General features: G+C 63.5%; 2 protein-coding genes and 1 long non-coding RNA gene across 3 annotated transcripts in view; 1 reads left to right on the plus strand and 2 right to left on the minus strand.

Annotated features, from left to right (window-relative positions):
• The window catches only part of LOC133627212 (UPF0598 protein C8orf82 homolog), a 16,592-nt gene extending 10,548 nt beyond the window's left edge, over window positions 1–6,044 (minus strand). Inside the window, exon 1 of the mRNA XM_062011161.1 lies at window positions 6,029–6,044. Within this exon, the coding sequence (XP_061867145.1) occupies window positions 6,029–6,044 (16 nt within the window). The remainder of the gene's footprint in view (window positions 1–6,028) is intronic.
• Window positions 6,045–25,281: 19,237 nt separating this feature from the next.
• On the plus strand, window positions 25,282–28,103 carry LOC133627163 (uncharacterized). The gene is made up of 2 exons (XR_009819982.1): window positions 25,282–25,322; window positions 27,452–28,103. It is a non-coding gene; the product is annotated as an uncharacterized LOC133627163 (long non-coding RNA).
• Window positions 28,104–29,154: 1,051 nt separating this feature from the next.
• LOC133627213 (UPF0598 protein C8orf82 homolog) lies at window positions 29,155–41,876 on the minus strand. The gene is made up of 3 exons (XM_062011162.1): window positions 41,849–41,876; window positions 29,407–29,843; window positions 29,155–29,169 (listed from the first exon to the last, which is right to left on the minus strand). Exons 1-3 carry the CDS (start codon window positions 41,874–41,876, stop codon window positions 29,155–29,157), a joined length of 480 nt encoding a protein of 159 aa, XP_061867146.1.
• Between the last annotated feature and the right edge of the window lie 24,819 nt (window positions 41,877–66,695).

A 66,695-nucleotide genomic window follows, 5' to 3' on the forward strand; every position in this document is an offset into this window, starting at 1 on the left:
CCCCTCAGAAACCCCGTCTCCCCTAACCACCCCCTTCTCCCCTCACCACCCCCGTGTCCCCTCACGACCCTCGTGTCACCTCACCCGCCCCGTGTCCTCTCACCACCCCCGTGTCCCCTCACCCCCCCGTGTCCTCTCAGCAACCCCTTCTCCCCTCACCAACCCCGTGTCCCCTCACCCCCCCGTGTCCTCTCAGCAACCCCTTCTCCCATCACCACCCCCTTCTCCCCCCACCACCCCCACTCTCCTCACCACCCCCGTGTCCCCTTTCCGTCCCCTTCTCCCCTCACCATCGCCGTGTCCTCTCGCCGTTGCCATGTCCTCTCACCGTCACCGTGCCCCCTCACCGTCCCCGTGTCCCCTCACCTCCCCCATGTCCCCTCACCGTCCCCGTGTCCCCTGACCCCCCCATGTATCCCCTCAGAAACCCCTTCTCCCATCACCACCCCCTTCTCCCCTCACCCTCCCCGTGTCCCCTCACCTTCCCCTTCTCCCCTCAACATCCGCTTCTCCCCTCACCACCCCCGTATCCCATCACCCTCCCCGTGTCCCCTCAGCCCCCCCGTGTCCCCTCACCAGCCCCGTGTCCCCTCACCAGCCCCTCAGAAAGCCTTTCTCCCCTCACCACCCCCGTCTCCCCTCACCACCCCCGTGTCCCCTCTCACCCCTCCCGTGTCCCCTCACCACGCCCGTGTCCCCTCACCACCCCCTTCTCCCCTCACCACCCCCTTCTCCCCCCACCACTCCCTTCTCCCCCCACCACCCCCTTCTCCCCTCACCATCCCCTTCTTCCCTCACCAGCCCCGTGTCCCCTCACCACCCCTTTCTCCCCTCACCATCCCCGTGTCCCCTCACCGCCCCCTTCTCCCCTCACCATCCCAATGTCACCTCACCCCCCCCCGTGTCCCCTCATCATCCCCATGTCCCCACACCGTCCCTTTCTCCCCTCACCGTCACCGTGCCCCCTCTCTGTCCCCTTGTACCCTCACCGTCCCCGTGTCCCCTCACCAGACCCATGTCCCATCACCAGCGCCGTGTCCCCTCACCCCCCCGTGTCCCCTCAGCAACCCCTTCTCCCATCACCATCCCCTTCTCCCCTCACCACCCCCTTCTCCCCCCACCACCCCCGTGTCCCCTCACACCCCCGTGTCCCCTCACCCCCCCCGTGTCCCCACTACCCCCTTCTCCCCTCACCATCCCAATGTCACCTCACCCAACCCGTGTCCCCTCATCATCCCCATGTCCCCTCACCGTCCCTTTCTCCCCTCACTGTCCCCGTGTCCTTTCACCGTCACCGTGCCCCCTCTCTGTCCCCTTGTACCCTCACCAGCCCCGTGTCCCCTCACCAGCCCCATGTCCCCTCACCACCCCCGTGTCCCCTCACCACCCCCTTGTCCCCTCAGCAACCCCTTCTCCCATCACCACCCCCTTCTCCCCCCACCACCACCACTCTCCTCACCACCCCCTTCTCCCCTCACCACACCCGGGTCCCATAACCCCCCCGTGTCCCCTCACCACCCCCGTGTCCCCTTTCCGTCCCCTTCTCCCCTCACCATAGCCGTGTCCTCTCACCATCGCCGTGTCGTCTCACCGTTGCCATGTCCTCTCACCGTCGCCGTGCCCCCTCACCGTCCCCGTGTCCCCTCACCCTCCCCGTGTCCCCTCACCACCCCCCATGTCCCCTCACCCCCCCCGTGTCCCCTCCCCAGTCCCATGTCCCCTCAGAAACCCTTTCTCCCCTCACCACCCCCGTGTCCCCTCACCACCCCCTTCTCTCCTCACCACCCCCGTGTCCCCTTTCCGTCCCCTTTTCCCCTCACAATCTCCATGTCCTCTCACGGTCGTCGTGTCCTCTCACCGTCGCCGTGCCCCCTCACCGTCCCCGTGTACCATCACCACCCCCCATGTCCCCTCACCCCCCCCGTGTCCCCTGACCAGTCCCATATCCCCTCAGAAACCCTTTCTCCCCTCACCACCCCCGTGTCCCCTCACCACCCCCGTGTCCCCTCACCATCCCCATCTCCCCTCACCATCCCAATGTCACCTCACCCCCCCCGTGTCCCCTAACCACCCCCGTGTCCCCTTTCCGTCCCCTTCTCCCCTCACCATCGCCGTGTCCTCTCACCGTCGCCGTGTCCTCTCACCGTCACCGTGCCCCCTCACCGTCCCCGTGTCCCCTCACCTCCCCCATGTCCCCTCACCGTCCCCGTGTCCCCTGACCCCCCCATGTATCCCCTCAGAAACCCCTTCTCCCATCACCACCCCCTTCTCCCCTCACCATCCCCGTGTCCCCTTTCCGTCCCCTTCTCCCCTCACCATCGCCGTGTCCTCTCACTGTCGCCATGTCCTCTCACCGTCACCGTGCCCCCTCACCGTCCCCGTGTCCCCTCACCTCCCCCATGTCCCCTCACCGTCCCTGTGTCCCCTGACCCCCCCATGTATCCCCTCAGAAACCCCTTCTCCCATCACCACCCCCTTCTCCCCTCACCCTCCCCGTGTCCCCTCACCTTCCCCTTCTCCCCTCAACATCCGCTTCTCCCCTCACCACCCCCGTATCCAATCACCCTCCCCGTGTCCCCTCACCAGCCCCATGTCCCCTCACCAGCCCCATCTCCCCTCAGAAAGCCTTTCTCCCCTCACCACCCCCGTCTCCCCTCACCACCCCCGTGTCCCCTCTCACCCCTCCCGTGTCCCCTCACCACGCCCGTGTCCCCTCACCACGCCCGTGTCCCCTCTCACCCCTCCCGTGTCCCCTCACCACGCCCGTGTCCCCTCACCACCCCCGTGTCCCCTCTCACCCCTCCCGTGTCCCCTCACCACGCCCGTGTCCCCTCACCACCCGCTTCTCCCCCCACCACCCCCTTCTCCCATCACCACCCCCTTCTCCCCCCACCACCCCCTTCTCCCCCCACCACCCCCTTCTCCCCTCACCACCCCCACTCTCCTCACCACCCCCTTCTCCCCTCACCACACCCGGGTCCCCTAACCCCCCTGTGCCCCCTCACCACCCCCGTGTCCCCTCATCATCCCCGTGTCCCCTTTCCGTCCCCTTCTCCCCTCACCATCGCCATGTCCTCTCACCGTCGCCATGTCCTCTCACCGTCGCCGTGCCCATTCACCTCCCCCATGTCCCCTCACCGCCCCCGTGTCCCCTGACCCCCCCATGTATCCCCTCAGAAACCCCTTCTCCCATCACCACCCCCTTCTCCCCTCACCATCCCCTTTCCTCGTCACCACCCCCGTGTCCCGTCAACACACCTGTGTCCCCTCACCACCCCCGTGTCCCCTCACCATCCCCTTCTCCCCTCACAACCCCAGTGCCCCCTCACAAGCCCCATGTCCCCTCACCCCCCCCGTGTCCCCTCAGAAACCCCGTCTCCCCTAACCACCCCCTTCTCCCCTCACCACCCCCGTGTCTCCTCACGACCCTCGTGTCCCCTCACCCGCCCCGTGTCCCCTCACCCCCCCGTGTCCCCTCACCAACCCCTTGTCGCCTCACCTTCCCCTTCTCCCCTCACCATCCCATTCTCTCCTCACCACCCTCGTCTCCCCTCAGAACCCCCGTGTCACCTAACAACCCCCGTGTCCCCTCACACGCCCCGTATCCCCACACCCGCCCCGTGTCCCCTCACCAGCCCAATGTCCCCTCAGCAACTCCTTCTCCCCTCACCACCCCCTTCTCCCCTCACGACCCCCGTGTCCCCTCATGACCCCCGGGTTGCCTCACCATCCCCTTCTCCCCTCACCACCCCCGTCTCCCCTCACAACCCCCGTCTCCCCTCACAACCCCCGTGTCCCCTCACCCCCCCCCGTGTCCCCTCACGCGCCTCGTGTCCCCTCACCACCCCTTTCTCCCCTCACAACCCCCGTGTCCCCTCACCACCCTTGTCTCCCCTCACCATCCCAATTTCCCCTCACCCCCCCCGTGTCCCCTCACCAGCCCCGTTTCCCCTCACCACCCCCATGTCCCCTCACCATCCCCTTCTCCCCTCACCATCCCCTTCTTCCCTCACCAGCCCCGTGTCCCCTCACCCCCCCCGTGTCCCCTCACCCCCCCCGTGTCCCCACTACCCCCTTCTCCCCTCACCATCCCAATGTCACCTCACCCAACCCGTGTCCCCTCATCATCCCCATGTCCCCTCACCGTCCCTTTCTCCCCTCACCGTCTCCGTGTCCTTTCACCGTCACCGTGCCCCCTCTCTGTCCCCTTGTACCCTCACCAGCCCCGTGTCCCCTCACCAGCCCCATGTCCCCTCACCACCCCCGTGTCCCCTCACCAGCCCCGTGTCCCCTCACCAGCCCCGTGTCCCCTCACCACCCCCTTGTCCCCTCAGCAACCCCTTCTCCCATCACCACCCCCTTCTCCCCCCACCACCACCACTCTCCTCACCACCCCCTTCTCCCCTCACCACACCCGGGTCCCATAACCCCCCCGTGTCCCCTCACCACCCCCGTGTCCCCTTTCCGTCCCCTTCTCCCCTCACCATCGCCGTGTCCTCTCACCGTCCCCGTGTCCCCTCACCGTCCCCGTGTCCCCTCACCACCCCCCATGTCCCCTCATCCCCCCCGTGTCCCCTCACCAGTCCCATGTCCCCTCAGAAACCCTTTCTCCCCTCACCACCCCCGTGTCCCCTCACCACCCCCGTGTCCCCTCACCACCCCCTTGTCCCCTTTCCCCCTCACCATCTCCATGTCCTCTCACCGTCGTCGTGTCCTCTCACCGTCGCCGTGTCCCCTTACCGTCCCCGTGTACCATCACCACCCCCCATGTCCCCTCACCCCCCCCGTGTCCCCTCACCAGTCCCATGTCCCCTCAGAAACCCTTTCTCCCCTCACTGTCCCCGTGTCCCCTCACCATCCCCATCTCCCCTCACCGTCCCCGTGTCCCCTCACCACCCCCTTCTCCCCTCACCATCCCAATGTCACCTCACCCCCCCCGTGTCCCCTCACCAGCCCCGTTTCCCCTCACCACCCCCATGTCCCCTCACCATCCCCTTCTCCCCTCACCATCCCCTTCTCCCCTCACCAACCCCGTGTCCCCTCACCACCCCCTTCTCCCATCACCACCCCCTTCTCCCCCCACCACCCCCTTCTCCCCCTACCACCCCCTTCTCTCCTCACCACCCCCGTGTCCCCTCACCATCCCCATGTCCCCTCACCATCCCCTTCTCCCTTCACCAGCCCCGTGTCCCCTCACCAGCCCCGTTTCCCCTCACCGCCCCCTTCTCCCCTCACCATACCAATGTCACCTCACCCCCCCCGTGTCCCCTCATCATGCCCGTGTCCCCTCACCGTCCCTTTCTCCCTTCACCGTCCCTGTGTCCTCTCACCGTCACCGTGCCCCCTCTCTGTTTCCTTGTACCCTCACCATCCCCATGTCCCCTCACCAGACCCATGTCCCATCACCAGCCCCATGTCCCCTCACCATCCCCGTGTCCCCTCATCAGCCCCGTGTCCCCTCACCACCCCCCATGTCCCCTCACCACCCCCGTGTCCCCTCATCACCCCCTTCTCCCATCACCACCCCCTTCTCCCCCCACCACCCCCACTCTCCTCACCACCCCCTTCTCCCCTCACCCCCCCTGTGTCCCCACTACCCCCTTCTCCCCCCACCACCTCCACTCTCTTCACCCCCCACGTGTCCCCTCACCCCCCCCGTGTCCCCACTACCCCCTTCTCCCCTCACCATCCCAGTGTCACCTCACCCAACCCGTGTCCCCTTATCATCCCCGTGTCCCCTCACTGTCCCTTTCCCCCCTCACCGTCCCCGTGTCCTCTCATCGTCACCGTGCCCCCTCTCTGTCCCCTTGTACCCTCACCGTCCCCGTGTCCTCTTACCAGACCCATGTCCCATCACCAGCCCCTTCTCCCCTCACCACCCCCGTATCCCCTCACCAGCCCCGTGTCCCCTCACCACCCCCGTATCCCCTCACCAGCCCCGTGTCCCCTCACCACCCCCGTGTCCCCTCACCACCCCCTTCTACCTCACCCCCCCCCGTGTCCCCTCAGCATCCCCTTCTCCCCTCACCATCCGCTTCCGCCATCACCACCCCCTTCTCCCCTCACCACCCCCGTCTCCCCTCACCACCCCCGTGTCCCCTCACCATCCCCTTCTCCCCTCACCATCCCCGTGTCCCCTCAACACACCCTTCTCCCCCCACCACCCCCTTCTCCCCCCACCACACCCACTCTCCTCACCACCCCCTTCTCCCCTCACCCCCCCGTGTCCCCTCACCACCCCCGTTTCCCCTCACCGCCCCCTTCTCCCCTCACCATCCCAATGTCACCTCACCCAACCCGTGTCCCCTCATCATCCCCATGTTCCCTCACCGTCCCCGTGTCCTTTCACCGTCACCGTGCCCCCTCTCTGTCCCCTTGTACCCTCACCGTCCCCGTGTCCCCTCACCAGCCCCATGTCCCATCACCAGCCCATTCTCTCCTCACCACCCCCGTGTTCCCTCACCAGCCCCGTGTCCCCTCACCACCCCCGTGTCCCCTCAGCAACCCCTTCTCCCATCACCACCCCCACTCTCCTCACCACCCCCTTCTCCCCTCACCACACCCGGGTCCCCTAACCCCCCCGTGTCCCCTCACCACCCCCTTTTCCCCTCACCATCTCCATGTCCTCTCACTGTCGTCGTGTCCTCTCACCGTCCCCGTGTCCCATCACCACCCCCCATGTCCCCTCAGAAACCCTTTCTCCCCTCACCATCCCCGTGTCCCCTCACCACCCCCGTGTCCCCTCACCACCCCCTTCTACCTCACCCCCCCTGTGTCCCCTCAGCATCCCCTTCTCCCCTCACCATCCCCTTCTTCCCTCACCACCCCCGTGTCCCCTCACTAGCCCCATGTCCCCTCAGAAACCCCTTCTCCCCTCACCACCCCCTTCTCCCCCAACCACCTCCTTCTCTCCTCAGCCCCCCCAACCCTAACCCTCACCCCCCCGTGTCCCCTCACCCCCCCCCATGTCCCCTCATCATCCCCTTCTCCCCTCACCGTCGCCGTGTCCTCTCACCGTTGCCGTGCCCCCTCACCATCCCCATGTCCCCTCACCCCCCCCCGTATCCCTTCACCATCCCCTTCTCCCCTCACCACCCCCGTGTCCCCTCACCATCACCTTCTCCCCTCACCATCCCCGTGTCCCCTCACCAGCCCCTTCTCCCCTCACCAGCTCTGTGTCCCCTCACCATCCTCTTCTCCCCTCACCACACCTGTTTCCCCTCAACAGCCCGGTGCCCACACCATGCCCCACACCATCCCTATGCCCACACTGTGCCCCACACCATCCCTGTGCCCACACCGTGTCCCCTCACCATCCCTGTGCCCTCACCATTGTGTGCCCTCACCATCCCCTTCTCCCCTCACCATCCCCGTGTCCCCTCACCATCCCCTTCTCCCCTCACCATCCCCTTCTCCCGTCACCATCCCCTTCTCCCCTCACCATCCCCATGTCCCCCCCCATCGTGTCCCTATCCCCCCGTCGCCCCCCATCATGCCATGCCTGTGCCCTCAGACCATCCTGAAGCTGCTGGTGATGGGCTCGGCACCCTCTCGCACGCGGGTGCTGATCCCCATCCCGCAGTACCCGCTGTACTCGGCCACCATCGCCGAGCTGGGGGCCGTGCAGGTCGGCTACTACCTGGAGGAGGAACGGTGCTGCGCAGTGGCGCTCAGCGAGCTGCGGCGGGCACTGGCCGAGGTCCGCCGGCACTGCTGCCCACGGGTGCTGTGCATCATCAACTCCGGCAGCCCCACCGGTACCCGGCCACACCACGGGCTGAGACGGGACCCCAGGAGTGGGATGGATCCCCAGGGGTGGGATGGGATGGGACTCCAGGGGGGGGGTGGGACCCCAGGGGTGGGATGGGATGGGACCCCAGGGGTGGGATGGGACTGGATGGGACCCCAGGGGTGGGATGGGATGGCACGGGACCCCAGGGGTGGGATGGGATGGCACGGGACCCCAGTGGTGGGATGAGTCCCCAGAGGTGGGATGGGATGGGACTCCAGGGGTGGGATGGGACCCCAGGGGTGGGATGGGACTGGATCGGATCCCAGGGTTGGGATGGGATGGGACCCCAGGGGTGGGATGGGATGGCATGGGACCCCAGTGGTGGGATGAGTCCCCAGAGGTGGGATGGGATGGGACCCCAGGGGTGGGATGGGATGGGACAGGATGGGATGGGAACCCAGGGGTGGGATGAGTCCCCAGGGGTGGGATGGGATGGGACCCCAGGGCTGGGATGGGACCCCAGGGATGGGATGGGATTGAATGGGATGGGATGGGACTGGATGGGACCCCAGGGCTGGGATGGGACCCCAGGGGTGGGACCTCAGGGGTTGGATGGGATAGGACTGGGATGGGACTCCAGTGGTGGGATGACACTGGGATGGGACCCCAGGGGTGGGATGGGACCCTGAGGTTGGGATGGGACCCCAGGGATGGGACGCCAGGGGTGGGATGGAATGGAATGGGATGGGACCCCAGGGGTGGGATCGAATGGGATTGGATGGTACTGGATGGGACCCCAGGGTTCGGATGTAATGGGACCCCAGGAGTGGAACCTCAGATGTGGGATGGGATAGGACTGGGATGGGACTCCAGGGGTGGGATGAGACTGGGATGGGACCCCAGGGGTGGGATGCGACCCCAGGGGTGGGAACCAGGGGTGGGATGGGACCCTGAGGTTCGGATGGGACCCCAGGGATGGGAATTCAGGGGTGGGATGGGACCCCAGGGTTGGGATGGGATGGGACCCCAGGGGTGGGATGAGTCCCCAGGGGTGGGATGGGACCCCAGGGGTGGGATGGGACTGGATGGGACCCCAGGGGTGGGATGGGACCCCAGGGGTGGGATGGGATGGGATGGAACTGGATGGGACCACAGGGTTGGGACTGGATGGGACCCCAGGGGTGGAACTGAATGGGACCGCAGGGGTGGGATGGGATGGGACCCCAGGGGTGAGATGGGATGGGACCCCAGGGGTGGGATGAGTCCCCAGGGGTGAGGTGGGATGGGACCCCAGGGGTGGGATGGGACCCAAGGGGTGGGATGGGATGGGACCCAAGGGGTGGGATGGGATGGGATGGGATGGAATGGGACCCCAGGGGTGGGATGAGTCCCCAGGGGTGGGATGGGACCCAAGAGGTGGGACGGGATGGGACCCCAGGTGTGGGATGGGATGGGCTGGGATGGGATGGGATGGGATGGGACCCCAGGGGTGGGCTGAGTCCCCAGGGGTGGGATGGGATGGGATGGGACCCCAGGGGTGGGATGGGATGTGACCCCAGGGGTGGGATGGGATGGAATGGCATGGATTGGGACTGGATGAGACCCCAGGGCTGGGATGGGATGGAACCCCAGGGGTGGCATGGGATAGGACTGGGATGGGACTCCAAGGGTGCGATGACACTGGGATGGGACCCCAGGGGTGGGATGCGACTGCAGGGGTGGGACCCCAGGGGTGGGATGGGACCCTGAGGTTGGGATGGGACCCCAGGGCTGGGACTTGAGGGGTGGGATGGGACTCCAGGGTTGGGATGGGACTGGATGGGATCCCAGGGGTGGGATGGGATGGGACCCCAGGGATGGGGTGGGATGGGACCCCAGGGATGGGGTGGGATGGGACCCCAGGGATGGGGTGGGATGGGACTGGATAGGACCCCAGGGGTGGGATGGGATGGGACCCAAGGGGTGGGACAAGTCCTCAGTGGTGTAATAGGATGGGACCCCAGGGGTGGGATGGGACCTCAGGGGTGGGGTGGGATGGAATGGGATGGGACCCAAGGGGTGGGATGGGACCCCAGGGGTGGGATGGGATGGGGCCCCAGGGGTGGGATGGGACCCCAGGGTTGGGATAGGACCCCAGGATTGGAATGTGATGGGATGGGACTGGATTGGACCCCAGGGTTGGGATGGGATGGGAACCCAGGCGTGGGATGGGATGGGATGGGATGGAATGGGATGGGATGGGATGGGATGGGATGGAATGGGATGGGATGGAATGGGATGGGATGGGATGGGATGGGATGGGATGGGATGGGATGGGATGGGACCCCAGGGGTGGGGTGAGTCCCCAGGGGTGGGATGGGACCCAAGGGGTGGGATGGGATGGGATCCCAGGGGTGGGATGGGACTGGATGGGACCCCAGGGCTGGGATGGGATGGGACCCCAGAGAATGGGACCCCAGGGGTGGGATGGGATAGGACTGGGATGGGACTCCAGGGGTGGGATGACACTGGGATGGGACCCCAGGGGTGGGACTTCAGGGGTGGGATGGGACCCCAGGGGTGGGATGGGACTGGATGGGACCCCAGGAGTGGGATGGGACCCCAGGGGTGGGATGGGACGCGATGGTACCCCAGGAGTGGGATGGGACCCCAGGGGTGGGATGGGATGGGATTGGATGGGACCCCAGGGTTGGGACGGGATGAGACGCCAAGGGTGGGACCTCAGGACTGGGATGGGTCCCATCGAGTCCCATCCCACCCCTGGGGTCCCATCCCACCCCTGGGGTCGCATCCCATCCCACCCCTGGGGACTCACCCCACCCCTGGGGTCCCATCCCACCCCTGGGGTCCCATCCCACCCCTGGACACTCATCCCACCCCTGGGGTCCCATCCAGTCCCATCCCACCCCTGGGGTCCCATCCAGTCCCATCCCATCCCAAACCTGGGGTCCCATGCCACCCCTGGGGTCCCATCCAGTGCCATCCCACCCCTGGGGTCCCATCCCACCCCTAGGGTCCCATCCAGGGATGGGATGCGACCCCAGGGGTGGGACCCCAGGGGTGGGATGGGACCCTGAGGTTTGGATGGGACCCCAAGGATGGGAGTTCAGGGGTGGCATGGGACCCCAGGGGTGGGATGGCACTGGATGGGACCCCAGGGGTGGGATGGGATGGAACCCCAGGGGTGGGATGGGACCCCAGGGATGGGGTGGGATGGGACCCCACATTTGGGATGGGATGGGACTGGTTAGGACCCAAGGGGTGGGATGGGATGGGACCCAAGGGATGGGATGAGTCTCAAGGGGTGGGATGGGACCCCAGGGGTGGGATGGGTCCCCAGGGGTGGAATGGGATGCGACCCCAGGGATGGGATGGGACTCGATGGGACCCCAGGGTTAGGATGGGATAGGACCCCAGGGGTGGGATCTCAGGGGTGGGATGGGATAGGACTGGGATGGGACCCCAGGGATGGGACCCCAGGGATGGGACCCCAGGGGTGGGATGGGATGGGACCCCAGGGGTGGCGATGGGACCCCAGGGGTGGGATGGGACCCCAGGGGTGGGATGGGACCCCAGGGGTGGGACGGGATGGGACCCCAGGGGTGGGATGGGACTGGATGGGACCCCAGGGGTTAGGTGGAATGGGACTGGATGGGACCCCAGGGGTAGGGTGGGATGGGACCCCAGGGGTGGGACGGGATAGGAGTGGGATGGGACTCCAGGGTTGGGATGAGACTGGGATGGGACCCCAGGGGTGGGATGGGACCCTGAGGTTTGGATGGGACACTGAGGTTTGGATGGGACCCCAGGGATGGAACTTCAGGGGTGGGATGGGATGGGACCCCAGGGGTGGGATGGGACCCAAGGGGTGGGATGGGATGGGACTGGATGGGACCCCAGGGGTGGGATGCGACACCAGGGGTGGGAACCAGGGGTTGGATGGGACATTGAGGTTGGGATGGGACCCCAGGGATGGGAATTCAGGGGTGGGATGGGACCCAAGGGATGGGATGGGATGGGACCCCAGGGGTGGGATGGCATGGTTCCCCAGGGGTGGGATGGGATGGGACTGGATGGGACCCCAGGGTTGGGATGGGGCCCCAGGGGTGGGATGGGATGGGACCCCAGGGGTGGGATGGGACCCCAGGGGTGGGACCTCAGGAGTGGGATGGGATAGGACTGGGATGGGAATCCAGGGGTGGGATGAGACTGGGATGGGACCCCAGGGGTGGGATGGGACCCCAGGGGTGGGATGGGATGGGACTGGATGGGACCCCAGGGTTGGGATGGGGCCCCAGGGGTGGGATGGGATGGGACCCCAGGGGTGGGATGGGACCCCAGGGGTGGGACCTCAGGAGTGGGATGGGATAGGACTGGGATGGGAATCCAGGGGTGGGATGAGACTGGGATGGGACCCCAGGGGTGGGATGGGACCCCAGGGGTGGGATGGGATGGGATGGGATGGGACCCCAGGGGTGGGATGGCATGGGACTGGATGGGACCCCAGGGTTGGGATGTGATGGGACCCCAGGGGTGGGATGAGTCCCCAGGGGTGGGATGGGACCCCAGGGCTGGGATGGGACCCCAGGGCTGGGATGGGATGGGACACCACGGGTGGGATGGGATGGGATTGGATGGGACTGGATGGGACCCCAGGGTTGGGATGGGACCCCAGAGGTGGGATGAGTCCCCAGGGGTGGGATGGGACCCCAGGGGTGGGATGGGCCTGGAAGGGACCCCAGGGTTGGGATGGGACCACAGGGGAGGGATGGGATGGGATGGGATGGGATGGGATGGGATGGGATGGGATGGGACCCCAGGGGTGGGATGAGTCCCTAGGGGTGGGATGCGAGGGGATGGGATGGGACCCCAGGGGTGGGATGGGACTGGATGAAACCCCAGGGTTGGGATGGGACCCCATGGGTGGGATGAGATGGGATGTGATGATACCTCAGGGGTGGGACTGGATGGGACCCCAGGGGTGTGATGGGACTGGATGGGACTCCAGGGGTGGGATGGGATGGAATGGGATGGGACCGCAGGGGTGGGATGAGTCCCCAGGGGTGGGATGGGACGTCAGGGGTGGGATGGGACCCCAGGGGTGGGATGGAATGGGATTGGATGGGATTGGATGGGACCCCATGGTTGGGATGGGACCCCAGGGGTGGAACCCCAGAGGTGGGATGGGACCCTGAGGTTGGGATGGGACCCCAGAGATGGGACTCCAGTGTTGGGATGGGATGGGACCCCAGGGTTGGGATGGGACCCCAGGGGTAGGATGGGACCCCAGGGGTGGGATGGGATGGGACCCCAGAGTTGGAATGGGATGGGACCCCAGAGTTGGAATGGGATGGGACCCCAGGGGTGGGATGGGATGGGACTGGCTGGGACCCAAGGGTTGGGATGGGATGGGACCCCAGGGGTGGGATGGGATGGGACCCTAGGGGTGGGATGGGATGGGACCCCAGTGTTGGGATGGGATGGGACCCCAGGGGTGGGATGAGTCCCCAGGGGTGGGATGGGATGGGACCCCAGGGGTGGGATGGGATGGGACCCCAGGGGTGGGACGGGATGGGACCCCAGCGGTGGGATGGGAGGGGATGGAATGGGACCCCAGGGGTGGGATGGGAGGGGACCCAAGGGGTGGGATGGGATGGATGGGATGGGATGCCACGGGTGGGATGGGACCTGAGGGATGGGATGGGATGGGACCCCAGGGTTGGGATGGGACCTCAGGGGTGGAACTTCAGGGGTGGGATGGGACTCCAGGGTTGGGATGGGACCTCAGGGGTGGAACTTCAGGGGTGGGATGGGACCCTGAGGTTGGGATGGGACCCCAGGGGTGGGATGGGACCCCAGGGCTGGAATGGGATGGGAACCCAGCGGTGGGATGGGAGGGGATGGAATGGGACCCCAGGGGTGGGATGGGATGGGACCCCAGGGGTGGGATGGGATGGGACTGGCTGGGACCCCAGGGGTGGGATGGGATGGGACCCTAGGGGTGGGATGGGATGGGACCCCAGGGTTGGGATGGGACCTCAGGGGTGGGATGGGATGGGACCCCAGCGGTGGGATGGGACCCCAGGGTTGGGATGGGACCCCAGGGGTGGAACCCCAGAGGTGGGATGGGACCCTGAGGTTGGGATGGGACCCCAGAGATGGGACTCCAGTGTTGGGATGGGATGGGACCCCAGGGTTGGGATGGGACCCCAGGGGTGGGATGGGACCCCAGGGGTGGGATGGGATGGGACCCCAGGGGTGGGATGGGATGGGACTGGCTGGGACCCAAGGGTTGGGATGGGATGGGACCCCAGGGGTGGGATGGGATGGGACCCTAGGGGTGGGATGGGATGGGACCCCAGTGTTGGGATGGGATGGGACCCCAGGGGTGGGATGAGTCCCCAGGGGTGGGATGAGTCCCCAGGGGTGGGATGGGATGGGACCCCAGGGGTGGGATGGAATGGGACCCCAGGGGTGGGATGGGAGGGGACCCAAGGGGTGGGATGGGATGGATGGGATGGGATGCCACGGGTGGGATGGGACCTGAGGGATGGGATGGGACCCCAGGGTTGGGATGGGACCTCAGGGGTGGAACTTCAGGGGTGGGATGGGACTCCAGGGTTGGGATGGGACCTCAGGGGTGGAACTTCAGGGGTGGGATGGGACCCTGAGGTTGGGATGGGACCCCAGGGGTGGGATGGGACCCCAGGGCTGGGATGGGACCCCAGGGCTGGGATGGGAGGGGATGGAATGGGACCCCAGGGCTGGGGTGGGACCCCAGGGCTGGGATGGGATGGGACACCACGGGTGGGATGGGATGGGATTGGATGGGACTGGATGGGACCCCAGGGTTGGGATGGGACCCCAGAGGTGGGATGAGTCCCCAGGGGTGGGATGGGACCCCAGGGGTGGGATGGGACCTCAGGGGTGGGATGGGACCTCAGGAGTGGGATGGGATGGGACCCCAGGGGTGGGATGGGACCCCAGGGGTGGGATTGGATGGTAGTGGATGGGACCCAGGGTTGGAATGGGATGGGACCCCAGGGGTGGGATGGGTCCCTAGGGGTGGGATGGGATGGGACCCCAGGGGTGGGATGGGACTCCAGGGGTGAGATGGGATGGGACCCAGGGGTGGGATGGGACCCCAGGGGTGGGATGAGTCTTCAGGGATGGGATGGGATGGGACCCCAGGGGTGGGATGGGACCCCATGGGTGGGACCTCAGGAGTGGGATGGGATAGGACTGGGATGGGAATCCAGGGGTGGGATGAGACTGGGATGGGACCCCAGGGGTGGGATGCGACCCTGAGGTTGGGATGGGACCCCAGGGATAGGACTTCAGGGGTGGGATGGGTCTCCAGGGTTGGGATGGGATGGCACCCCAGGGGTGGGATGGGATGGCACCCCAGGGGTGGGATGGGTCTCCAGGGTTGGGATGGGACCCCAGGGGTGGGATGAGTCCACAGGGATGGGATGGGATGGGATTGGATGGGACTGGATGGGACCCCAGGGGTGGGATGGGACCCCAGGGGTGGGATGGGATGGGTGGGATGGGATCCCAGGGATGGGATGGGACCCCAGGGGTGGGATGGCATGGGACTGGATGGGACCCCAGGGTTGGGATGTGATGGGACCCCAGGGGTGGGATGAGTCCCCAGGGGTGGGATGGGACCCCAGGGCTGGGATGGGACCCCAGGGCTGGGATGGGATGGGACACCACGGGTGGGATGGGATGGGATTGGATGGGACTGGATGGGACCCCAGGGTTGGGATGGGACCCCAGAGGTGGGATGAGTCCCCAGGGGTGGGATGGGACCCCAGGGGTGGGATGGGACTGGAAGGGACCCCAGGGTTGGGATGGGACCACAGGGGAGGGATGGGATGGGATGGGATGGGATGGGACCCCAGGGGTGGGATGAGTCCCTAGGGGTGGGATGCGAGGGGATGGGATGGGACCCCAGGGGTGGGATGGGACTGGATGAAACCCCAGGGTTGGGATGGGACCCCATGGGTGGGATGAGATGGGATGTGATGATACCTCAGGGGTGGGACTGGATGGGACCCCAGGGGTGTGATGGGACTGGATGGGACTCCAGGGGTGGGATGGGATGGAATGGGATGGGACCGCAGGGGTGGGATGAGTCCCCAGGGGTGGGATGGGACGTCAGGGGTGGGATGGGACCCCAGGGGTGGGATGGAATGGGATTGGATGGGATTGGATGGGACCCCATGGTTGGGATGGGACCCCAGGGGTGGAACCCCAGAGGTGGGATGGGACCCTGAGGTTGGGATGGGACCCCAGAGATGGGACTCCAGTGTTGGGATGGGATGGGACCCCAGGGTTGGGATGGGACCCCAGGGGTAGGATGGGACCCCAGGGGTGGGATGGGATGGGACCCCAGAGTTGGAATGGGATGGGACCCCAGAGTTGGAATGGGATGGGACCCCAGGGGTGGAATGGGATGGGACCCCAGGGGTGGGATGGGATGGGACTGGCTGGGACCCAAGGGTTGGGATGGGATGGGACCCCAGGGGTGGGATGGGATGGGACCCTAGGGGTGGGATGGGATGGGACCCCAGTGTTGGGATGGGATGGGACCCCAGGGGTGGGATGAGTCCCCAGGGGTGGGATGGGATGGGACCCCAGGGGTGGGATGGGATGGGACCCCAGGGGTGGGACGGGATGGGACCCCAGCGGTGGGATGGGAGGGGATGGAATGGGACCCCAGGGGTGGGATGGGAGGGGACCCAAGGGGTGGGATGGGATGGATGGGATGGGATGCCACGGGTGGGATGGGACCTGAGGGATGGGATGGGATGGGACCCCAGGGTTGGGATGGGACCTCAGGGGTGGAACTTCAGGGGTGGGATGGGACTCCAGGGTTGGGATGGGACCTCAGGGGTGGAACTTCAGGGGTGGGATGGGACCCTGAGGTTGGGATGGGACCCCAGGGGTGGGATGGGACCCCAGGGCTGGAATGGGATGGGACCCCAGCGGTGGGATGGGAGGGGATGGAATGGGACCCCAGGGGTGGGATGGGATGGGACCCCAGGGGTGGGATGGGATGGGACTGGCTGGGACCCCAGGGGTGGGATGGGATGGGACCCTAGGGGTGGGATGGGATGGGACCCCAGGGTTGGGATGGGACCTCAGGGGTGGGATGGGATGGGACCCCAGCGGTGGGATGGGACCCCAGGGTTGGGATGGGACCCCAGGGGTGGAACCCCAGAGGTGGGATGGGACCCTGAGGTTGGGATGGGACCCCAGAGATGGGACTCCAGTGTTGGGATGGGATGGGACCCCAGGGGTGGGATGGGACCCCAGGGGTGGGATGGGACCCCAGGGGTGGGATGGGATGGGACCCCAGGGGTGGGATGGGATGGGACTGGCTGGGACCCAAGGGTTGGGATGGGATGGGACCCCAGGGGTGGGATGGGATGGGACCCCAGTGTTGGGATGGGATGGGACCCCAGGGGTGGGATGAGTCCCCAGGGGTGGGATGAGTCCCCAGGGGTGGGATGGGATGGGACCCCAGTGTTGGGATGGGATGGGACCCCAGGGGTGGGATGAGTCCCCAGGGGTGGGATGGGATGAGTCCCCAGGGGTGGGATGGGATGGGACCCCAGGGGTGGGACGGGATGGGACCCCAGCGGTGGGATGGGAGGGGATGGAATGGGACCCCAGGGGTGGGATGGGAGGGGACCCCAGGGGTGGGATGGGATGGATGGGATGGGATGCCACGGGTGGGATGGGACCTGAGGGATGGGATGGGATGGGACCCCAGGGTTGGGATGGGACCTCAGGGGTGGAACTTCAGGGGTGGGATGGGACTCCAGGGTTGGGATGGGACCTCAGGGGTGGAACTTCAGGGGTGGGATGGGACCCTGAGGTTGGGATGGGACCCCAGGGGTGGGATGGGACCCCAGGGCTGGAATGGGATGGGACCCCAGCGGTGGGATGGGAGGGGATGGAATGGGACCCCAGGGGTGGGATGGGATGGGACCCCAGGGGTGGGATGGGATGGGACTGGCTGGGACCCCAGGGGTGGGATGGGATGGGACCCTAGGGGTGGGATGGGATGGGACCCCAGGGTTGGGATGGGACCTCAGGGGTGGGATGGGATGGGACCCCAGCGGTGGGATGGGACCCCAGGGTTGGGATGGGACCCCAGGGGTGGAACCCCAGAGGTGGGATGGGACCCTGAGGTTGGGATGGGACCCCAGAGATGGGACTCCAGTGTTGGGATGGGATGGGACCCCAGGGTTGGGATGGGACCCCAGGGGTGGGATGGGACCCCAGGGGTGGGATGGGACCCCAGGGGTGGGATGGGATGGGACTGGCTGGGACCCAAGGGTTGGGATGGGATGGGACCCCAGGGGTGGGATGGGATGGGACCCCAGGGGTGGGATGGGATGGGACCCTAGGGGTGGGATGGGATGGGACCCCAGTGTTGGGATGGGATGGGACCCCAGGGGTGGGATGAGTCCCCAGGGGTGGGATGAGTCCCCAGGGGTGGGATGGGATGGGACCCCAGGGGTGGGATGGAATGGGACCCCAGGGGTGGGATGGGAGGGGACCCAAGGGGTGGGATGGGATGGATGGGATGGGATGCCACGGGTGGGATGGGACCTGAGGGATGGGATGGGACCCCAGGGTTGGGATGGGACCTCAGGGGTGGAACTTCAGGGGTGGGATGGGACTCCAGGGTTGGGATGGGACCTCAGGGGTGGAACTTCAGGGGTGGGATGGGACCCTGAGGTTGGGATGGGACCCCAGGGGTGGGATGGGACCCCAGGGCTGGGATGGGATGGGACCCCAGGGCTGGGATGGGAGGGGATGGAATGGGACCCCAGGGCTGGGGTGGGACCCCAGGGCTGGGATGGGATGGGACACCACGGGTGGGATGGGATGGGATTGGATGGGACTGGATGGGACCCCAGGGTTGGGATGGGACCCCAGAGGTGGGATGAGTCCCCAGGGGTGGGATGGGACCTCAGGGGTGGGATGGGACCTCAGGAGTGGGATGGGATGGGACCCCAGGGGTGGGATGGGACCCCAGGGGTGGGATTGGATGGTAGTGGATGGGACCCAGGGTTGGAATGGGATGGGACCCCAGGGGTGGGATGGGTCCCTAGGGGTGGGATGGGATGGGACCCCAGGGGTGGGATGGGACTCCAGGGGTGAGATGGGATGGGACCCAGGGGTGGGATGGGACCCCAGGGGTGGGATGAGTCTTCAGGGATGGGATGGGATGGGACCCCAGGGGTGGGATGGGACCCCATGGGTGGGACCTCAGGAGTGGGATGGGATAGGACTGGGATGGGAATCCAGGGGTGGGATGAGACTGGGATGGGACCCCAGGGGTGGGATGCGACCCTGAGGTTGGGATGGGACCCCAGGGATAGGACTTCAGGGGTGGGATGGGTCTCCAGGGTTGGGATGGGATGGCACCCCAGGGGTGGGATGGGATGGCACCCCAGGGGTGGGATGGGTCTCCAGGGTTGGGATGGGACCCCAGGGGTGGGATGAGTCCACAGGGATGGGATGGGATGGGATTGGATGGGACTGGATGGGACCCCAGGGGTGGGATGGGACCCCAGGGGTGGGATGGGACCCCAGGGGTGGGATGGGATGGGTGGGATGGGATCCCAGGGATGGGATGGGACCCCAGGGGTGGGATTTGACCCCAGGGGTGGGATGGGATGGGACTGGCTGGGACCCCAGGGTTGGGATGGGATGGGACCCCAGGGGTGGAATGGAATGGGATTGGATGGGACTGGATGGGACCCCAGGGTTGGGATGGGATGGGTCCCCAGGGGTGGGACCTCAGGGGTGGGATGGGATAGGACTGGGATGGGACTCCAGGGGTGGGATAAGACTGGGATGGGACCCCAGGGGTGGATGCGACCCCAGGGGTGGGACCACAGGGGTGGGATGGGACCCTCAGTATGGGATGGGACCCCAGGGGTGGGATGGGACCCCAGGGGTGGGATCGGATGGGACTGGGATGGGACCTCAGGGATGGGATGGGACTCCAGGGGTGGGATCTCAGGGATGGGATGGTATCCTGGGACTGGGATGGGACCCTGGGGATGGGATGGGACTGGGAAGGGATCAGACTCCAGGGATAGGACCCTGGGAATAAGATGGGACTCTGAAATTGGGATGGGACTCTGGGGTGGGATGGGACTGGGAAAGGACTGGACTCCAGGGATAGGACCCTGGGAGAGTGATGGGACATCAGGGTTGGTCTGGGACCCCAGGGCTGATCTGGAGACCCCTGATCTGAGCCCCCAAATTTGGAGCTGAGACCTTGAGTTTGAAGCTGGGATCCCTGGGCTGAGACTCCTCCTGAACCAGGACCCCAAAACTGTTTTTGTGGCACCATCACTGCTCTGGGACCTCAGGGCTGGGACCCCTGGACTGGGACCTTAAGTTTGAAGTTTGAGACCCCACGACTGGGACATAGGGCTGGACTGGGAGCCCCCAATACCCTTCTGGTACCAGGGCTGTGAGCTCCCAATGCCCTCCCAGTCCCATTCTGAGACCCCCAGTGCTTTACTGGTCCTACTAGGACCTCCAAAACATACCCAAGAACTGGGTTGAGACCCTCCAAAAGCCATAGGAAGTGGGACTGAGTCCCCTCAAATCCATTAGGAGTGGGGTGAAGGCCCCAAAACCCATCAGGAGCAGGGGCTAAGCCCCCCCAAACCCATCAGGAGTGGGGATGACTCTCCTCCCAAATCTATAGGGAGGCAGGTTGGGTCCCCCAAACCTATCAGGAGAGGGGGTCTAAGCCCCCCCATACCCATGGGAAACTAGACTGAGTCCCCTAAAACCCATCAGGAGTGGGGCTGAGCCCATACCCCAAACCCATAGGGAGCAAGACTGGGCCCCCAAACCTATCAGGAAAAGGGATTGAGCCCCCCAAAACCCATCAGGAGCAGGACTGGGCCCCCCAAACCCATGGTGGGAGTGGGACTGGACCCCCCCACTTCGCTATGCCAACCTCCCCCCTTCTCCCCCCTCCCAGGGCAGGTCCAGAGCCGTCAGTGCATTGAGGCCGTCATCAAATTCGCCTTCGAGGAGAGGCTCTTCCTCATGGCTGACGCGGTGAGTGGGACCCTCAGACTCGGGGGGTATGTGAGGTGGACCCCAACATCTAGGTAACCCCACCAGTTTCCCCCCTCCTCCAGGTGTACCAGGACAACGTGTATGCTGAGGGTTCGGCCTTCCACTCCTTCAGGAAGGTGCTGACAGAGATGGGGCCGCCCTACCTGGACTCGGTGGAACTCGCCTCCTTCCACTCCATCTCCAAAGGCTTCACGGGCGAGTGAGTGACCTCCCACGGCCACCCCCACCCCGAGGTGGCCACCACAGGTCCTGGGGAGCCACAGAGTGGGGATGAGGATGGTGGAACCCCATGGGCCTCAAGGGTGGTGATGGAAAGAGGCTGGAGGTCCCGTGGGGTTGGGATGGTGATGCCGTGGTCCTCTGGAGCCTATGGGATGGGGATGGTGATGCCATGGTCCTCTGGAGCCTGTGGGGTGGGGATGGTGATGCCATGGTCCTGTGGAGCCCACGGGGTGCGGATGGTGATGCCATGGTTCTGTGGAGCCCACAGGGTGGGGATGGTGATGCCATGGTCCTGTGGAGCCCACGGGGTGCGGATGGTGATGCCATGGTCCTCTGGAGCCTATGGGATGGGGATGGTGATGCACAAAGAGCCCCCGTGGGGATGTTTATTAGGGTGGTTCTGACGACAGGGAGCCTCCAGGGGCATCTGATGTCAGAGGGTCCTGGTGCCAGGGGGGAAACTCCTCACCTTGTCCCCCTTAAAAGCCCCTCATGGCTCGGGGTGGACAGTGTAGACCTCGACCTCACAGAGAGTGAACTGCTCCTCCCGGACCAGGATGGTGACGGTGACGTAGCGGCCGCGGAGGCCGTGGCAGCAGATGGTGCTGAGCGACCCAGGACTGGCATCTGTGATGATGCCACAGCTGCAGGGAGCAAACCACAGAATCATTTGGGTTAGAAAAGCCCTTTGAGCTGCTGGAGCCCAGCCCTGAGCCCTCACCCTGCCACGGCTACCACTGACCCACAGCCCTCAGCACCTCAGCTCCAGGGCTTCGGGGTCCCTCCAGGGCTGGGCACTCCCCCAGCTCCCGGGCAGCCTGGCACAGGGGCTGACACCCCTCTCAGGGAAACAGGTCTGCCTCAGCTCCAGCCTCAACCTCCCCTGGGGCACCCTGAACCCCTTTCCTCTTGGCCCGTCACTCACTAGCTGGGAGCAGAGACCGACCTCCAGCTCACTGCAGCTTCCTGGTAGAGATTTCACCACCAAAACCCCAATATTCTATCTTTTTGTCCAAACACCACCACAAAAACACTACTTTTTTTTCCCTCAAATCACCTCCCCAATTTTCCCCTCAGAACTCCACCAAAATCCCACTTTTTCCCCCTTAAAACTCCACCAAACCCCAACATTTCCCTTCAAAACTCACAAAAAGCTCACTTTTCCCCTCAAAACTACACCAAAGCCCAACTTTTTTGTCAGAACCCCACCAAAGCACCACTTTTCCCCTCAACACTCCACAAAAACCCATCTTCCCCTCAGAACCCCATCAAAAACCCACTTTTGCCCTCAAATATCCACCAACCCCCCACTTTTTCACTCCAAACTCCACTAAAACCACACTTGTCATCTGAAAACACCAACAAAACTCCACTTTTCCCCTCAAAGCTCCCCCAAAATCCCACTGGTGCCTCAGAACCCCACCAATCTGCATCTTTTCCAACTCAGCAGAACTCCAACGCCCCTCTTTTCTCCTTAAAACTCTACAAAAAACCCTTTTTCTCCTCAGAATCCCACAAAAAACCCACTTTTGCCCTCAAAAATCCACCAAATCTCCACTTTTTCACTCCAAGGTCCACTAAAACCACACTTTTCCCCTCAACACTCCACCAAAACTCCACTTTTCATCTGAAAACTCCACCAAAACTGCATTTTTCATCTTAAAACCCCACCAAAACCCCACTTTTCCCCTTAAAACTCCACAAAAACTCATTTTCCTTTCAGTGGACCACCAAACCCTCTCTTTTTTCCCTCAGAACCACAAGACACCCCGCTTTTGCCCCAAATATCCACCAAACCCACACTTTACCACTCCAAAGTCCACAAAATCCCACATTTGCCCTTAAAAATACACCAAACCCACACTTTTAATCTAAAAACCCCACCAAAACTCCACTTTTCCCCTCAAAGCTCCTCCAAAATCCCACTTGTTCCTCTTAAGTCCACCAAATCCCCACTTTTCTTCTCAAACCTCCGCTTTTCCACTTAAAACTCCACAAAAAAAATCCATTTTCCCCCTCAGAATCCCATCAAAAATCCACTTTCGCCCTCAAAAACCCATTGAACCTCCAATTTTCACTCCAAGCTCCACCAAAACCCCACTTTTTCCCTCAACACTCCACCAAAACTTCACTTTCCCCCTCAAAGCTCCTCCTAATTCCCACTTGTTCCTCAGAAGTCCACAAATCCCCCACTTTTGCCCTCAAAACTCTGCCAAAACCCAGTTTTCCTCTCAAGACTACACCACAATCCCACTTTCTCCCCACAACACCATCAAAACCCAATTCTTTCCTCTCAGAATCTCACCAAAACCCCACTTTTGCCCTCAACACTCCACCAGAACCTTACTTTTCCCCTTAAAACCCCAGAAAAACTCATTTTCACCTCAGATCCACACCAAAACCCTACTTTTACTCTCAAAAATTCATCAAATCCCCACTTTTTCACTCCAAACTCCACTAAAACCCCTGTTCTTCTCAACACTCCACAAAACCCCCACTTTTTCACTCCAAACTCCAGTAAAACCCACTGTTCTTCTCAACACTCCACAAAAAAACCCACTTTTCATCTGAAAACTCCACCAAAACTCCACTTTTCCCCTCAGAACCCCATCAAAAACCCACTTTCGCCCTCAAAACCCCACTGAACCTCCACCTTTCCACTCCAGACTCCACCAAACCCCCACTTTTCCCCTCAGAACCCCACCAATCTCCACTGTTCCCCCTCACCAGACAACCAATCCCACTCTTTTCTTCTTAAAACTCCACCAAAACCCATTTTTCCCCTCAGAACCACACCAAAAGCCTTTACCCTCAAAAATTCACCAAATCGCCACTTTTTCACTCCAAACTCCACTAAAACCCCTTTTCCCCTCAACACTCCACCAAAACCCCACTTTTCCCCTCAGAACCCCATCAAAAACCCACTTTCGCTCTGAAAACCCACTGAACCTCCACCTTTCCACTCCAGACTCCACCAAACCCCCACTTTTCCCCTCAGAACCCCACAAATCTCCACTTTTCCCCCTCACCAGACAACCAACCCCACTCTTTTCTCCTTAAAGCTCTACAAAAACCTTTATTCCCCTCAGAACCCCACAAAAAAACACTTTTCCCCTCAACACTCCACCAAACCCCCACTTTTCCCCTCAGAACCCCACCAATCTCCACCTTTCCCCCTCAGCAGACAACCAACCCCACTCTTTTCTCCTTAAAGCTCTACAAAAACCTTTATTCCCCTCAGAACCCCACAAAATCCCCACTTTTCCCCTCAACACTCCACCAAACCCCCACTTTTCCCCTCCAAGCTCCTCAAATTCCCACTTGTTCCTCAGAAATTCACAAAACCCCTCACTTTTCCTCTCAAAACTCCACTTTTCCCCTCAGAACCCCATTAAAAACCTACTTTGCCCTCAAAAACCCACTGAATCTCCACCTTTCCACTCCAGACTCCACCAAATCCCCACTTTTCCCCTCAGAACCCCACCAATCTCCACTGTTCCCCCTCAGCAGACCACCAACCCCACTCTTTTCTCCTTAAAGCTCTACAAAAACCTTTATTCCCCTCAGAACCACACCAAAAAAACACTTTTCCCCTCAACACTCCACCAAACCCCCACTTTCCCCCTCAAAACTGCACCAAACCCCCACTTTTCCCCTCAAAACTCCAGTAAAACCCCCTGTTCTTCTCAACACTCCACCAAAACCCCACTTTTCCCCTCCAAGCTCCTCCAAATTCCCACTTGTTCCTCAGAAATTCACAAACCCCCCACTTTTCCTCTCAAAACTCCACTTTTCCCCTCAGAACCCCATCAAAACCCCACTTTCGCCCTCAAAACCCCACCGAACCTCCACTTTTCCACTGCAGACTCCGCCAAGCCCGCGCTTTTCCCCTCAGAACCCCGCCAGTCTCCAGTTCCCCCTCAGCAGACCGCGCCCCCACTATTCCCCCCCCCCCCCCCCCCCAACCTGCAGAGACGCCAGTGCAGGGCTGCCAACGCGCTGAGCCTCAGATCGAACTTCCCGCTGCCGCCGCCCTTCAGCCAATAAGAAGGGAGGAAGCGATGACAGACACGGCGCAGCCAATGGGCGGGCGAGGATGGCAGGCGGCACCTAGTAACGACGCCGGGCCCGCCTTCCGTGGTGAAACTCTCGCTCTGATTGGCGGAGGGGCGGTGCCGGGGTGTAGTGCGCATGCCTGGAAGCGCGGCCGTGAAGGATCCGGCGGGAGCGGAAGGTGAGCTGAGGGGGGGCCCGGGGATTGGGGGGGTGAGGGCAGCTGAGGGGGACCCCGGGGATTGGGGGGGCGTGAGGGCAGCTGAGGGGGACCCCGGGGATTGGGGGGGCGTGAGGGCAGCTGAGGGGTCCCCGGGGACTGGGGGCGTGAGGGCAGCTGAGGGGGACCCCGGGGATTGAGCGGGCGTGAGGGTAGCTGAGGGGTCCTCGGGGATTGGGGGGGGCGTGAGGGCAGCTGAGGGGGACCCCGGGGATTGGGGGCGTGAGGGCAGCTGAGGGGGACCCCGGGGATTGGGGGGCGTGAGGGCAGCTGAGGAGTCCCCGGGGATTGGGGGGACGTGAGGGTAGCTGAGGGGTCCTCGGGGATTGGGGGGGTGAGGGCAGCTGAAGGGTCACCGGGGATTGGGGGGGGTGAGGGCAGCTGAGGGGTCACCGGGGATTGGGGGGCGTGAGGGCAGCTGAGGGGGACCCCGGGGATTGGGGGGGGTGAGGGCAGCTGAGGGGTCACCGGGGATTCGGGGGCGTGAGGGCAGCTGAGGGGTCCCCGGGGACTGGGGGGCGTGAGGGTAGCTGAGGGGGACCCCGGGGATTGGGGGGGGTGAGGGCAGCTGAGGGGGACCCCGGGGATTGTGGGGGTGAGGGCAGCTGAGGGGTCCCCGGGGATTGGGGGCGTGAGGGTAGCTGAGGGGGACCCCGGGGATTGGGGGGGGTGAGGGCAGCTGAGGGGTCACCGGGGATTGGGGGCGTGAGGGCAGCTGAGGGGTCCCCGGGGACTGGGGGGCGTGAGGGCAGCTGAGGGGGACCCCGGGGATTGGGGGGCGTGAGGGCAGCTGAGGGGGACCCCGGGGATTGGGGGGCGTGAGGGCAGCTGAGGAGTCCCCGGGGACTGGGGGGCGTGAGGGCAGCTGAGGGGGACCCCGGGGATTGGGGGGGGTGAGGGCAGCTGAGGAGTCCCCGGGGACTGGGGGGCGTGAGGGCAGCTGAGGGGGACCCTGGGGATTGGGGGGTGTGAGGGCAGCTGAGGAGTCCCCGGGGATTGGGGGGATGTGAGGGTAGCTGAGGGGTCACCGGGGATTCGGGGGCGTGAGGGCAGCTGAGGGGTCCCCGGGGACTGGGGGGCGTGAGGGTAGCTGAGGGGGACCCCGGGGATTGGGGGGGGTGAGGGCAGCTGAGGGGTCACCGGGGATTGGGGGCGTGAGGGCAGCTGAGGGGTCCCCGGGGACTGGGGGGCGTGAGGGCAGCTGAGGGGGACCCCGGGGATTGGGGGGCGTGAGGGCAGCTGAGGGGGACCCCGGGGATTGGGGGGCGTGAGGGCAGCTGAGGAGTCCCCGGGGACTGGGGGGCGTGAGGGCAGCTGAGGGGGACCCCGGGGATTGGGGGGGGTGAGGGCAGCTGAGGAGTCCCCGGGGACTGGGGGGCGTGAGGGCAGCTGAGGGGGACCCCGGGGATTGGGGGGTGTGAGGGCAGCTGAGGAGTCCCCGGGGATTGGGGGGACGTGAGGGTAGCTGAGGGGTCCTCGGGGATTGGGGGGGTGAGGGCAGCTGAGGGGTCACCGGGGATTGGGGGGCGTGAGGGCAGCTGAGGGGGACCCCGGGGATTGGGGGGGGGTGAGGGCAGCTGAGGGGTCACCGGGGATTGGGGGGCGTGAGGGCAGCTGAGGGGTCCCCGGGGACTGGGGGGCGTGAGGGCAGCTGAGGGGGACCCCGGGGATCGAGGGGGGGTGAGGGCAGCTGAGGGGGGTCGAGGGGTGTGAGGGCAGCACAGGGGGGCCCAGGGAGGGAAGGGGGGTGTTGGAGATCCTGCTGTAGGGTTCCTTTATGGGGTGCTGGGGGTACCCCTCATTAAGAGGGGTGGGTCATGGGTCCTGCCCTGGGGTTCCCTATTGATGGGGAGCTGGGTTAGGAGTGCTATAGGGTGCCGTATTAATGGGGGATAGGGTTAGGAGTGCTATGGGATGTCCTATTGAGAGAGGGCTGGGTTAGGGGTACCCTATTGATGAGGTGCAGATCTAGGGGTGCTGTGGGGTGCCCTATTGATGGGGGCTGGATTAGAGGTGCTATAGGATGCCCTATAGATAGAGGGCTGGGTTAGGGGTGCTCTAAGATGCCCTATTGATGGGGGCTGGCTTAGGGGTGCCCTATTGCTACGCGCCTATTGCTGCGCGCCGCCCTCCGCTCGCCCTGCGCCCCCCTGCGCCTGCTCTGCCGCGACTTCCACGCCGAGGAGCTCTCCGTCTCCACCGTCGTCTCCCTGCTGGACTCCCTGGAGCCTGCCGCCGTCCGCAGAGTTGTTTTACGCTTCAACAACCTGGGGCTGGCGGGGCTGTGCGCAGTGCTGCCTCACCTCAGCCGCTTCCCCGCGCTGCGCAGCCTCAAGCTGCCCTACAGCAACGTGGACGTGCGCCGCACGGCCCCCGGCACGGACGCCGGCATCCGCTGCTTGGCCGCTCACCTCCGGGCCCTGCCTGCCCTCAAGGAACTCGATTTGTACTCCTCCAGGCTTTCTGGGAGACTCAGGCAGCTCCTGGGGTAAGCTGCCCGCTGGGGGAGGGACCCCAAAACCTTCACACGCTGCAGCGGGAGCTGTGCCGGCTGCTGGCGAGCGCGGGTAGAGCAGACGCCGTGTGGGCGACCAGCCTCCAGCGCTACGGAGCCATCGACTAGTTCAGCTTGTAGCATCCCCCCCCCAGGGAAGCTTCACCTCGGGGCGCTGTGCCGGGCTCTGGGCTGTGCCACTCGGTTATGGTGAGTTCATTAAAGCCAACCCCACCTTGCCCGATTAACCCAAGTCCTCCTGGGATGCTTGGCAGGAGGAAGTGGCAGAGCTCAGCGGAGGGGATGGAGCTCTTCTGCTTTTAATGGACCAAGGAGAGAGCTGGCTGCTGTTCTGGCACACAGGGCACTGACCAGAGAATCATTACAGATGGAAAAGCCCTTTGAGCTGCTGGAGTCCAACCCTGACCCCACAGTGCCACAGCCACCACTGAGCCACGGCCCTCAAGCACCTCAGCCCCACGGCTCTGGGACCCCTCCAGGGCTGGGCACTCCCCCAGCTCCCTGGGCAGCCTGGCACAGGGGCTGACACCCCTCTCAGGGAAACAGTTCTGCCTCAGCTCCAGCCTCAACCTCCCCTGGGGCACCCTGAGCCCCTTTCCTCTTGGCCTGTAGCTTTTAACTTGGCAGCAGAGACCGACCCTCTCAGCCACAGCCAGGGAGTCAGAGTGATCAGATCTCCTCTGAGCCTCGTTCTCTGCAGACTGAACCTTTGCCTCAGGTACCCTCATTTAGCCCAGAGCTTCCCAGTGCATCTTCTCCTCTCCCTGCAGCCCCTCAGTGTCCCTGTGGCAGTGAGTGAGGGGGCCCAGCACTGAGCACAGCCCTGGAGCTGCAGCCCCTCAGTGTCCCTGTGGCAGTGAGTGAGGGGCCCAGCACTGACACAGCCCTGGAGCTGCAGCCTCCCCAGGGCCCAGCACAGGGGACAATCCCTGCCCTGGGGCTGCTGCCACCCCACTGCTGAGCCCAGCCAGGCTGCCACTGGCCTTCTTGCCCCCTTGGGCACTCTGCTGGCTCCTTGCCCTCGGGCAACCTCAGCCCATGGCCACATCCCTCTGAAGAACCTCCCTTCCCTCTACACACCAGCCAACGTCACCACAGTGGCACCCACAGTGTGGCAGCAACACTGTCAGCGTGGCAGCACCCATGGGGACACCCACACTGTGGCAGTAGCACTGTGTGTCACCCACCACAGCTGCACCAACCTCACCATAGCAGCACCAACCTCTCCACAGCTGCACCCACACCACTGCAGTGGCACCCATCACCTCTAGGCTCATTTCAATTGCCAGAGACCTTTAATAGCACAGTGGGGGGACCCACACACAACACCCACATCCCTGACACCGGCACAGGTGCTGTGGCACCACAGCACCAGCCACACGGTGTGGCTGAGCACCAGCTCTGCCTCCTCCTCCTCCTCGCCCGGGGCCATGCAATGCCCCTTCCCACCCCCTCCAAGCCTCACCCCCGCCCCGCGGCCCCGCCGCTCTCCGCCTCCCCCGCCCCTTCCCCTCCCCGCAGCAGCTCCACCAGCTCCCCCGTGAGCCGATACCTCTTCCCCTCCCACCAAAAGTGAGTCGGGGGCTGCTCCGGCCCCTGCTCGTACTCCAAGCGGGACCCCCACTCCAGAGCCAGCGCCGAGCGCACCGGCCCCGCGCCCCCCGCCCGGCCCGGCGCCGGGTGGTACAAGCGCCCGTTCTCCGGCAGCATCACCAGCGCCTCGGGCCGGAGCGGCACGGCCAGCCGCTCCCCGCCGCCGCAGAACGACAGCACGGCGCGGCGGGAGGAGGAGGAGGCTGAGGAGGAGGCGTCCGGGGGCAGGAGGGGGGTGAAGACGATGGGTCTGTGCTCGCAGCGCAGGAGGTTGCGCTCCGCGCCGCAGCGGGACACGAACGGGAATTCGCGCTCGTAGCGGCCGCTGCGGTTCGGCTCCAGCCGCGTGAAGAAGAACGTGAGGAAGGTCACATCTGCCGGGATGGACCCTCATTAACCCGCGCCTCTCCTTAATTAACAGCCCCCCCTTTTAATTAAGCCGCATCGCCGCTCGTGGTTAGCCCGCTGGGAACGGCCTCTGCGGGGCTGCGAAGGGAGGGTGAGGAAGAAGAGGAGGAGGAAGGCAACGTCTGCTGGGATAAACCATCATTAACCCCTTCCCACAATTAACCTCCAGCGCTCCTAATTAACCTAACCCTCCTAATTAACCTCCAGCCCCCCCTAACTAACCCTCAGTCCCCCCATGATTAACCCACTTGGAACTGCTGCAGTGCTGCTAAGGGAGGGTGAGGAAGAAGAAGATGAGGAAGGCAACGTCTGCTGGGATAAACCATCATTAACCCCTTCCCACAATTAACTCCGTGTGCTCCTAATTAACCTCCAACCCTCCTAATTAACCTCCAACCCTCAGTCCTCTCATGATTAAACCTGCTCAGAACAACCACTGCTAAGGGAGTGAGGAAGAGGAAGGTGATACCTGCCAGGATGAACCCTAAGTAACCCCACTAATTAACCCCTAAACCTCCTAATTAACTTCCACCCTCCTAATTAACCCCCAACTCTCCATAATTAACCCCAACCCTCCTAACTAACCCCCAATTCTCCATAATGAACCCTCCCATAGAGGCTGCCAGGGTTCAGCTCCAGGTGAGTGAGGAAGGCAACGTTAATTAATCTCACACCCTCGTTAATTAACCCTCCCCTAATTAACACCGGAGAAAGGGGGGTGTTCCTTAATGGGAAAGCGATTTGAAGGGGCTGAGGGAGGTTTGGGGGGGAGGGGAGTAGGGATCAGTGTTACCAAGTGCCTGGGAGCAATTAAGGGCAGGAAGTGGTTAATTAAGGTGGTGATTAATATGCAAATTAGGTTGAGAGGAGGATGTTTTGGCACCTACGAAGGCGATGAAGGGGATGAGAGTATCTTCTCCCCACCCCACAGCCCCCCCCAATACAGATGAGACCCCAAATAAAGATGAGTCTCTAATTAAAGACCATAATTAAGGCTAAAACGCTACTGAATGGTGATGGGGAGGAGGGATTTTGGGGTGATTTGGTTTTTTGGAGGGGTTCTGAGGAGATTTGGGGGGGTTGGGGGGATTTTGATTGTTTTTGGAGAGAGTTGGAGGGGATTTGGGGTTTTTTGGGGGGGATTTGGGGGCTTTGGGGATTTTTGGGGGATTTATTTTGGGGGGACTGGAGAGGATTTGGGGGTTTCTGTGGGGCTTTTGTGTTTTTTGGGGTGATTTGAGGGGATTTGGAGACTTTGGGGATTGTTTGGGGGGATATTTTGGGGGGTTTGGGTGGATTTTGACATTTTTGGGGGGGTTGGAGAGAATTTGGGGGCTTTTTGGTGGGGATTTGGGAGGTTTTGGGATGCTCTGGGGGGATTTGAGGGGGATTGTTGGGATTTGGGGGCTTTTGAGGTCGGGGGGAGTTGGGGTTTGGTTTTTTGGGGGGATTTGGGAGGCTTATTTGTGGGGGTTTTAGGGTGGGATTTGGGTCTTTGGAAGGGGTCAGAGAGGATCTGGGGGATAATTTTGCGGGGATTTTGGTTTTGGGGGGCATTTTGAGGCATCATTTTTGAGGGGGAGGATTTGGGGGGGTTTTGGGGGGATCCCAGTACCTTTGAAGCAAGTGATGAAGTTCTTCACTTTGGTGTCATCCAGGAAAAGCTGCAGAAAAAAAGGGGAAAAGCCTCAAAATCCCAAAGCAGGTGCAAGGGCCAAATGGGATCTGGCTGGGATCCATCCAGGGGCCATCCAGGCTCTGCCCTGGGTCCATTTACAGTCTTTTTATGGGGGTTTTGTCCAGGATCCATTTTGTCTCTGGGCTGGGATCCATCCAGGTTGTGTCCTGGGTCCATTTAGGGTCTTCTTGCAGGGGTTTTGTCCAGGATCTGTTTTGTCTCTGGGCTGGGATCCATCCAGGCTGTATCCTGGGTCTATTCAGAGCCTTTTGGGGAGGGGGAGGTTGCCTGGGATCCATTTGGGATCCATCCAGCCTCTGCTCTGGGTCCATTTAGGTCTTTTTGGGGGAGACTGTCCGGTATCTGTTTGGGTTCTGTGCTGGGATCTGGTTGGGATCCATCCGGCATCCATCCAGCCTCTATCCTGGGTCCGTTGAGGTCTTTTTTTTTGGGGGATTCTGCCCAGGATCCATTGGGGATCCTCTCGGATCCTTACAGACACCCCTTTAACCCTATAGACACCCACATATATCCCTAGAGACATCCCCATAACCATATAGGCACCCACATATATCCCTATAGACACCCCCATAACCCTACTGACACACACACACGTATCCCTATAGACACACACATGACCATACAGACACCCCCATAAGTCTGTAGGCACCCACATATATCCCTATAGGCATCCCCGAAGCCTATAGACACCATATATATCTCCCCATAGCCTTCTCATAGCCCCTATAGCCCCCTATAGCCTCCTCATAGCCCCCCATAGCCTTCTCATAGTCCCTATAGCCCCTTCATAGCCCCCCATAGCCTTCTCATAGTCCCTATAGCCCCTTCATAGCCCCCCATAGCCTTCTCATAGTCCCTGTAGCCCCTTCATAGCCCCCCATAGCCTCCTCAGAGCCCCTATAGCCCCCTATAGCCCCCATAGCATCCTCATAGCCCCTTCATAGCCTATATAGCCCCCTTATAGCCCATATAGCCCCCCATAGCCCATATAGCCCCTTCATATCCCCTATAACCCCTTCATAGCCCCTATAGCCCCCCATAGCCTCCTCATATCCCCCTCATAGCCCCCCCATAGCCCCTTCATAGCCCCCCATAGCCTCCTCATAGCCCCCATAGTATCTTGGTAGCCCCCCATAGCCTCAGCATAGCCCCTACAGCCCCCCATAGCCCCCTTATAGCCCATATAGCCCCCCATAGCCCATATAGCCCCCCGCAGCCCCCCACTGATGGGCTCCAGAGGGAACGAGCAGCACCGGCCAGACGCTTTTTATTCACACGCCGTGGGGGGAGGGGCGGGGGGTGGTGCCTCTGGACCCCTCCCCCCAATCTGGATTCCCCACGCCCCCGGCCCACGCGCGGGGAGGGTCCCACAGCCGCGGGGGTGGGGGGGCTCGGGGAGATGCTCGGAGTCGGCTTCATAATAAATAAAAGGCTGAAACGGAAAAAAAGGGGAAAAAAGGGGAAAAAGAGAGAGGGGAAATAAAAAAGCTGAGGGGGAGAAGGGTTAAATGGGAACAGAGGAAGTGGGGACCCCTCCCGGCCCTGGGGGACCCCCCACCCCCACACACCGGTGTCACCCCCCACTCTCCCCCTGTGCATCCTCCCCCCCACGCCTGGCAGTGAGCAGAGCTGGGAGGTAGCGCTGGGGGTCCCCCCACCCCGGGACCCCCCTCACCCTGTGACATCCACCTCGGGGACCCCCTGCGCCTTGGGGACCCCCCCCACCTCGGTGACCCACCTTGAGGACCTCCCCTCCCCCTGGGGACACCCATCTTGGGGATCCCCTCTCACCCTGGGGACCCTCCCTCCCTACTTTGGGGACACCCCCACCTTAGTGACACCCACCTTGGAGACCCCCCCCCCCACACCGTGCCCTCACCATCCCTGTGCCCACATCGTGTCCCACCTCATCCTTGTGCCCACACCGTGTACCCTCATTGTCCCTGTGCCCACATGGTGTCCCAAACCATCCCTGTGCCCACACTCTGCCCCGCAACATCCTTTTGCCCACACCGTGTCCCCTCACCATCCCTATGCCCACATTGTGTCCCACACCATCGCTGTGCCCACACCTTGTCCCACACCATCCTTATGCCCACACCATGTCCCCTCATTGTCCCTGTGCCCACACCATGCCCTCACCATCCCTGTGCCCGCACCGTGTCCCACACCATCCTTGTGCCCATAGCGTGTCCCCTCATTGTCCCTATGCCCACACTATGTTCCCTAATCATCGCTGTGCCCACACCATGTCCCCTCACCATCCCTGTGCCCACACCGTGTCCCCTCATTGTCCCTGTGCCCACAGCGTGTCCCCCCACCTTACCTATGCCCACACTGTGTCGCCTCACCATCCATGTGCCCACACCTTGTCCCACACCATCCCTGTGCCCACACTGTGTCCACTCATCATCCCTGTGCCCACACCATGTCCCCTCATTGTCCCTCTGCCCACACCGTGCCCTCACCATCCCTGTGCCCACATCGTGCCCTCACCATCCCTGTGCCCACACCGTGTCCCACACCATCCTTGTGCCCACACCGTGTCCCCTCATTGTCCCTGTGCCCACACTATGTCGCCTCATCATCCCTATGCCCACACTATGCCCCTCACCATCCCCGTGTCCCCTCACCACCCCCGTGTCCCCTCACCACCCCCATGTACGCTCACGATCCCCATATCTCCTCACCATCCCAGTGTCCCGTCACGATCCCCTTCTCCTCTCACCACCCCCGTGTCCCCTCACCACCCCCGTGTCCCCTCACCACCCCCGTCTCCTCTCACCATACCCGTGTCCCCTCACCATCCCCTTCTCCTCTCACCATCCCCGTGTCCCCACACCATCCCCGTGTCCCCACACCATCCCCGTGTCCCCTCACCATCCCCTTCTCCTCTCACCATCCTCTTCTCCCCTCACCCCCCCCCGTCCCCTCACCAGCCCCATGTCCCCTAACCATCCCGTTCTCCCCTCACCATCCCCTTATCCTCTCACCATACCAGTGTCGCCTCACCATCCCCTTCTACCCCCACCACCCCCGTGTCCCCTCACAATCCCATTCTCCCCTCAACATCCCCGTGTCCCCTCACCACCCCCGTGTCCCCTTACCATCCCTTTCTCCCCTCACCATCCCCTTCTCCCCTCACCATACCCGTGTCCCCTCACCCCCCCCCATCCCCTCACCATCCACTTCTCCCCTCACCGTCCCCCTGTCCCCTCACCACACCCTTGTCCCCTTACCATCCCGTTCTCCCCTCACTGACCCTTCTACCCTCACCGTCCCCTTCTCCTGTCACCACCACTGTGTCCCCTCATCATCCCCTTCTCCCCTCACCATCCCCTTCTCCCCTCACCATCCCCTTCTCCCGTCACCACCACTGTGTCCCCTCATCATCCCCTTCTCCCCTCACCATCCCCTTCTTCCGTCACCACCACTGTGTCCCCTCACCATCCCCTTCTTCCGTCACCACCACCGTGTCCCCTCACCATCCCCTTCTCCGCTCACAATCCCTTTGCCCACACTGGGCTCCACACCATGCCTGTACCCACACCGTGTCCCCTTACCATCCCTGTGCTCCCACCATTGTGTCCTCTCACCATCCCCTTCTCCCCGAACCATCCCCGTGTCCCTTCACGAACCCCTTGTTCCCTCACCAACCTCTTGTCCCCTCACAATCCCCTTCTCCCCTCACAATCCCCATGTCCCCTCGCCAGCCCCATGTCCCATCACCATCCCCTTCTCCACTTACCATCCCTGTGTCCCCTCACCATCCCCTTCTTACCTCACCACGCCCGTGTCCCCTCACCATACCCGTGTCCCCTCACCATACCCATGTCCCCTCACCGTCCCCTTCTCCCCTCACCATCCCCTTCTCCCCTCCCCACCCCATTCTCCCCTCACCACCCCCGTGTCCCCTCAACATTCCCATGTCCCCTCACCACCCCCTTCTCCCCTCACCACCCCCTTGTCCCCCCACCATCCCCATGTCCCCACACCATCCTCTTCTGCTCACAGCATTCCCTTCTCCCCTCACCATTGCCGTGTACCCTCACCATCCCCTTCTCCTCTCACCACCCCCTTCTCCCCTTACCATCCCCTTCTCCGCTCACCACCCCCGTGTGCCCTCACGACCCCCAGGTCCCCTCTCCACCCCCTTCTCCCCTCACCATCCCCGTGTCCCCTTTCCGTCTCCTTCTCCCCTCACCATCGCCGTGTCCTCTCACTGTCGCCATGTCCTCTCACCATCGCCGTGCCCCCTCACCGTCCCCGTGTCCCCTCACCTCCCCCGTGTCCCCTCACTGCCCCCGTGTCCCCTGATCCCCCCATGTATCCCCTCAGAAACCCCTTCTCCCATCACCACCCCCTTCTCCCCTCACCCTCCCCGTCTCCCCTCACCTTCCCCTTCTCCCCTCACCATCCCCTTCTCCCCTCACAACCCCCGTGTCCCCTCACACTCCCCATGTCTCCTCACCACCCCCTTCTCCCATCACCACCCCCTTCTGCCCTCACCACCCCCTTCTCCCCTAACCACCCCCGTATCCAATCACCCTCCCCATGTCCCCTCAGCCCCCCCGTGTCCCCTCACCAGCCCCATGTCCTCTCAGCAACTCCTTCTCCCCTCACCACTACCGTGTCCCCTCACCACCCCCATGTCCCCTCACCGCCCCCGTATCCCTTCACCCCCGCCGTGTCCTCTCAGAAACCTCTTCTCCCCTCACCACCCCCGTCTCCCCTCACCACCCCCGTGTCCCCTCACACCCCCGTGTCCACTCACTGTCCCGGTGTCCCTACACCACCCCCGTGTCCCCTCACCACCCCCATGTCCCCTCAGAAACCCCTTCTCCCCTCACCACCCCCTTTTCCCCTCACCACCCCCGTGTCCCCTCACCACCCCCGTGTCCCCTCAGAAACCTCTTCTCCCCTCACCACCCCCTTTTCCCCTCACCACCCCCGTGTCCCCTCACCACCCCCGTGTCCCCTCAGAAACCTCTTCTCCCCTCACCACCGCCTTCTCCCCTCACAACCCCCGTATCTCCTCACCCTCCCCGTGTCTCCTCACCTTCCCCTTCTCCCCTTACCATCCCCTTCTCCCCAAACCATCCCTTTCTCTCGTCACCACCCCCGTGTCCCCTCAACACCCCCTTCTCCCCTCACGACCCCTGTGTCCCCTCACGACCCCCAGGTCACCTCACAATCCCCTTCTCCCCTCTCCACCGCCGTGTCCCCTCACCCCCCCCATGTCCCCTCACCATCCCGTTCTCCCCTCACCATACTCGTGTCCCCACACCACCCCCGTCTCCCCTCACAACCCCCGTGTCCCCTCACCAGCCCCATGTCCCCTCACCAGCCCCGTGTCCCCTCACTAGCCCCATGTCCCCTCAGAAACCCTTTCTCCCCTCACCACCCCCATGTCCTCTAACCACCCCCGTGTCCTCTCACCACCCCCGTGTCCCCTCACTCCCCCGTGTCCCCTCAGCAACCCCTTCTCCCCTCACCTCCCCCGTGTCCCCTCACCCCCCCGTGTCCCCTGACCCCCCCGTGTCCCGTGACCCCCCCGTGTCCTCTCAGCAACCCCTTCACCCCTCACGAACCCCGTGTCCCCTCACCCCCCCGTGTCCTCTCAGCAACCCCTTCTCCCATCACCACCCCCTTCTCCCCCCACCACCCCCACTCTCCTCACCACCCCCGGGTCCCCTTTCCGTCCCCTTCTCCCCTCACCATCGCCGTGTCCTCTCACCGTTGCCATGTCCTCTCACCGTTGCCGTGTCCTCTCACCGTCACCGTGCCCCCTCACCGTCCCCGTGTCCCCTCACCTCCCCCATGTCCCCTCACCGTCCCCGTGTCCCCTGACCCCCCCATGTATCCCCTCAGAAACCCCTTCTCCCATCACCACCCCCTTCTCCCCTCACCCTCCCCGTGTCCCCTCACCTTCCCCTTCTCCCCTCAACATCCGCTTCTCCCCTCACCACCCCCGTATCCAATCACCCTCCCCGTGTCCCCTCAGCCCCCCCGTGTCCCCTCACCAGCCCCATGTCCCCTCACCAGCCCCATCTCCCCTCAGAAAGCCTTTCTCCCCCCACCACCCCCTTCTCCCATCACCACCCCCTTCTCCCCCCACCACCCCCTTCTCCCCTCACCACCCCCTTCTCCCCTCACCACACCCGGGTCCCCTAACCCCCCCGTGCCCCCTCACCACCCCCGTGTCCCCTCATCATCCCCGTGTCCCCTTTCCGTCCCCTTCTCCCCTCACCATCGCCGTGTCCTCTCACCGTCGCCATGTCCTCTCACCGTCGCCGTGCCCATTCACCTCCCCCATGTCCCCTCACCGCCCCCGTGTCCCCTGACCCCCCCATGTATCCCCTCAGAAACCCCTTCTCCCATCACCACCCCCTTCTCCCCTCACCATCCCCTTTCCTCGTCACCACCCCCGTGTCCCCTCAACACACCTGTGTCCCCTCACCCCCCCCGTGTCCCCACACCACCCCCTTCTCCCCTCACCACCCCCGTCTCCCCTCACAACCCCCGTGTCTCCTCACCCCCCCCGTGTCCCCTCACGCGCCTCGTGTCCCCTCACCACCTCTTTCTCCCCTCACAACCCCCGTGTCCCCTCACCACCCTTCTCTCCCCTCACCATCCCAATGTCCCCTCACCCCCCCCCGTGTCCCCTCACCAGCCCCGTTTCCCCTCACCAGCCCCATGTCCCCTCACCATCCCCTTCTCCCCTCACCATCCCCTTCTCCCCTCACCAGCCCCGTGTCCCCTCACCAGCCCCGTCTCCCCTCACCACCCCTTTCTCCCCTCACCCCCCCCGTGTCCCCTCACCAGCCCTGTTTCCCCTCACCACCCCCATGTCCCCTCACCATCCCCTTCTCCCCTCACCATCCCCTTCTTCCGTCACCACCCCCGTGTCCCCTCAACACACCTGTGTCCCCTCACCATCCCCGTGTCCCCTCACCATCCCCTTCTCCCCTCACAACCCCAGTGCACCCTCACAAGCCCCATGTCCCCTCACCCCCCCCGTGTCCCCTCAGAAACCCCGTCTCCCCTAACCACCCCCTTCTCCCCTCACCACCCCCGTGTCTCCTCACGACCCTCGTGTCCCCTCACCCGCCCCGTGTCCCCTCACCCCCCCCGTGTCCCCTCACCAACCCCTTGTCGCCTCACCTTCCCCTTCTCCCCTCACCATCCCATTCTCTCCTCACCACCTTCGTCTCCCCTCAGAACCCCCGTGTCACCTAACAACCCCCGTGTCCCCTCACACGCCCCGTATCCCCACACCCGCCCCGTGTCCCCTCACCAGCCCAATGTCCCCTCAGCAACTCCTTCTCCCCTCACCACCCCCTTCTCCCCTCACGACCCCCGTGTCCCCTCATGACCCCCGGGTTGCCTCACCATCCCCTTCTCCCCTCACCACCCCCGTCTCCCCTCACAACCCCCGTGTCTCCTCACCCCCCCCCGTGTCCCCTCACGCGCCTCGTGTCCCCTCACCACCTCTTTCTCCCCTCACAACCCCCGTGTCCCCTCACCACCCTTCTCTCCCCTCACCATCCCAATGTCCCCTCACCCCCCCCCGTGTCCCCTCACCAGCCCCGTTTCCCCTCACCAGCCCCATGTCCCCTCACCATCCCCTTCTCCCCTCACCATCCCCTTCTCCCCTCACCAGCCCCGTGTCCCCTCACCAGCCCCGTCTCCCCTCACCACCCCTTTCTCCCCTCACCCCCCCCGTGTCCCCTCACCAGCCCTGTTTCCCCTCACCACCCCCATGTCCCCTCACCATCCCCTTCTCCCCTCACCATCCCCTTCTTCCGTCACCAGCCCCGTGTCCCCTCACCAGCCCTGTCTCCCCTCACCAGCCCCGTCTCCCCTCACCACCCCCGTGTCCCCTCACCAGCCCCGTTTCCCCTCACCACCCCCATGTCCCCTCACCATCCCCTTCTCCCCTCACCATCCCCTTCTTCCCTCACCAGCCCCGTGTCCCCTCACCGCCCCCTTCTCCCCTCACCATCCCAATGTCACCTCACCCCCCCCGTGTCCCCTCATCATCCCCGTGTCCCCTCACCGTCCCTTTCTCCCCTCACCGTCACCGTGCCCCCTCTCTGTCCCCTTGTACCCTCACCGTCCCCGTGTCCCCTCACCAGACCCATGTCCCATCACCAGCGCCGTGTCCCGTCACCACCCCCGTGTCCCCTCACCACCCCCGTGTCCCCTCAGCAACCCCTTCTCCCATCACCATCCCCTTCTCCCCTCACCACCCCCTTCTCCCCCCACCACCCCCGTGTCCCCTCACCCCCCCCGTGTCCCCTCACTCCCCCGTGTCCCCTCAGCAACCCCTTCTCCCATCACCATCCCCTTCTCCCCTCACCACCCCCTTCTCCCCCCACCACCCCCGTGTCCCCTCACCCCCCCCGTGTCCCCTCACCCCCCCCGTGTCCCCTCACCCCTTTCTCCCCTCACCATCCCAATGTCACCTCACCCAACCCGTGTCCCCTCATCATCCCCATGTCCCCTCACCGTCCCTTTCTCCCCTCACCATCGCCGTGTCCTCTCACCGTCACCGTGCCCCCTCACCGTCCCCGTGTCCCCTCACCTCCCCCATGTCCCCTCACCGTCCCCGTGTCCCCTGACCCCCCCATGTATCCCCTCAGAAACCCCTTCTCCCATCACCACCCCCTTCTCCCCTCACCATCCCCGTGTCCTCTCACCTTCCACTTCTCCCCTCACCACCCCCGTATCCAATCACCCTCCCCGTGTCCCCTCATCATCCCCGTGTCCCCTCACCGTCGCCGTGTCCCCTCACCAAACCCATGTCCCATCACCAGCCCCATGTCCCCTCACCACCCCCGTATCCTCTCACCACCCCCGTGTCCCCTCACCACCCCATGTCCCCTCAGAAACCCTTTCTCCCCTCACCACCCCAATGTCCTCTCACCACCCCCGTGTCCCCTCACTCCCTCGTGTCCCCCCACCACCCCCTTCTCCCCTCACCACCCCCACTCTCCTCACCACCCCCTTCTCCCCTCACCACACCCGGGTCCCCTAACCCCCCCGTGTCCCCTCATCATCCCCGTGTCCCCTTTCCGTCCCCTTCTCCCCTCACCATCGCCGTGTCCTCCCACCGTCGCCGTGCCCATTCACCTCCCCCATGTCCCCTCACCGCCCCCGTGTCCCCTGACCCCCCCATGTATCCCCTCAGAAACCCCTTCTCCCCTCACCATCCCCTTTCCTCGTCACCACTCCCGTGTCCCCTCAACACACCCGTGTCCCCTCACTACCCCCGTGTCCCCTCACCATCCCCTTCTCCCCTCACAACCCCAGTGCCTCCTCACCAGCCCCATATCCCCTCACCCCCCCCCGTGTCCCCTCAGAAACCCCGTCTCCCCTAACCACCCCCTTCTCCCCTCACCACCCCCGTGTCTCCCCACGACCCTCGTGTCCCCTCACGCGCCTCGTGTCCCCTCACCACCTCTTTCTCCCCTCACAACCCCCGTGTCCCCTCACCACCCTTCTCTCCCCTCACCCCCCCCCGTGTCCCCTCACCAGCCCCGTTTCCCTTCACCACCCCCATGTCCCCTCACCATCCCCTTCTCCCCTCACCAGCCCCGTTTCCCTTCATCACCCCCATGTCCCCTCACCATCCCCTTCTCCCCTCACCATCCCCTTCTTCCCTCACCAGCCCCGTGTCCCCTCACCAGCCCCGTCTCCCCTCACCACCCCTTTCTCCCCTCACCCCTCCGTGTCCCCTCACCAGCCCCGTTTCCCCTCACCACCCCCATGTCCCCTCACCATCCCCTTCTTCCCTCACCAGCCCCGTGTCCCCTCACCACCCCCATGTCCCCTCACCGCCCCCTTCTCCCCTCACCATCCCAATGTCACCTCACCCCCCCCGTGTCCCCTCATCATCCCCATGTCCCCACACGTCCCTTTCTCCCCTTACCGTCACCGTGCCCCCTCTCTGTCCCCTTGTACCCTCACCGTCCCCGTGTCCCCTCACCAGACCCATGTCCCATCACCAGCGCCGTGTCCCCTCACCCCCCCGTGTCCCCTCAGCAACCCCTTCTCCCCTCACCACCACCTTCTCCCCCCACCACCCCCGTGTCCCCTCACACCCCCGTGTCCCCTCACCCCCCCCGTGTCCCCACTACCCCCTTCTCCCCTCACCATCCCAATGTCACCTCACCCCCCCCGTGTCCCCTCACCACCCCCGTGTCCCCTTTCCATCCCCTTCTCCCCTCACCATCGCCGTGTCCTCTCACCGTCGCCGTGTCGTCTCACCGTTGCCATGTCCTCTCACCGTCGCCATGCCCCCTCACCGTCCCCGTGTCCCCTCACCCTCCCCGTGTCCCCTCACCACCCCCCATGTCCCCTCACCCCCCCCGTGTCCCCTCACCAGTCCCATGTCCCCTCAGAAACCCTTTCTCCCCTCACCACTCCCGTGTCCCCTCACCACCCCCTTCTCCCCTCACCACCCCCGTGTCCCCTTTCTGTCCCCTTTTCCCCTCACCATCTCCATGTCCTCTCACCGTGGCCGTGCCCCCTCACCGTCCCCGTGTACCATCACCACCCCCCATGTCCCCTCACCCCCCCCGTGTCCCCTGACCAGTCCCATATCCCCTCAGAAACCCTTTCTCCCCTCACCACCCCCGTGTCCCCTCACCACCCCCGTGTCCCCTCACCATCCCCATCTCCCCTCACCGTCCCCGTGTCCCCTCACCACCCCCTTCTCCCCTCACCATCCCAATGTCACCTCACCCCCCCCGTGTCCCCTCACCACCCCCGTGTCCCCTTTCCGTCCCCTTCTCCCCTCACCATCGCCGTGTCCTCTCACCGTCGCCGTGTCCTCTCACCGTCACCATGCCCCCTCACCGTCCCCGTGTCCCCTCACCTCCCCCATGTTCCCTCACCGTCCCCATGTCCCCTGACCCCCCCATGCATCCCATCAGAAACCCCTTCTCCCATCACGACCCCCTTCTCCCCTCACCATCCCCTTTCCTCGTCACCACCGCCGTGTCCCCTCAACACACCCGTGTCCCCTCACCACCCCCGTGTCCCCTCACCATCCCCTTCTCTCCTCACCATCCTGGTGTCCCCTCACCATCCCCGTGTCCCCTCACCATCCCCTTCTCCCCTCACAACCCCAGTGCCCCCTCACCAGCCCCATGTCCCCTCACCCCCCCCGTGTCCCCTCAGAAACCCCGTCTCCCCTAACCACCCCCTTCTCCCCTCACCACCCCCGTGTCCCCTCAGGACCCTCGTGTCCCCTCACCCGCCCCGTGTCCCCTCACCACCCCCGTGTCCCCTCACCAACCCCTTGTCGCCTCACCTTCCCCTTCTCCCCTCACCATCCCATTCTCTTCTCACCACCCTCGTCTCCCCTCAGAACCCCCGTGTCCCCTCATGACCCCCGGGTTGCCTCACCATCCCCTTCTCCCCTCACCACCCCCGTCTCCCCTCACAACCCCCGTGTTCCCTCACGCGCCTCGTGTCCCCTCACCACCCCTTTCTCCCCTCAAAACCCCCGTGTCCCCTCACCACCCTTGTCTCCCCTCACCATCCCAATGTCCCCTCACCCCCCCCGTGTCCCCTCACCAGCCCCGTTTCCCCTCACCACCCCCATGTCCCCTCACCATCCCCTTCTCCCCTCACCATCCCCTTCTTCCCTCACCAGCCCCGTGTCCCCTCACCACCCCTTTCTCCCCTCACCATCCCCGTGTCCCCTCACCGCCCCCTTCTCCCCTCACCATCCCAATGTCATCTCACCCCCCCCGTGTCCCCTCATCATCCCCATGTCCCCTCACCGTCCCCGTGTCCTCTCACCGTCACCGTGCCCCCTCTCTGTCCCCTTGTACCCTCACCGTCCCCATGTCCCCTCACCAGACCCATGTCCCATCACCAGCGCCGTGTCCCCTCACCACCCCCGTGTCCCCTCACACCCCCGTGTCCCCTCACCGCCCCCGTGTCCCCACTACCCCCTTCTCCCCTCACCATCCCAATGTCACCTCACCCAACCCGTGTCCCCTCATCATCCCCATGTCCCCTCACCGTCCCTTTCTCCCCTCACTGTCCCCGTGTCCTTTCACCGTCACCGTGCCCCCTCTCTGTCCCCTTGTACCCTCACCAGCCCCGTGTCCCCTCACCAGCCCCATGTCCCCTCATCACCCCCGTGTCCCCTCACCAGCCCCGTGTCCCCTCACCAGCCCCTTGTCCCCTCAGCAACCCCTTCTCCCATCACCACCACCTTCTCCCCCCACCACTCTCCTCACCACCCCCTTCTCCCCTCACCACACCCGGGTCCCATAACCCCCCCGTGTCCCCTCACCACCCCCGTGTCCCCTTTCCGTCCCCTTCTCCCCTCACCATCGCAGTGTCCTCTCACCGTCGCCGTGTCCTCTCACCGTCGCCGTGCCCCCTCACCGTCCCCGTGTCCCCTCACCAGTCGCATGTCCCCTCAGAAACCCTTTCTCCCCTCACCACCCCCGTGTCCACTCACCAACCCCGTGTCCCCTCACCACCCCCGTGTCCCCTCACCACCCCCTTGTCCCCTTTCCCCCTCACCATCTCCATGTCCTCTCACCGTCGTCGTGTCCTCTCACCGCCGCCGTGCCCCCTCACCGTCCCCATGTACCATCACCACCCCCCATGTCCCCTCACCCCCCCCGTGTCCCCTCACCAGTCCCATGTCCCCTCAGAAACCCTTTCTCCCCTCACCAACCCCGTGTCCACTCACCAACCCCGTGTCCCCTCACCACCCCCTTCTCCCCTCACCACCCCCTTGTCCCCTTTCCCCCTCACCATCTCCATGTCCTCTCACGGTCGTCGTGTCCTCTCACCGTCGCCGTGCCCCCTCACCGTCCCCGTGTACCATCACCACCCCCCATGTCCCCTCACCCCCCCCGTGTCCCCTGACCAGTCCCATATCCCCTCAGAAACCCTTTCTCCCCTCACCACCCCCGTGTCCCCTCACCACCCCCGTGTCCCCTCACCATCCCCTTCTCCCCTCACCGTCCCCGTGTCCCCTCACCATCCCCTTCTCCCCTCACCGTCCCCGTGTCCCCTCACCATCCCCATCTCCCCTCACCACCCCCTTCTCCCCTCACCATCCCAATGTCACCTCACCCCCCCCGTGTCCCCTCACCAGCCCCGTTTCCCCTCACCACCCCCATGTCCCCTCACCATCCCCTTCTCCCCTCACCATCCCCTTCTCCCCTCACCAACCCCGTGTCCCCTCACCACCCCTTTCTCCCATCACCACCCCCTTCTCCCCCCACCACCCCCTTCTCCCCCCACCACCCCCTTCTCCCCCTACCACCCCCTTCTCTCCTCACCACCCCCGTGTCCCCTCACCATCCCCATGTCCCCTCACCATCCCCTTCTCCCTTCACCATCCCCTTCTTCCCTCACCAGCCCCGTGTCCCCTCACCAGCCCCGTTTCCCCTCACCGCCCCCTTCTCCCCTCACCATACCAATGTCACCTCACCCCCCCCGTGTCCCCTCATCATGCCCATGTCCCCTCACCGTCCCTTTCTCCCCTCACCGTCCCTGTGTCCTCTCACCGTCACCGTGCCCCCTCTCTGTTTCCTTGTACCCTCACCATCCCCATGTCCCCTCACCAGACCCATGTCCCATCACCAGCCCCATGTCCCCTCACCATCCCCGTGTCCCCTCATCAGCCCCGTGTCCCCTCACCACCCCCCATGTCCCCTCACCACCCCCGTGTCCCCTCATCACCCCCTTCTCCCATCACCACCCCCTTCTCCCCCCACCACCCCCACTCTCCTCACCACCCCCTTCTCCCCTCACCCCCCCTGTGTCCCCACTACCCCCTTCTCCCCCCACCACCTCCACTCTCTTCACCCCCCACGTGTCCCCTCACCCCCCCCGTGTCCCCACTACCCCCTTCTCCCCTCACCATCCCAGTGTCACCTCACCCAACCCGTGTCCCCTTATCATCCCCGTGTCCCCTCACCGTCCCTTTCCCCCCTCACCGTCCCCGTGTCCTCTCACCGTCACCGTGCCCCCTCTCTGTCCCCTTGTACCCTCACCGTCCCCGTGTCCTCTTACCAGACCCATGTCCCATCACCAGCCCCTTCTCCCCTCACCACCCCTGTATCCCCTCACCAGTCCCGTGTCCCCTCACCACCCCCGTGTCCCCTCACCACCCCCTTCTACCTCACCCCCCCCCGTGTCCCCTCAGCATCCCCTTCTCCCCTCACCATCCCCTTCTGCCCTCACCACCCCCGTCTCCCCTCACCACCCCCGTGTCCCCTCACCATCCCCTTCTCCCCTCACCATCCCCGTGTCCCCTCAACACACCCTTCTCCCCCCACCACCCCCTTCTCCCCCCACCACACCCACTCTCCTCACCACCCCCTTCTCCCCTCACCCCCCCGTGTCCCCTCACCACCCCCGTTTCCCCTCACCGCCCCCTTCTCCCCTCACCATCCCAATGTCACCTCACCCAACCCGTGTCCCCTCATCATCCCCATGTTCCCTCACCGTCCCCGTGTCCTTTCACCGTCACCGTGCCCCCTCTCTGTCCCCTTGTACCCTCACCGTCCCCGTGTCCCCTCACCAGCCCCATGTCCCATCACCAGCCCCTTCTCTCCTCACCACCCCCGTGTTCCCTCACCAGCCCCGTGTCCCCTCACCAGCCCCGTGTCCCCTCAGCAACCCCTTCTCCCATCACCACCCCCACTCTCCTCACCACCCCCTTCCCCCCTCACCACACCCGGGTCCCCTAACCCCCCGTGTCCCCTCACCACCCCCGTGTCCCCTTTCCGTCCCCTTTTCCCCTCACCATCTCCATGTCCTCTCACCGTCGTCGTGTCCTCTCACCGTCCCCGTGTCCCATCACCACCCCCCATGTCCCCTCAGAAACCCTTTCTCCCCTCACCATCCCCTTCTCCCCTCACCACCCCCGTGTCCCCTCACCATCCCCGTGTCCCCTCACCAGCCCCTTCTCCCCTCACCAGCTCTGTGTCCCCTCACCATCCCCATCTCCCCTCACCACCCCCTTCTCCCCTCACCATCCCAATGTCACCTCACCCCCCCCGTGTCCCCTCACCAGCCCCGTTTCCCCTCACCACCCCCATGTCCCCTCACCATCCCCTTCTCCCCTCACCATCCCCTTCTCCCCTCACCAACCCCGTGTCCCCTCACCACCCCTTTCTCCCATCACCACCCCCTTCTCCCCCCACCACCCCCTTCTCCCCCCACCACCCCCTTCTCCCCCTACCACCCCCTTCTCTCCTCACCACCCCCGTGTCCCCTCACCATCCCCATGTCCCCTCACCATCCCCTTCTCCCTTCACCATCCCCTTCTTCCCTCACCAGCCCCGTGTCCCCTCACCAGCCCCGTTTCCCCTCACCGCCCCCTTCTCCCCTCACCATACCAATGTCACCTCACCCCCCCCGTGTCCCCTCATCATGCCCGTGTCCCCTCACCGTCCCTTTCTCCCTTCACCGTCCCTGTGTCCTCTCACCGTCACCGTGCCCCCTCTCTGTTTCCTTGTACCCTCACCATCCCCATGTCCCCTCACCAGACCCATGTCCCATCACCAGCCCCATGTCCCCTCACCATCCCCGTGTCCCCTCATCAGCCCCGTGTCCCCTCACCACCCCCCATGTCCCCTCACCACCCCCGTGTCCCCTCATCACCCCCTTCTCCCATCACCACCCCCTTCTCCCCCCACCACCCCCACTCTCCTCACCACCCCCTTCTCCCCTCACCCCCCTGTGTCCCCACTACCCCCTTCTCCCCCCACCACCTCCACTCTCTTCACCCCCCACGTGTCCCCTCACCCCCCCCGTGTCCCCACTACCCCCTTCTCCCCTCACCATCCCAGTGTCACCTCACCCAACCCGTGTCCCCTTATCATCCCCTTGTCCCCTCACCGTCCCTTTCCCCCCTCACCGTCCCCGTGTCCTCTCACCGTCACCGTGCCCCCTCTCTGTCCCCTTGTACCCTCACCGTCCCCGTGTCCTCTTACCAGACCCATGTCCCATCACCAGCCCCTTCTCCCCTCACCACCCCCGTATCCCCTCACCAGCCCCGTGTCCCCTCACCAGCCCCGTGTCCCCTCACCACCCCCTTCTACCTCACCCCCCCCGTGTCCCCTCAGCATCCCCTTCTCCCCTCACCATCCCCTTCTGCCCTCACCATCCCCTTCTGCCCTCACCACCCCCGTCTCCCCTCACCACCCCCGTGTCCCCTCACCATCCCCTTCTCCCCTCACCATCCCCTTCTCCCCTCAACACACCCTTCTCCCCCCACCACCCCCTTCTCCCCCCACCACACCCACTCTCCTCACCACCCCCTTCTCCCCTCACCCCCCCGTGTCCCCTCACCACCCCCGTTTCCCCTCACCGCCCCCTTCTCCCCTCACCATCCCAATGTCACCTCACCCAACCCGTGTCCCCTCATCATCCCCATGTTCCCTCACCGTCCCCGTGTCCTTTCACCGTCACCGTGCCCCCTCTCTGTCCCCTTGTACCCTCACCGTCCCCGTGTCCCCTCACCAGCCCCATGTCCCATCACCAGCCCCTTCTCTCCTCACCACCCCCGTGTTCCCTCACCAGCCCCGTGTCCCCTCACCAGCCCCGTGTCCCCTCAGCAACCCCTTCTCCCATCACCACCCCCACTCTCCTCACCACCCCCTTCCCCCCTCACCACACCCGGGTCCCCTAACCCCCCGTGTCCCCTCACCACCCCCGTGTCCCCTTTCCGTCCCCTTTTCCCCTCACCATCTCCATGTCCTCTCACCGTCGTCGTGTCCTCTCACCGTCCCCGTGTCCCATCACCACCCCCCATGTCCCCTCAGAAACCCTTTCTCCCCTCACCATCCCCTTCTCCCCTCACCACCCCCGTGTCCCCTCACCATCACCTTCTCCCCTCACCATCCCCGTGTCCCCTCACCAGCCCCTTCTCCCCTCACCAGCTCTGTGTCCCCTCACCATCCTCTTCTCCCCTCACCACACCTGTTTCCCCTCAACAGCCCGGTGCCCACACCATGCCCCACACCATCCCTATGCCCACACCGTGTCCCCTCACCATCCCTGTGCCCTCACCATTGTGTGCCCTCACCATCCCCTTCTCCCCTCACCATCCCCGTGTCCCCTCACCATCCCCTTCTCCCCTCACCATCCCCTTCTCCCCTCACCATCCCCATGTCCCCCCCCATCGTGTCCCTATCCCCCCGTCGCCCCCCATCATGCCATGCCTGTGCCCTCAGACCATCCTGAAGCTGCTGGTGATGGGCTCGGCACCCTCTCGCACGCGGGTGCTGATCCCCATCCCGCAGTACCCGCTGTACTCGGCCACCATCGCCGAGCTGGGGGCCGTGCAGGTCGGCTACTACCTGGAGGAGGAACGGTGCTGCGCAGTGGCGCTCAGCGAGCTGCGGCGGGCACTGGCCGAGGTCCGCCGGCACTGCTGCCCACGGGTGCTGTGCATCATCAACTCCGGCAGCCCCACCGGTACCCGGCCACACCACGGGCTGAGACGGGACCCCAGGAGTGGGATGGATCCCCAGGGGTGGGATGGGATGGGACTCCAGGGGGGGGGTGGGACCCCAGGGGTGGGATGGGATGGGACCCCAGGGGTGGGATGGGACTGGATGGGACCCCAGGGGTGGGATGGGATGGCACGGGACCCCAGTGGTGGGATGAGTCCCCAGAGGTGGGATGGGATGGGACTCCAGGGGTGGGATGGGACCCCAGGGGTGGGATGGGACTGGATCGGATCCCAGGGTTGGGATGGGATGGGACCCCAGGGGTGGGATGGGATGGCATGGGACCCCAGTGGTGGGATGAGTCCCCAGAGGTGGGATGGGATGGGACCCCAGGGGTGGGATGGGATGGGATAGGATGGGATGGGAACCCAGGGGTGGGATGAGTCCCCAGGGGTGGGATGGGATGGGACCCCAGGGATGGGATGGGATTGAATGGGATGGGATGGGACTGGATGGGACCCCAGGGCTGGGATGGGACCCCAGGGGTGGGACCTCAGGGGTGGGATGGGATAGGACTGGGATGGGACTCCAGTGGTGGGATGACACTGGGATGGGACCCCAGGGGTGGGATGGGACCCTGAGGTTGGGATGGGACCCCAGGGATGGGACGCCAGGGGTGGGATGGGATGGAATGGGATGGGACCCCAGGGGTGGGATCGAATGGGATTGGATGGTACTGGATGGGACCCCAGGGTTGGGATGTAATGGGACCCCAGGGGTGGAACCTCAGATGTGGGATGGGATAGGACTGGGATGGGACTCCAGGGGTGGGATGAGACTGGGATGGGACCCCAGGGGTGGGATGCGACCCCAGGGGTGGGAACCAGGGGTGGGATGGGACCCTGAGGTTGGGATGGGACCCCAGGGATGGGAATTCAGGGGTGGGATGGGACCCCAGGGTTGGGATGGGATGGGACCCCAGGGGTGGGATGAGTCCCCAGGGGTGGGATGGGATGGGACTGGATGAGATCCCAGGGTTGGGATGAGATGGGTCCCCAGGGGTGGGATGGGATGGGTTGGGATGGGATGGGACCCCAGGGGTGGGATGGGATGGGACCCCAGGGGTGGGATGGGACTGGATGGGACCCCAGGGTAGGGATGGGACCCCAGGGATGGGATGAGATGGGACGCCAGGGGTGGGATGGGATGGGTCCCCAGGGGTGGGATGGGATGGGTCCCCAGGGGTGGGATGGGACTCCAGGGGTGGGATGGGATGGGACTGGATTGGACCCCAGGGGTGGGATGAGTCCCCAGGGGTGAGATAGGATGGGACCCCAGGGGTGGAATGGGACCCCAGGGTTGGGATGGGATGGGACCCCAGGGGTGGGATGGGATGGGAGGGGAACCCAGGGGTGGGATGGGATGGGATGGGAACGCAGGGGTGGGATGAGTATCCAGGAGTGGGGTGGAATCGGACCCCAGGGGTGGGATGGGATGGGACTTCAGGGGTGGGATGGGATGGGATGGGACTGGATGAGATCCCAGGGCTGGGATGAGATGGGACCACAGGGGTTGGACCTTAGGGGTGGGATGGTATAGGACTGGGGTGGGACTCCAGGGGTGAGATGACACTGGGATGGGACCCCAGGGGTGGGATGCCATCGTAGGGGTGGGACCCTAGGGCTGGGATGGGACCCTGAGATTGGGATGGGACCCCAGGGATGGGACTCCAGGGGTGGGATGGGATGGGAACTAAGGGGTGGGATGAGTCCCCAGGGGTGGGATGGGATGGGACCCCAGGGGTGGGATGGGACTGGATGGGACCCCAGGGGTGGGATGGGACCCCAGGGGTGGGATGCCATCGTAGGGGTGGGACCCTAGGGGTGGGATGGGACCCTGAGGTTGGGATGGGACCCCAGGGATGGGACTCCAGGGGTGGGATGGGATGGGATGGGAACTAAGGGGTGGGATGAGTCCCCAGGGGTGGGATGGGACCCCAGGGGTGGGATGGGACCCCAGGGGTGGGATGGGACTGGATGGGACCCCAGGGGTGGGATGGGATGGGATGGAACTGGATGGGACCACAGGGTTGGGACTGGATGGGACCCCAGGGGTGGAACTGGATGGGACCGCAGGGGTGGGATGGGATGGGACCCCAGGGGTGGGATGGGATGGGACCCCAGGGGTGGGATGAGTCCCCAGGGGTGAGGTGGGATGGGACCCCAGGGGTGGGATGGGACCCAAGGGGTGGGATGGGATGGGATGGAATGGGATGGGACCCCAGGGGTGGGATGAGTCCCCAGGGGTGGGATGGGACCCAAGAGGTGGGACGGGATGGGACCCCAGGCGTGGGATGGGATGGGATGGGACCCCAGGGGTGGGCTGAGTCCCCAGGGGTGGGATGGGATGGGATGGGACCCCAGGGGTGGGATGGGATGTGACCCCAGGGGTGGGATGGGATGGAATGGCATGGATTGGGACTGGATGAGACCCCAGGGCTGGGATGGGATGGAACCCCAGGGGTGGCATGGGATAGGACTGGGATGGGACTCCAAGGGTGCGATGACACTGGGATGGGACCCCAGGGGTGGGATGCGACTGTAGGGGTGGGACCCCAGGGGTGGGATGGGACCCTGAGGTTGGGATGGGACCCCAGGGCTGGGACTTGAGGGGTGGGATGGGACTCCAGGGTTGGGATGGGACTGGATGGGATCCCAGGGGTGGGATGGGATGGGACCCCAGGGATGGGGTGGGATGGGACCCCAGGGGTGCGGTGGGATGGGACTGGATAGGACCCCAGGGGTGGGATGGGATGGGACCCAAGGGGTGGGACAAGTCCTCAGTGGTGTAATAGGATGGGACCCCAGGGGTGGGATGGGACCTCAGGGGTGGGGTGGGATGGAATGGGATGGGACCCCAGGGGTGGGATGGGACCCCAGGGGTGGGATGGGATGGGGCCCCAGGGGTGGGATGGGACCCCAGGGTTGGGATAGGACCCCAGGGTTGGAATGTGATGGGATGGGACTGGATTGGACCCCAGGGTTGGGATGGGATGGGAACCCAGGCGTGGGATGGGATGGGATGGGATGCGATGGGATGGGACGGGACCCCAGGGGTGGGGTGAGACCCCAGGGGTGGGGTGAGTCCCCAGGGGTGGGGTGAGTCCCCAGGGGTGGGATGGGACCCAAGGGGTGGGATGGGACCCAAGGGGTGGGATGGGATGGGATCCCAGGGGTGGGATGGGATGGGATGGGATGGGACCCCAGGGATGGGGTGGGACTGGATGGGACCCCAGGGCTGGGATGGGATGGGACCCCAGAGAATGGGACCCCAGGGGTGGGATGGGATAGGACTGGGATGGGACTCCAGGGGTGGGATGACACTGGGATGGGACCCCAGGGGTGGGACTTCAGGGGTGGGATGGGACCCCAGGTTTGGGATGGGACTGGATGGGACCCCAGGGGTGGGATGGGACCCCAGGGATGGGGTGGGATGGGACCCCACGTTTGGGATGGGATGGGACTGGTTAGGACCCAAGGGGTGGGATGGGATGGGACCCAAGGGATGGGATGAGTCTCAAGGGGTGGGATGGGACTCCAGGGGTGGGATGGGTCCCCAGGGGTGGGATGGGATGCGACCCCAGGGGTGGGATGGGACTCGATGGGACCCCAGGGTTAGGATGGGATAGGACCCCAGGGGTGGGATCTCAGGGGTGGGATGGGATAGGACTGGGATGGGACTCCAGGGGTGGGACTTCAGGGGTGGGATGGGATGGGACCCCAAGGGTGGCGATGGGACCCCAGGGGTGGGATGGGACCCAAGGGGTGGGATGGGATGGGACGGGATGGGACCCCAGGGGTGGGATGGGACTGGATGGGACCCCAGGGGTTAGGTGGGATGGGACTGGATGGGACCCCAGGGGTTAGGTGGGATGGGACTGGATGGGACCCCAGGGGTGGGGTGGGATGGGACCCCAGGGGTGGGACGGGATAGGAGTGGGATGGGACTCCAGGGTTGGGATGAGACTGGGATGGGACCCCAGGGGTGGGATGGGACCCTGAGGTTTGGATGGGACACTGAGGTTTGGATGGGACCCAAGGGATGGAACTTCAGGGGTGGGATGGGATGGGACCCCAGGGGTGGGATGGGACCCAAGGGGTGGGATGGGATGGGACTGGATGGGACCCCAGGGGTGGGATGCGACCCCAAGGGTGGGAACCAGGGGTGGGATGGGACCCTGAGGTTGGGATGGGACCCCAGGGATGGGAATTCAGGGGTGGGATGGGACCCCAGGGTTGGGATGGGATGGGACCCCAGGGTTGGGATGGGATGGGACTGGATGGGATCCCAGGGTTGAGATGAGATGGGACCCCAGGGGTGGGATGGGATGGGACCCCAGGGGTGGGATGGGACCCCAGGGTTGGGATGGGACCCCAGGGGTGGGATGGGATGGGACTGGATGGGACCCCAGGGTTGGGATGGGGCCCCAGGGGTGGGATGGGATGGGACCCCAGGGGTGGGATGGGACCCCAGGGGTGGGACCTCAGGAGTGGGATGGGATAGGACTGGGATGGGAATCCAGGGGTGGGATGAGACTGGGATGGGACCCCAGGGGTGGGATGGGACCCCAGGGGTGGGATGGGATGGGATGGGATGGGATGGGATGGGATGGGATGGGATGGGATGGGACCCCAGGGGTGGGATGGCATGGGACTGGATGGGACCCCAGGGTTGGGATGTGATGGGACCCCAGGGGTGGGATGGGTCCCCAGGGGTGGGATGGGACCCCAGGGCTGGGATGGGACCCCAGGGCTGGGATGGGATGGGACACCACGGGTGGGATGGGATGGGATTGGATGGGACTGGATGGGACCCCAGGGTTGGGATGGGACCCCAGAGGTGGGATGAGTCCCCAGGGGTGGGATGGGACTGGAAGGGACCCCAGGGTTGGGATGGGACCACAGGGGAGGGATGGGATGGGATGGGACCCCAGGGGTGGGATGAGTCCCTAGGGGTGGGATGCGAGGGGATGGGATGGGACCCCAGGGGTGGGATGGGACTGGATGGGACCCCAGGGTTGGGATGGGACCCCATGGGTGGGATGAGATGGGATGTGATGATACCTCAGGGGTGGGACTGGATGGGACCCCAGGGGTGGGATGGGACTGGATGGGACTCCAGGGGTGGGATGGGATGGAATGCGATGGGACCGCAGGGGTGGGATGAGTCCCCAGGGGTGGGATGGGACGTCAGGGGTGGGATGGGACCCCAGGGGTGGGATGGAATGGGATTGGATGGGACTGGATGGGACCCCATGGTTGGGATGGGACCCCAGGGGTGGAACCCCAGAGGTGGGATGGGACCCTGAGGTTGGGATGGGACCCCAGGGGTGGGATGGGACCCCAGGGCTGGGATGGGATGGGACCCCAGGGCTGGGATGGGAGGGGATGGAATGGGACCCCAGGGCTGGGGTGGGACCCCAGGGCTGGGATGGGATGGGACACCACGGGTGGGATGGGATGGGATTGGATGGGACTGGATGGGACCCCAGGGTTGGGATGGGACCCCAGAGGTGGGATGAGTCCCCAGGGGTGGGATGGGACCCCAGGGGTGGGATGGGACCTCAGGGGTGGGATGGGACCTCAGGAGTGGGATGGGATGGGACCCCAGGGGTGGGATGGGACCCCAGGGGTGGGATTGGATGGTAGTGGATGGGACCCAGGGTTGGAATGGGATGGGACCCCAGGGGTGGGATGGGTCCCTAGGGGTGGGATGGGATGGGACCCCAGGGGTGGGATGGGACTCCAGGGGTGAGATGGGATGGGACCCAGGGGTGGGATGGGACCCCAGGGGTGGGATGAGTCTTCAGGGATGGGATGGGATGGGACCCCAGGGGTGGGATGGGACCCCATGGGTGGGACCTCAGGAGTGGGATGGGATAGGACTGGGATGGGAATCCAGGGGTGGGATGAGACTGGGATGGGACCCCAGGGGTGGGATGCGACCCTGAGGTTGGGATGGGACCCCAGGGATAGGACTTCAGGGGTGGGATGGGTCTCCAGGGTTGGGATGGGATGGCACCCCAGGGGTGGGATGGGATGGCACCCCAGGGGTGGGATGGGTCTCCAGGGTTGGGATGGGACCCCAGGGGTGGGATGAGTCCACAGGGATGGGATGGGATGGGATTGGATGGGACTGGATGGGACCCCAGGGGTGGGATGGGACCCCAGGGGTGGGATGGGACCCCAGGGGTGGGATGGGATGGGTGGGATGGGATCCCAGGGATGGGATGGGACCCCAGGGGTGGGATTTGACCCCAGGGGTGGGATGGGATGGGACTGGCTGGGACCCCAGGGTTGGGATGGGATGGGACCCCAGGGGTGGAATGGAATGGGATTGGATGGGACTGGATGGGACCCCAGGGTTGGGATGGGATGGGTCCCCAGGGGTAGGACCTCAGGGGTGGGATGGGATAGGACTGGGATGGGACTCCAGGGGTGGGATAAGACTGGGATGGGACCCCAGGGGTGGATGCGACCCCAGGGGTGGGACCACAGGGGTGGGATGGGACCCTCAGTATGGGATGGGACCCCAGGGGTGGGATGGGACCCCAGGGGTGGGATCGGATGGGACTGGGATGGGACCTCAGGGATGGGATGGGACTCCAGGGGTGGGATCTCAGGGATGGGATGGTATCCTGGGACTGGGATGGGACCCTGGGGATGGGATGGGACTGGGAAGGGATCAGACTCCAGGGATAGGACCCTGGGAATAAGATGGGACTCTGAAATTGGGATGGGACTCTGGGGTGGGATGGGACTGGGAAAGGACTGGACTCCAGGGATAGGACCCTGGGAGAGTGATGGGACATCAGGGTTGGTCTGGGACCCCAGGGCTGATCTGGAGACCCCTGATCTGAGCCCCCAAATTTGGAGCTGAGACCTTGAGTTTGAAGCTGGGATCCCTGGGCTGAGACTCCTCCTGAACCAGGACCCCAAAACTGTTTTTGTGGCACCATCACTGCTCTGGGACCTCAGGGCTGGGACCCCTGGACTGGGACCTTAAGTTTGAAGTTTGAGACCCCACGACTGGGACATAGGGCTGGACTGGGAGCCCCCAATACCCTTCTGGTACCAGGGCTGTGAGCTCCCAATGCCCTCCCAGTCCCATTCTGAGACCCCCAGTGCTTTACTGGTCCTACTAGGACCTCCAAAACATACCCAAGAACTGGGTTGAGACCCTCCAAAAGCCATAGGAAGTGGGACTGAGTCCCCTCAAATCCATTAGGAGTGGGGTGAAGGCCCCAAAACCCATCAGGAGCAGGGGCTAAGCCCCCCCAAACCCATCAGGAGTGGGGATGACTCTCCTCCCAAATCTATAGGGAGGCAGGTTGGGTCCCCCAAACCTATCAGGAGAGGGGGTCTAAGCCCCCCCATACCCATGGGAAACTAGACTGAGTCCCCTAAAACCCATCAGGAGTGGGGCTGAGCCCATACCCCAAACCCATAGGGAGCAAGACTGGGCCCCCAAACCTATCAGGAAAAGGGATTGAGCCCCCCAAAACCCATCAGGAGCAGGACTGGGCCCCCCAAACCCATGGTGGGAGTGGGACTGGACCCCCCCACTTCGCTATGCCAACCTCCCCCCTTCTCCCCCCTCCCAGGGCAGGTCCAGAGCCGTCAGTGCATTGAGGCCGTCATCAAATTCGCCTTCGAGGAGAGGCTCTTCCTCATGGCTGACGCGGTGAGTGGGACCCTCAGACTCGGGGGGTATGTGAGGTGGACCCCAACATCTAGGTAACCCCACCAGTTTCCCCCCTCCTCCAGGTGTACCAGGACAACGTGTATGCTGAGGGTTCGGCCTTCCACTCCTTCAGGAAGGTGCTGACAGAGATGGGGCCGCCCTACCTGGACTCGGTGGAACTCGCCTCCTTCCACTCCATCTCCAAAGGCTTCACGGGCGAGTGAGTGACCTCCCACGGCCACCCCCACCCCGAGGTGGCCACCACAGGTCCTGGGGAGCCACAGAGTGGGGATGAGGATGGTGGAACCCCATGGGCCTCAAGGGTGGTGATGGAAAGAGGCTGGAGGTCCCGTGGGGTTGGGATGGTGATGCCGTGGTCCTCTGGAGCCTATGGGATGGGGATGGTGATGCCATGGTCCTCTGGAGCCTGTGGGGTGGGGATGGTGATGCCATGGTCCTGTGGAGCCCACGGGGTGCGGATGGTGATGCCATGGTTCTGTGGAGCCCACAGGGTGGGGATGGTGATGCCATGGTCCTGTGGAGCCCACGGGGTGCGGATGGTGATGCCATGGTCCTCTGGAGCCTATGGGATGGGGATGGTGATGCACAAAGAGCCCCCGTGGGGATGTTTATTAGGGTGGTTCTGACGACAGGGAGCCTCCAGGGGCATCTGATGTCAGAGGGTCCTGGTGCCAGGGGGGAAACTCCTCACCTTGTCCCCCTTAAAAGCCCCTCATGGCTCGGGGTGGACAGTGTAGACCTCGACCTCACAGAGAGTGAACTGCTCCTCCCGGACCAGGATGGTGACGGTGACGTAGCGGCCGCGGAGGCCGTGGCAGCAGATGGTGCTGAGCGACCCAGGACTGGCATCTGTGATGATGCCACAGCTGCAGGGAGCAAACCACAGAATCATTTGGGTTAGAAAAGCCCTTTGAGCTGCTGGAGCCCAGCCCTGAGCCCTCACCCTGCCACGGCTACCACTGACCCACAGCCCTCAGCACCTCAGCTCCAGGGCTTCGGGGTCCCTCCAGGGCTGGGCACTCCCCCAGCTCCCGGGCAGCCTGGCACAGGGGCTGACACCCCTCTCAGGGAAACAGGTCTGCCTCAGCTCCAGCCTCAACCTCCCCTGGGGCACCCTGAACCCCTTTCCTCTTGGCCCGTCACTCACTAGCTGGGAGCAGAGACCGACCTCCAGCTCACTGCAGCTTCCTGGTAGAGATTTCACCACCAAAACCCCAATATTCTATCTTTTTGTCCAAACACCACCACAAAAACACTACTTTTTTTTCCCTCAAATCACCTCCCCAATTTTCCCCTCAGAACTCCACCAAAATCCCACTTTTTCCCCCTTAAAACTCCACTAAACCCCAACATTTCCCTTCAAAACTCACAAAAAGCTCACTTTTCCCCTCAAAACTACACCAAAGCCCAACTTTTTTGTCAGAACCCCACCAAAGCACCACTTTTCCCCTCAACACTCCACAAAAACCCATCTTCCCCTCAGAACCCCATCAAAAACCCACTTTTGCCCTCAAATATCCACCAACCCCCCACTTTTTCACTCCAAACTCCACTAAAACCACACTTGTCATCTGAAAACACCAACAAAACTCCACTTTTCCCCTCAAAGCTCCCCCAAAATCCCACTGGTGCCTCAGAACCCCACCAATCTGCATCTTTTCCAACTCAGCAGAACTCCAACGCCCCTCTTTTCTCCTTAAAACTCTACAAAAAACCCTTTTTCTCCTCAGAATCCCACAAAAAACCCACTTTTGCCCTCAAAAATCCACCAAATCTCCACTTTTTCACTCCAAGGTCCACTAAAACCACACTTTTCCCCTCAACACTCCACCAAAACTCCACTTTTCATCTGAAAACTCCACCAAAACTGCATTTTTCATCTTAAAACCCCACCAAAACCCCACTTTTCCCCTTAAAACTCCACAAAAACTCATTTTCCTTTCAGTGGACCACCAAACCCTCTCTTTTTTCCCTCAGAACCACAAGACACCCCGCTTTTGCCCCAAATATCCACCAAACCCACACTTTACCACTCCAAAGTCCACAAAATCCCACATTTGCCCTTAAAAATACACCAAACCCACACTTTTAATCTAAAAACCCCACCAAAACTCCACTTTTCCCCTCAAAGCTCCTCCAAAATCCCACTTGTTCCTCTTAAGTCCACCAAATCCCCACTTTTCTTCTCAAACCTCCGCTTTTCCACTTAAAACTCCACAAAAAAATCCATTTTCCCCCTCAGAATCCCATCAAAAATCCACTTTCGCCCTCAAAAACCCATTGAACCTCCAATTTTCACTCCAAGCTCCACCAAAACCCCACTTTTTCCCTCAACACTCCACCAAAACTTCACTTTCCCCCTCAAAGCTCCTCCTAATTCCCACTTGTTCCTCAGAAGTCCACAAATCCCCCACTTTTGCCCTCAAAACTCTGCCAAAACCCAGTTTTCCTCTCAAGACTACACCACAATCCCACTTTCTCCCCACAACACCATCAAAACCCAATTCTTTCCTCTCAGAATCTCACCAAAACCCCACTTTTGCCCTCAACACTCCACCAGAACCTTACTTTTCCCCTTAAAACCCCAGAAAAACTCATTTTCACCTCAGATCCACACCAAAACCCTACTTTTACTCTCAAAAATTCATCAAATCCCCACTTTTTCACTCCAAACTCCACTAAAACCCCTGTTCTTCTCAACACTCCACAAAACCCCCACTTTTTCACTCCAAACTCCAGTAAAACCCACTGTTCTTCTCAACACTCCACAAAAAAACCCACTTTTCATCTGAAAACTCCACCAAAACTCCACTTTTCCCCTCAGAACCCCATCAAAAACCCACTTTCGCCCTCAAAACCCCACTGAACCTCCACCTTTCCACTACAGACTCCACCAAACCCCCACTTTTCCCCTAATAACCCCACCAATCTCCACTTTTCTCCGTCAGCAGACAACCAACCCCACTCTTTTCTCCTTAAAACTCTACAAAAACCTTTATTCCCCTCAGAACCCCACAAAAAAAAACACTTTTCCCCTCAAAACTCCACCAAATCCCCACTTTTCATTTGAAAACTCCAGTAAAACCCACTGTTGCCCTCAAAACTCTGCCAAAACCCATTTTTCCTCTCAGAACCACACCAAAAACTTACTTTTACCCTCAAAAATCCTCCAAATCGCCACTTTTTCACTCAGAACTCCACTAAAACCCCTTTTCTTCTCAACACTCCACAAAATCCCCACTTTTCCCCTCAAAACTCCACCAAACCCCCACTTTTCTCCTCCAAGCTCCTCCAAATTCCCACTTGCTCCTCAGAAATTCACAAACCCCCGACTTTTCCTCTCAAAACTCCACCAAAACTCCACTTTTCCCCTCAGAATCCCATCAAAAACCCACTTTTGCCCTCAAAACCCCACCGAACCTCCACTTTTCCACTCCAGACTCCACCAAGCCCGCGCTTTTCCCCTCAGAACCCCACCAATCTCCACTGTTCCCCCTCACCAGACAACCAATCCCACTCTTTTCTTCTTAAAACTCCACCAAAACCCATTTTTCCCCTCAGAACCACACCAAAAACCTTTACCCTCAAAAATTCACCAAATCGCCACTTTTTCACTCCAAACTCCACTAAAACCCCTTTTCCCCTCAACACTCCACCAAAACCCCACTTTTCCCCTCAGAACCCCATCAAAAACCCACTTTCGCTCTGAAAACCCACTGAACCTCCACCTTTCCACTCCAGACTCCACCAAACCCCCACTTTTCCCCTCAGAACCCCACAAATCTCCACTTTTCCCCCTCACCAGACAACCAACCCCACTCTTTTCTCCTTAAAGCTCTACAAAAACCTTTATTCCCCTCAGAACCCCACAAAAAAACACTTTTCCCCTCAACACTCCACCAAACCCCCACTTTCCCCCTCAAAACTGCACCAAACCCCCACTTTTCCCCTCAAAACTCCAGTAAAACCCCCTGTTCTTCTCAACACTCCACCAAAACCCCACTTTTCCCCTCCAAGCTCCTCCAAATTCCCACTTGTTCCTCAGAAATTCACAAACCCCCCACTTTTCCTCTCAAAACTCCACTTTTCCCCTCAGAACCCCATCAAAACCCCACTTTCGCCCTCAAAACCCCACCGAACCTCCACTTTTCCACTGCAGACTCCGCCAAGCCCGCGCTTTTCCCCTCAGAACCCCGCCAGTCTCCAGTTCCCCCTCAGCAGACCGCGCCCCCACTATTCCCCCCCCCCCCCCCCCAACCTGCAGAGACGCCAGTGCAGGGCTGCCAACGCGCTGAGCCTCAGATCGAACTTCCCGCTGCCGCCGCCCTTCAGCCAATAAGAAGGGAGGAAGCGATGACAGACACGGCGCAGCCAATGGGCGGGCGAGGATGGCAGGCGGCACCTAGTAACGACGCCGGGCCCGCCTTCCGTGGTGAAACTCTCGCTCTGATTGGCGGAGGGGCGGTGCCGGGGTGCAGTGCGCATGCCTGGAAGCGCGGCCGTGAAGGATCCGGCGGGAGCGGAAGGTGAGCTGAGGGGGGGCCCGGGGATTGGGGGGGTGAGGGCAGCTGAGGGGGACCCCGGGGATTGGGGGGGCGTGAGGGCAGCTGAGGGGGACCCCGGGGATTGGGGGGCGTGAGGGTAGCTGAGGGGGACCCCGGGGATTGAGCGGGCGTGAGGGCAGCTGAGGAGTCCTCGGGGATTGGGGGGACGTGAGGGCAGCTGAGGGGGACCCCGGGGATTGGGGGGGTGAGGGCAGCTGAGGGGGACCCCGGGGATTGGGGGCGTGAGGGCAGCTGAGGGGGACCCCGGGGATTGGGGGGCGTGAGGGTAGCTGAGGGGTCCTCGGGGATTGGGGGGGTGAGGGCAGCTGAAGGGTCCCCGGGGATTGGGGGGGGTGAGGGCAGCTGAGGGGTCACCGGGGATTGGGGGGGGTGAGGGCAGGTGAGGGGTCACCGGGGATTGGGGGGGGTGAGGGCAGCTGAGGGGTCACCGGGGATTGGGGGGGGTGAGGGCAGGTGAGGGGTCACCGGGGATTCGGGGGCGTGAGGGCAGCTGAGGGGTCCCCGGGGACTGGGGGGCGTGAGGGTAGCTGAGGGGGACCCCGGGGATTGGGGGGGTGAGGGCAGCTGAGGGGGACCCCGGGGATTGGGGGGGTGAGGGCAGCTGAGGGGTCACCGGGGATTGGGGGCGTGAGGGTAGCTGAGGGGGACCCCGGGGATTGGGGGGCGTGAGGGTAGCTGAGGGGGACCCCGGGGATTGGGGGGGGTGAGGGCAGCTGAGGGGTCACCGGGGATTGGGGGCGTGAGGGCAGCTGAGGGGTCCCCGGGGACTGGGGGGCGTGAGGGCAGCTGAGGGGGACCCCGGGGATTGGGGGGCGTGAGGGCAGCTGAGGGGGACCCCGGGGATTGGGGGGTTGAGGGCAGATGAAGGGGACCTCGGGGATTGGGGGATGTGAGGGCAGCTGAGGGAGACCCCAGGGATTAGGGGGTTGAGGGCAGATGAAGGGGACCCCGGGGATTGGGGGGGGTGAGGGCAGCTGAAGGGGACCCCGGGGATTGGGGGGGGTGAGGGCAGCTGAGGGGGGTCGAGGGGTGTGAGGGCAGCACAGGGGGGCCCAGGGAGGGAAGGGGGGTGTTGGAGATCCTGCTGTAGGGTTCCTTTATGGGGTGCTGGGGGTACCCCTCATTAAGAGGGGTGGGTCATGGGTCCTGCCCTGGGGTTCCCTATTGATGGGGAGCTGGGTTAGGAGTGCTATAGGGTGCCCTATTAATGGGGGATAGGGTTAGGAGTGCTATGGGATGTCCTATTGAGAGAGGGCTGGGTTAGGGGTACCCTATTGATGAGGTGCAGATCTAGGGGTGCTGTGGGGTGCCCTATTGATGGGGGGCTGGATTAGAGGTGCTATAGGATGCCCTATAGATAGAGAGCTGGGTTAGGGGTGCTCTAAGATGCCCTATTGATGGGGGCTGGCTTAGGGGTGCTATAGGATGCCCTATTGATGGGGGCTGGCTTAGGGGTGCCCTATTGCTACGCGCCTATTGCTGCGCGCCGCCCTCCGCTCACCCTGCGCCCCCCTGCACCTGCTCTGCCGCGACTTCCACGCCGAGGAGCTCTCCGTCTCCACCGTCGTCTCCCTGCTGGACTCCCTGGAGCCTGCCGCCGTCCGCAGAGTTGTTTTACGCTTCAACAACCTGGGGCTGGCGGGGCTGTGCGCAGTGCTGCCTCACCTCAGCCGCTTCCCCGCGCTGCGCAGCCTCAAGCTGCCCTACAGCAACGTGGACGTGCGCCGCACGGCCCCCGGCACGGACGCCGGCATCCGCTGCTTGGCCGCTCACCTCCGGGCCCTGCCTGCCCTCAAGGAACTCGATTTGTACTCCTCCAGGCTTTCTGGGAGACTCAGGCAGCTCCTGGGGTAAGCTGCCCGCTGGGGGAGGGACCCCAAAACCTTCACACGCTGCAGCGGGAGCTGTGCCGGCTGCTGGCGAGTGCGGGTAGAGCAGACGCCGTGTGGGCGACCAGCCTCCAGCGCTACGGAGCCATCGACTAGTTCAGCTTGTAGCATCCCCCCCCCAGGGAAGCTTCACCTCGGGGCGCTGTGCCGGGCTCTGGGCTGTGCCACTCGGTTATGGTGAGTTCATTAAAGCCAACCCCACCTTGCCCGATTAACCCAAGTCCTCCTGGGATGCTTGGCAGGAGGAAGTGGCAGAGCTCAGCGGAGGGGATGGAGCTCTTCTGCTTTTAATGGACCAAGGAGAGAGCTGGCTGCTGTTCTGGCACACAGGGCACTGACCAGAGAATCATTACAGATGGAAAAGCCCTTTGAGCTGCTGGAGTCCAACCCTGACCCCACAGTGCCACAGCCACCACTGAGCCACGGCCCTCAAGCACCTCAGCCCCACGGCTCTGGGACCCCTCCAGGGCTGGGCACTCCCCCAGCTCCCTGGGCAGCCTGGCACAGGGGCTGACACCCCTCTCAGGGAAACAGTTCTGCCTCAGCTCCAGCCTCAACCTCCCCTGGGGCACCCTGAGCCCCTTTCCTCTTGGCCTGTAGCTTTTAACTTGGCAGCAGAGACCGACCCTCTCAGCCACAGCCAGGGAGTCAGAGTGATCAGATCTCCTCTGAGCCTCATTCTCTGCAGACTGAACCTTTGCCTCAGGTACCCTCATTTAGCCCAGAGCTTCCCAGTGCATCTTCTCCTCTCCCTGCAGCCCCTCAGTGTCCCTGTGGCAGTGAGTGAGGGGGCCCAGCACTGAGCACAGCCCTGGAGCTGCAGCCCCTCAGTGTCCCTGTGGCAGTGAGTGAGGGGCCCAGCACTGACACAGCCCTGGAGCTGCAGCCTCCCCAGGGCCCAGCACAGGGGACAATCCCTGCCCTGGGGCTGCTGCCACCCCACTGCTGAGCCCAGCCAGGCTGCCACTGGCCTTCTTGCCCCCTTGGGCACTCTGCTGGCTCCTTGCCCTCGGGCAACCTCAGCCCATGGCCACATCCCTCTGAAGAACCTCCCTTCCCTCTACACACCAGCCAACATCACCACAGTGGCACCCACAGTGTGGCAGCAACACTGTCAGCGTGGCAGCACCCATGGGGACACCCACACTGTGGCAGTAGCACCATGTCACCCACCACAGCTGCACCAACCTCACCATAGCAGCACCAACCTCTCCACAGCTGCACCCACACTGCTGCAGTGGCACCCATCACCTCTAGGCTCATTTCAATTGCCAGAGACCTTTAATAGCACAGTGGGGGGACCCACACACAACACCCACATCCCTGGCACCAGCAACGCCCACCTCACCACAGCATCAGCCACACGGTGTGGCTGAGCACCAGCTCTGCCTCCTCCTCCTCCTCGCCCGGGGCCATGCAATGCCCCTTCCCACCCCCTCCAAGCCTCACCCCCGCCCCGCGGCCCCGCCGCTCTCCGCCTCCCCCGCCCCTTCCCCTCCCCGCAGCAGCTCCACCAGCTCCCCCGTGAGCCGATACCTCTTCCCCTCCCACCAAAAGTGAGTCGGGGGCTGCTCCGGCCCCTGCTCGTACTCCAAGCGGGACCCCCACTCCAGAGCCAGCGCCGAGCGCACCGGCCCCGCGCCCCCCGCCCGGCCCGGCGCCGGGTGGTACAAGCGCCCGTTCTCCGGCAGCATCACCAGCGCCTCGGGCCGGAGCGGCACGGCCAGCCGCTCCCCGCCGCCGCAGAACGACAGCACGGCGCGGCGGGAGGAGGAGGAGGCTGAGGAGGAGGCGTCCGGGGGCAGGAGGGGGGTGAAGACGATGGGTCTGTGCTCGCAGCGCAGGAGGTTGCGCTCCGCGCCGCAGCGGGACACGAACGGGAATTCGCGCTCGTAGCGGCCGCTGCGGTTCGGCTCCAGCCGCGTGAAGAAGAACGTGAGGAAGGTCACATCTGCCGGGATGGACCCTCATTAACCCGCGCCTCTCCTTAATTAACAGCCCCCCCTTTTAATTAAGCCGCATCGCCGCTCGTGGTTAGCCCGCTGGGAACGGCCTCTGCGGGGCTGCGAAGGGAGGGTGAGGAAGAAGAGGAGGAGGAAGGCAACGTCTGCTGGGATAAACCATCATTAACCCCTTCCCACAATTAACCTCCAGCGCTCCTAATTAACCTAACCCTCTTAATTAACCTCCAGCCCCCTAACTAACCCTCAGTCCCCCCATGATTAACCCACTTGGAACTGCTGCAGTGCTGCGAAGGGAGGGTGAGGAAGAAGAAGATGAGGAAGGCAACGTCTGCTGGGATAAACCATCATTAACCCCTTCCCACAATTAACTCTGTGTGCTCCTAATTAACCTCCAGCCCCCCTAACTAACCCCCAGTGTCCCCATGATTAACCCACTTGGAACAACTGCGGTTCTAAGGGAGGGTGAGGAAGAAGAAGATGAGGAGGAGGAAGGCAACGTCTGCTGGGATAAACCATCATTAACCCCTTCCCTGAATTAACTCCCTGTGCTCCTAATTAACCTCCAATCCCCCTAATTAACCTCCAACGCCCCTAACTAACCCCCAGTCCCCCCATGGTTAACCCCCTCAAAACAACCACTGCGATTCTAAGGGAGGGTGAGGAAGAAGAAGATGAGAAAGGCAACGTCTGCTGGGATAACCCCTTCCCACAATTAACCCCCAGTGCTCTTAATTAACCCCAACCCTCCTAATTTAACCTCCAACCCTCCTAATTAACCTCCAACCCTCCTAATTAACCTCCAACCCTCAGTCCTCTCATGATTAAACCTGCTCAGAACAACCACTGCTAAGGGAGTGAGGAAGAGGAAGGTGATACCTGCCAGGATGGACCCTAAGTAACCCCACTAATCAACCCCTAAACCTCCTAATTAACTCCCACCCTCCTAATTAACCCCCAACTCTCCATAATTAACCCCAACCCTCCTAACTAACCCCCAATTCTCCATAATGAACCCTCCCATAGAGGCTGCCAGGGTTCAGCTCCAGGTGAGTGAGGAAGGCAACGTTAATTAATCTCACACCCTCGTTAATTAACCCTCCCCTAATTAACACCGGAGAAAGGGGGGTGTTCCTTAATGGGAAAGCGATTTGAAGGGGCTGAGGGAGGTTTGGGGGGGAGTAGGGATCAGTGTTACCAAGTGCCTGGGAGCAATTAAGGGCAGGAAGTGGTTAATTAAGGTGGTGATTAATATGCAAATTAGGTTGAGAGGAGGATGTTTTGGCACCTACGAAGGCCATGAAGGGGATGAGAGTATCTTCTCCCCACCCCACAGCCCCCCAATACAGATCAGACCCCAAATAAAGATGAGTCTCTAATTAAAGACCCTAATTAAGGCTAAAACGCTACTGAATGGTGATGGGGAGGAGGGATTTTGGGGTGATTTGGTTTTTTGGAGGGGTTCTGAGGAGATTTGGGGGGGTTGGGGGGAT

This window comes from Colius striatus, chromosome 18, assembly GCF_028858725.1.
Source record: "Colius striatus isolate bColStr4 chromosome 18, bColStr4.1.hap1, whole genome shotgun sequence".
NCBI classification, from domain to species: Eukaryota; Metazoa; Chordata; class Aves; order Coliiformes; family Coliidae; genus Colius; species Colius striatus.

What these genes read in the sequence shown, in the direction of transcription:
- LOC133627213 (XM_062011162.1), bottom strand. Translation starts at nt 41,876, where the DNA reads ATGGCGACGGTGAGAGGACATGGCAACG. An exon ending in GGTGAGAGGACATGGCAACG is followed by an intron (nt 29,844 to 41,848) that starts GTGAGACGACAC and finishes CCATCCCGGCAG; the next exon opens with ATGTGACCTTCCTCACGTTC.